This window comes from Phaseolus vulgaris, chromosome 5 (assembly GCF_000499845.2).
Source record: "Phaseolus vulgaris cultivar G19833 chromosome 5, P. vulgaris v2.0, whole genome shotgun sequence".
NCBI classification, from domain to species: domain Eukaryota; kingdom Viridiplantae; phylum Streptophyta; class Magnoliopsida; order Fabales; family Fabaceae; genus Phaseolus; species Phaseolus vulgaris.
In genome coordinates this window covers 31,626,163-31,696,996 of record NC_023755.2, presented here as the reverse complement: position 1 = coordinate 31,696,996, position 70,834 = coordinate 31,626,163, and the positions used below count along the sequence as shown (strand labels likewise).

Genomic DNA, 70,834 nt, shown 5'->3' with positions numbered 1-70,834 from the left:
TCAATTACTTCAAGCCTTTCAAGAAACGCATGAAGAAGCCAACCGATTGGCTCTCTTGAACAATCGGTTAAAAGAAAAGAACAACTGGCTTGAAAACAGAGTAAAGGCACTGGAAGAGGATTTAGAACATTCAAAAACAGATTTTGAAAATCTGGAAATCATTTACAAAAATTCCTCTTGCAAGTGCGATACTCTAGTTTGCGAAAATTGCGAAAATCTTGAAAAAAAGGTCCATTATCTTGTTAAAACAGTGGATAAGCTTTCTAAAGGCCAATCAAACTTTGAGAGTGTGCTAGCATCTCAAAATTGTGTTTTTGGAAAATCTGGATTGGGTTTTAATCCACAAAACAAACAAGATAGATTTTCAAAATCATTTTCGAAAATGCCAGAAAAACAATCGATTGGATCATCGAAACAACCGATTGTTACATGCTTCTATTGCATGAAAAGAGGCCATTATGTGCGATTCTGTAAAATCAGAAAACATGTTGTTCCTAAAGGGCTTATGAAGTGGATTCCCAAGGAAAATAAAGCTTTTGTTGATGAGTATAAACCAGATGGACCCACATTCATAAGGGGACCAAACCTTTGTACTTGAAAATCTCTTTCGTAGGAAATCTTGGAGGAGAGCAAGCAACTTTGGTACTTGGAAAGTGGAGCTCCAAGCATATGACAGGGGACAAATCAAAGTTCCTGAGAATATCCTTCAAGCAAGAGGGTCATGTCACCTATGGAGATAACAACAAAGGAAGAATTCTTGGAAGAGGATCCATAGAAGATGAGAGCATCTTGGTGATTCATGATGTGCTCTTTGTTGAAGGCCTAAAGTATAATCTGTTGAGCATTAGCCAACTTTGTGACAAGGGATATCAAGTGATGTTCAGGACAAACACATGTGAAATCTGTCTACCCAACACCAAAGAGGTAATGTTGGTAGGTAAGAGAGTTAATAATGTGTATCTTCTAGATATCTCTTCACCATGTTCAATTGGATGTCTTCTATCCAAGCAAGATGAATCTTGGCTTTGGCATAGAAGAATTGCTCATATTCACATGAATCATTTGAACAAACTAATATCAAAAGATCTTGTGATTGGGCTGCCAAAACTCAAGTTTGAGAGGGATCACATTTGTGAAGCATGCCAAAAAGGGAAACAAGTGAAAAGTTCTTTTAAAACCAAAAATGTTGTCTCTTCCTTGAGACCTCTTGAACTCCTTCACATGAATCTCTTTGGACCCTCTAGAACTATGAGTCTTGGTGAAAATTATTATGCTCTTGTTATTATTGATGATTTCTCTAGGTACACTTGGACCTTGTTCTTGGAATCAAAGAGTGATGCCTTTGCTGCATTCAAAAAGCTAGCAAGAAGACTACAAAACACAAAGAACAGCAACATAGGATTTATAAGAAGTGACCATGAAGGAGAATTTCAGAATGAGAAGTTTGTCAAGTTCTGTGAGAAGTTGGGGATTCTGCACAATTTCTCTGCACCAAGAACACCACAACAAAATGGAGTTGTAGAGAGGAAGAATAGGTCTCTTGAAGAGCTTGCTAGAACAATACTTAGTGAATCATCACTTCCTAAGTATTTTTGGGTAGATGCAGTGAGTACCTCTTGTTATGTGATGAATAGGGTACTTATAAGGCCCATTTTGAAGTAAACTCCATATGAACTTTTCAATGGAAGGAAGCCCAACATCAGTCACCTCAAAGTCTTTGGTTGTAGCTGCTTTGTTCTCAACAATGGAAAGGAAAGCTTGGGAAAATTTGATGAAAAAGCTGACCTTGGAATTTTCATTGGTTATTCACTCACAAGCCATGCATATAGAGTCTACAACAAAAGGTTGATGACTGTAGAAGAATCAGTTCACGTTGTCTTTGATGAGGTAGATCGCAGAATTAGTCAGATCCCAAAGATCAGTGCTGAGGAAGATGAACAGAGCATCAGTTTGGAGAAGCTGGAAATCTCTGCAGAAAAACAACCGGTTGATTCGCAAAAACAACCGATTGAAATTCTGCAACAGAGTGAGCTGCCCAAAGAGTGGAGGATTCCTAGAGATCTGTCAGTGGATAACATCATAGGGCAGATAAAGGAAGGTGTCTCCACACGTAGCTCCATCTCAAACTACTGCAGGCACACAACTTTTGTCTCTCAAATTGAACCAAAGTCAATTGAGGAAGCTCTCAAGGATGAGAAGTGGGTTGAAGCTATGCATGAAGAGCTAAATCAGTTTGAAAGGAATGAGGTATGGTTTCTTGTCCCTAAAACTAATTAAATGAATATTATTGGTTCGAAATGGGTTTTCAGGAACAAGCTAGATGAGGATGGAGTGATCACTAGGAACAAAGCAAGGCTAGTTGCTAAAGGCTATAATCAAGAAGAGGGCATAGACTATGGTGAAACATTTGCTCCTGTGGCTAGATTGGAGGCTGTGAGGCTGCTGCTGGCCTTTGCTTGTATGAGTGGTTTTAAACTCTTCCAAATGGATGTAAACAGTGCCTTCTTAAATGGCTACATCAATGAAAAAGTCTATGTAGATCAACCACTGGGTTTTGAAGATCACAAGTATCCTAACCTTGTCTTCAAGTTGAAGAAAGCTTTGTATGGACTGAAACAAGCTCCAAGGCAGTGGTATGAGAGGCTTAGCAACTTTCTGCTATCTCATGGTTATGAAAGAGGAATGGTAGACAAGACTCTCTTCATCAAGAAGTCAAATGCAGAAATAATTCTTGTGCAAATCTATGCTAATGACATCATCTTTGGTGCTACACAAGATAGATTGTGTGAAGAATTTGTGGCTGCAATGAAAGGTGAGTTTGAAATGTCTATGATGGGAGAACTATCTTTCTTTCTTGGATTGCAGGTTAAACAAACAAAGGATGGGATTTTCTTAAGTCAATCAAAGTATTGCAAGGAGATTCTCAAGAAGTTTGAAATGGAGAATTGCAAAGAAGCAAGCACTCCAATGCCATCAAGCTGCTACATGGATGCGGATGCTGCTGGAAAGAGTATAGATCAAACAAAATACAGAGGTTTGATTGGATCTTTGCTTTATCTAACAGCTAGTAGGCCGGACATCATGTTTGCGGTGTGTCTATGTGCAAGATATCAAGCAAATCCTAAAGAGTCACACTTCAAAGCTGCAAAAAGAATTCTGAAATATCTCAAAGGAACATCATCTGTAGGACTATGGTATCCTTCTCACTCTCCAATACATTTAATTGGTTATTCAGATTCTGACTTTGCAGGTTGCAAGCTAGATAGAAAAAGCACAAGTGGCACTTGTCACCTTCTTGGCTCAAGCCTAATCTCATGGCATAGTAAGAAGCAAGCATGTGTTGATCTCTCTACTGCTGAGGCTGAATATATAGTTGTTGGTAGCTGCTGTGCACAGATTCTATGGCTCAAGCAACAACTTGCAGATTTTGGTTTACAAATCAGCAAAGTTCCCTTGATGTGTGATAACACAAGTGCAATCAATCTTACCAAAAATCAGATTCAGCACTCAAGAACCAAACATATTGAAATAAGACATCATTTTATCAAAGATCATGTGCAAAATGGGAACTGTGAAGTGAAGTTTGTGGAGACCAAACTGCAGCTAGCTGACATCTTCCCAAAACCATTACCAAAAGAGAGGTTTTTCTTCTTAAGAAATGAGTTAGGTATTCTTGATCTTAATAATCTCTCTTAAATCTGTTTGTGGTACATGTTAAAGTCTATTTGTGAAGACAAATAGGGGGAGTATTATTGGTTCTTGTATATCTCTGTCTGATATTGCACAAAATGTTAAAAACTCTGATATAAAAGTATTTTCTGTTGTTGCTGATAGAAACAACCGATTGTTTCGTGTAAGCAACCGATTGTTTATCATGTTATATTCTTTAAATGAGTTAAAATCTAACTAGCTGCTGTAAGAAGCTTTGGATAGTATAAATGCTTTTTCTGCAGGAACTGCTTCAGATTTAATCAGGTACAACACAAGCACCAATGATTTGTCTTAATCAAATAGGGGGAGATTGTTGAACCTTGTGATGTTCAATGTTTTAAAGAATCCAAATCCTTTGAAGGATGTTGAAGCCTCTGCTTTGCTTGTTGTTGTTGTGCTGGTTTAAGCTTTGTTCTGGGGTAGTTTATATGTTGTAATCCACCCTTGTATTAAATCTCAAGCAATTAGCATCTCAATCTTTATAAAAGTAAAATGTTTTTCAAACTAAGTTGAAACAACCGATTGTTTTGTCGAAACAACTGATTGTTTATACTTAGATGTTTTGAGAAAGATTGAAAACTGTTTTTTGAATGGTTGAAACTGTTAAGTACCAAAAAAACCGATTGATTCGAGGAAACAACCGATTGTTTGTTTTGGAACCATAACAGAAAAACTGTTTTGTGTTTGACTGAGCTTTAAATGCTTTAATTGAATACGCTCCAGTCATTAAATGATTTGACCAATCTTTTAATGCAATTTAAGAGTTTGTTAAGATTTGATAACAAACTACATCTTTGAATATATTAAGAAAAACAGATTTGAGAATTAAGATAATCTTTTGACAAAGTTTTTCTAAAGAGTTTTTCAAAGTGTTGAGATTGCTTAAGAGTTTGTGATTGATCAAGGTGCTGGAATAGGATTCTACTTGTATTGATTTCAGATATTCATCTGTAACAAGTGTAATCTTTGTAATCTGTTGAACAATTCGTTTCTGTGTTTGCTGAGATTGGCTGTGTGTTCTTGAGGTGTTTAAGATCAGCAATCTTAGTGTTGGCCAAGGAGAGTGTGTTTCTTGAGGTGTTCAAGGTCATTCTCTTGGTTGTTGTGTAAGTGATCAAGTGGTGATTGCTTAGTGGATATCCTCAGGGTTTCTAAGAAGACTAGATGTAGCTCTGGATTTGGAGTGAACCAGTATAAACAACTGTGTACAATTTCTCTATCCCTATCTCTTTAAATTCAGTTTTGTCATTTTGAAACTGGTATAAACAACCGATTGTTTCGCTAAAACAACCAATTGTTTTTCCAGCTTTGTGCTTTTGCTGTTTGTCTTGAAAAACTAATTCCTTAATCAAGGTTCTTTTGAAGAATTTTCATTCTAAGGCTAAAAGTTTACAAAAATCTTTCTTAAACAATTCACCCCCCTCTCGTTTAAGGCCATATATTCTAACAATAATAATAATAAGAAGAAGAAGAAGAAGAAGAAATAGGTTGAATGTGACAATGATAAAGAGATTTAAAAATTAATTAGTAATGAAGATGAATAATAGATTATAAATGTAAATATAAAACTAATTAAACATTACTAAAAATACATGTTCTTAAATGTGAATACAAAATAATAAATATAATTAAAAGAAAAAAGGTTACTAAAACTGCTATTAAAGTTAAAAAAAATGTAGATAAAAGTGTGTAATTTCTTCTATTACAAAAATATTAACTACTATTATTATTAAAATTTTAAACGCCTTCCAACCTTAAACACCTTCCAGCAAAACCCAAAACCTCAAAAACCCTTATGCTCCATTTGGATCCGAGTGAACAGTGTTCACTCGGATTGAAAGGCAGTGAAATTTTGAGTTTGTTTCCACTGATTTAAGAGGATGGAAAAGCGTTGATTTAGGGGAGAGGGATAAAATGAATCCTCTGTGCCATGCGAAGATTAGAAGCGAAAGTTTACAAAAATTCACATGGTACCAATACAAAGTCAAAATTACCCTTAATTATTTTTTTATATACACATAAAATATATATATATATATATATATATATATTATAATAAAAAAATACTATATATTTATAACATAAATAAAAATAAAATAATTAATTATAATAATATAATATAATAGTAATAAAATAAATATATTCATATAACAATAATATAAATGTATTTATATAGTAATAATAAAAGAAAATAAATTAGTAATATAAATGTAAAAACTATAAAATAATAGTAATATATTTAAATTTTAAAATAGGAATAATATATAAAAAAGTAATAAAATTATAAATAATAATAGTAACTAAAATAAATTTTTATAATAATAATAATGATTAAAAAAATACATATTAATAATAATAAAAATAAATTTATTAAATAATAATATTAACAATAATAAAAGATAATTTTAATTTAATTTTATGAAAATATTTTTTATATGTATTTATAAAATTTTAATTAACTAAAATTTACACAAAAATATCTCATACTTTATAATTTAAATATTTTTTAAGGAAAGGGTAAATTTGTAAATTTATATTTTATACATTTGAAAAAAAATAAAAAATCTCTTACAACTATCATATCACTCACCAACTTCAATAAACTTTTCTCACAAATCCACTCTAACATACATTAATCCAAACAACCTCACTTTCTTTACACTTTCCTCTCAAATCACTACAAATTCACTCCCTCAAATCCTCTCCACAATCCAAACACAACCTTAATCCCAAATTTCATCCTCCAAAGCGTATTTCAAATCCCAAATCCCTTCGAACTCCAAAACTACTCCCAGATCCGCCCACACATTGATAGTCTTCTTCAAATGCTTCCATGGTTTGGTTCTTCTTCGATTCCTTCTTCCAATTCACGTGCTACTCAAGCTCACAATAGTCATCGTCTTCTTCTTCGTTCTTCTGCGGTTCGTTCTTCATCATTTTTTCTTTGATTTTCTCATGGTTAGGATTTAGGAATGAGCTTGTTTTCAAATTGTGTTTTTAATCCTCTTATGGAGAAATGTTACTAATCTCTCTTGGTCTCCCCCTTCCCCCTGAACATTACAATCTATAAAGCTTCAGAAGCATCTCAGGGATGAAGATCATCCATATCATAACTTTAGCACATGTCAGTGGTTGATTTAATTTCTTTTTTTTTAATTCGTACAATTGAACTTTGAACTTTTGCACTATCCTACTTGTGGTTGGATTATTTTGTCAAAGAACTGATAATGAGTTATCCTTGCTTATGTGTCCAAAATCTTTTAAAAAATCCAGAATGATATTTTTTCATAATTATTATTTTAATATTAAGAATAACTGGCTACTTGATGAATATGATAATGAATGCTAGGAGCTAGGTTTTTTTTTTTTTTCGAGTTATCTTTTTGGCTTGTCAGAGATTAACGACATGTGGAATATTTTTCCGCCATACCAAAACATTAGGAAGTATTTTCATACTGATGCTTTGTAATGCTACTCCTGACATGCTTTCTTCATCATCAAGTTAATTGCTTTCTTGCTTTATATTTCCTTTTCTCCACTCTTGTAATCTCACCAAGATAATGAAATGATTGAGCAATTTCACACGAAGTTAAGTATTGGAAAAGCTTCTCACAAGTTTTGAGGTCATGTATATGAATATGTTGTGTAGGTGAGTGGATTAATATCTTGTATGAACTACAGTATAAAGAAGAATTTTAAACTAAGTCTATTTATGTGTCAAATATATGCATCTCTCCAAATTGATCCTTGTACAGCTACTACCTTGAAGTAATTGAACTTTGATTATTTTAATTCTCATCCTATATTTTGAAAATAATTGAAACAAGTTCACCAATTATGCAGCTGCATACTTTCATTTATTTAATGAACTCTGATGTGTCATTGCTAACATATGCATGCCTCTGCTGCCATCTAACTATACTGCATGGGGTTCTCATCATAATTTTATATGGTATTAGCAACATTAAATAGATTATTGACTTGTTTAAGTACACATCTCTTCTTTTACAACTTAAAGGTTATGATAGTCAAAACAAATGTTACTGTAACACAATATATATATATATATATATATATATATATATATATTTGGTGACAAGATAGGATACTTAATCAAGTGATAAGTGTAATTAAAAATTCAGAAGGCTGTTGTGATCAATATTCTTTCATGTTTTCTCCATTTATTTTTTTTGTTGATTATATGAACCCTTAATCATTCATTATTTTTCTGATCTGAAAGGTTTTTTCTCATATAATATGCAGGGTTATACCGAAATAAAGCAAAAATCACTTCTCACTTCCATGGAGAACTATGTTACTTAGCTTCTTAAAATTGGGAAACCAATCTTCACCCCTTTGTGAGAATCTTACTATAATCCTTGATTTACACATGTGGTGTTTACATATTGCTTTAAATAACTATATAGAATCTTAAGAAATCAAACATTGAAATTGATATTTTTTTTTATCTTGTGAAAACTCTAGAGTTTGAGAAAAAAAAATGAACAAGAGTAAAAATGAACTTTATTCACTGGGATCAATTACAAGAAGCTTTATATCAATAGTAAAGGATGTCTTCACCAACTGACACAACTAACAAACTAATTGTAAAAGACCAAAGAAAGAAAAAAAATTACGAAGCATATTTGTTAACACGTTATAATTTGTGTTCTGATTATGCATGCAATCACTAATGGACTTATGTGCACATTTTCAAATTGTTTAACTTGCTATTTCATTGGTTGATATCAGTTTTTCCTATGGAATCTTGAGGAGATTCTTGCCTGAAGAGAAGGTGGAGGCTGTGAAAGGTCTTTCACTCACTACTGATGGAAATGGTGTTGTTTTTTATGTACCAACTAAAGTTATAGATACATATCTTAGTGGTAAAGTTTCACTTGACTATTGAAGTAGAATTTTGTTCGTATTTCAAATTTCAAATAACTTGACTTAGGATTTGAGCTTTTTCAGCACTAGAGTATGGGACAACATTTCTGCATATAGCTTTTTATCTTGGTCATGTTTTTCTTTGAATTACATTTCTCCTTCAGGTAAGGAAAATGAAGCTAATGTAAGTCTAGAGGTGTTGAAAGCCTTGCCCCGTTTGTAACAGAGATGGTGAGTTTTCACTCTGCTCTATCTGGTAGCATTGTTGCATAGCTGCCACATGGAAATGAAGAAATAGTTGATGTTGGCTAGGCTAAGGAGGATTCAAGTAAAGATGGATTCAACGTGTGCACCCATTAAGCATGTTATATGTTTTACTGTTTTATTATTGATACCTCTTTTTTGTATTTTTTTATGGGGAAGCTTAAGTTTAGATTTTTAGTATGTTCTTTGAATTTCACAGGAGAAAGTTTTATGTATTATAGTATATTTATATATGCTATATTTTTTAAAGTTCAATCTTGTTTAATTTGATTGAATTTTGAGTAATTATAAGCAAGTTTGAATATTTTTTATAAATTGATCAAAATACCATTTTAAATAGGTATTAATAATACATATAAAAATAGTCACCGAACTCAAAATCGATTTGGTCGCTATATGTACAAAGATGTTGTTTAGCGATCGAAATAAAATCGGTCGCTGTAATTAAAAAAAATATTTAGTCATCGATATCAAATTTTTCGCTATAGGGATCTTCATTTAGCTGCCGAATTAGTCATCAATTTTTTTTTAATTAACTATTTTAATCCATTAGCGACCGAAAATGGTGGTCACTATCACCTTTTATTTCTGTCACCGATTTAGCCACCGATTTTTTTATAAAATTTTTGTCACTAATTTGGTCTCTGAATTTTGGTGACCAAATTTTCTGCAACCGATTTAGTCACCGAAATTTTGGTTTAGGGTTGCAGAAAATTTGGTCACCAAAATTTTGGTTGCTAATTTGGTTCCTAATTTTGGTAACCAAATTTTTTGCGACCGATTTAGCCACCAAAATTTTGGTTGCAAATTAGCAACCACTGTATAATTCGGTCGCTAAAGGCTTTGCGACTAGGGTTTTCGCTTCCATCTTTATTTGGTGACTGTTTCGGTCGCAGATACCTTTAGTGACCGATTATAATGCTTTTAGTGACCGAATTTGGTGGTCGCTAAAAGTGATTTTTTTTTTTGTGAATTAATGGGAGATCACACCAATGACTCTTGGTAATTGATTCATTGAATATATTTAATGATAGATATTCTAAAATCTTAGAATTATACCTCTGAAATTATGAAGTAAAAAGTTGAACATAGTCTTTTCAAGATATCTTGAAAATCTGAAAGCATTAATACTATATCTTCATGAATAAGAGTTTTTCTCTCATTCTTTGCACAAAGGGAACTTGTGAGGAATTAAAAAGCAAACAAGTGAGCACAACAACATAGAAAGTAGATTAGAGAATTAATATCTACCATAGTGTGAAATTAGAAATCCTAGTAAGAATGATGTGTGAAAGTAAGAACCTTTCCTTTTAAACGTAAGTATGGGAAGCAGGGCAACCTGATTCTGATTCAATGAGTATGCAACCTCTTGTGTTTGTTGTCTAAGTTTATGTCTATGTTATTGTTGCAGAGGTTTTGATAAGTCTTAGGATTGGTCTGCCATGTCTAAAACTAATAAGTCTTATTTAATTATATTTTTTACTGATAAAAAAATAGAAATCCTAGTAAGAGGTAGAGAGACATTGTATTTCATCTTTAATGAGATTAAGTGTTATCTTCATAAAATTAGAGAAACAAATATTGTAATCCTACTTTCATGCTAGACTATGTCCCGTGAATTTTTACTCATTAAGTCAAGGAGGTTTTCCACATTAAAAATTATCGACACTATTATTCTATTTTGCTTTTTTCTTGTCTATTTATTTGCTTCATAAGTAATTATTTTATATCTACACTAAAGTCAAAAAATTAGTTATGATTTTCCCAATACATTCTCAAATAAATATATATATATATATAATACTGAAATTGAATTGATTATTCACTATGTTTTATTTTTATTTGGTTTTCATGTTAATTAAGTTAAATATGAATTGATATATAAATTGAAGTTTCACTATTTATTTTCAGTCTCTAAAATTAGTCTCTAAAATTGAATATTATGAATGAATGTTAGATAATATAATTATAACAAGAGAATATTACATAAATTATGTTTTTTTTGTTATTGTTTTAATCAAAACCATAGTTTAATACACATCTTTAAATATTTTAGGAATAAATTAAAGGTGAAAACTTTTACACATGACTTTTTAAAACATGACAAAATAAAAAAATTGTACTTAAAACAGATTTACACGAATTTTTGCTTAAAATACGATTATCCCTATTTTATAATGGATTTTACGTCTACCAATTTTTGTGAATTATTTTTTAAGAAACCCAATAACATAAAAATCCCATTATACCGAAAGTAAGACTCATATTATTATATTATAATAGTATAAAACTGTATAAAATAATAATTTATTATGGATGCTGATGTGTAGATAATTCTAAACTTTTTCATTCCCATTTTACAATTTTTATTATTATTTTTATATTTAATAATTTAATTTATACTTTATTTAAATAACTTAATTTAATATATTATTATTATTTACGGTTATTATAAGGATATGTCAAATGAAAACATCAATGTCAAAGCATCTTTCTCCTTTTCTTTTTTGTTCTCATGCTAACTTTTGACATATTCTTTTCAACACCTTTCTAATACCTAATAAAAAAACTAACATTTTTATCCCAAATTATTTTAGAAAATGGGTGATTGTGTATTATCACCCATATATATAATAACATAAAATAACATTAGATGGAGTTGTTCTCATACTCTTTGTGTTCTTAGTTGTCTTTGCTATCTTCTCCTCATAATTCAGTCATTAACTAAGATTATGGAAAACAAAGAGTTGAAAGCTTCAAGCATTACTGTGGGAGGCATCTATGACATGTTGCTGGACATCGTCAACAATGAAGACAACAGACCAGTGGTTCGTCTTGGTCGTGTAGATCCTCCTGATAACCCACTGTTTCGGACCACCATTGTGGCTCTTGATGCTGTTACAACAGCCGTTCACTCCTTTAACTTCAATTGTTACCCTCCTACTCTTGGCTTACTTGAGGCTAAGAGGTTTGTTTCTTCAAACTCATTTCTAAATCATTGTACAATCTTATACTTACAATCACTTTATTGGTTTGTTATTTCCAAAAGAATTTGCTTAGTGTTATACTTAGTTCATATATTTCTTAACAGGGCTATTGCAGATCATCTCTCCTCTCATCTTCCACATAAATTATCAGCAGAGAATGTTTTTCTCACCATTGGTGGCACACAAGCAGTAGATATAATATTACCTTCCATTGCACGTCATGGGGCCAACATTCTCCTTCCAAAACCAGGGTACCCACAGTATGAACTTCGTGCCTCTCATTGTCATCTTGAAGTTCGACATTTTGACCTTTTGCCTGAGAGAGGATGGGAAGTTGACCTTGAATCTCTAGAAAATTTAGCAGATCAGAATACTGTGGCTTTGGTACTCATAAGCCCTAGTAGTCCGTGTGGGAATGTGTTTGCGTATGAACATTTGAAAAGGGTATCTTTAGCTTAAACCTTGAAATTTATTAGGGTTAGAAAAAAAAACAAAATTTAGTGATTTTTCATGATTCTTGTAGGTTGCAGAGATTGCAAGCAAGCTTGGAATCTTTGTCATCTCTGATGAAGTCTATGCCCATGTAGTTTTTGGAAGCAAACAGTTTGTGCCCATGGGAGAGTTTTCTTCAATAGTGCCAGTTATTACGATTGGTTCTTTTTCAAAAAGATGGATTATTCCTGGTTGGAGAATTGGGTGGATAGCCATATGTGATCCTCAAGGAAGTTTTCAAAAATCTGGGGTTTGTTTTTGTTTATAATCTTTTTATGCTTAAAAATTTATTAGTCTAAAGTTTGTTTTTATATAAAAAAAAATTGAGTAGGAATAACCTAGACATAGAAAAATTATTACATGATTCAATCATATTCTCAACCATTTTTTATGTAATAAAGTTAAAAAATTTAATTTATAAGAAAAGAAACTGATAAAATTCAATTATGTGTCATGTTGAAATTTATCAGCAGATATCTTAATATTTGACTGACTACTTTTAGACTAACAATGTAATTGTTTTGTTTCTTTATTAGATCGTGTCGAAAATAATCGATTATATAGAGATCACTGATAACCCTCCAACCATCGTGCAGGTATTAACAAATTGATAAATAACCAATTAATACATACTTTTTGATTGAAGTTGAGTATATCACTTACGTTTTTAGCAGGCAGCAATACCAAAAATTCTTGAGAATACTACAAACGATTTCCATTCAAATAATCTTGATATACTGAGAGAGACTGCAAACATATTCTATGATGGGTGTAAGGAAATCCCTTGCTTGACATGCCCTCTGAAACCAGAAGGAGCCATGGTTGTAATGGTGAGTGGCACAAAGAATTTTACAATTTTCATAATGTTCTAGATTTATAACATTACATTATCTTTAGAACATATCAACTAATGAAAAATGATGGAGTAGGTGGAGATTAACCTGTCCCAACTTGAGGGCATTGTTGATGATATACAATTTTGCAGTAAGTTGGCCAAAGAGGAATCTGTAGTTGTTTTTCCTGGTAAGAATTTTCTTAAGTCATTATTGAAATTCCATTGATATTGTGACAAAATGATGAAGATGTGATGATCGTTAATAATACTTGTAGGTATTATGGTTGGACTAAAGAATTGGCTTCGGTTTAGCCTTGCTGTTGATCCTTCTGATCTAAAAGAAGGCCTTAGCAGGATAAAAGCATTCGGTCTTAGACATGCAAAAATGCCATAAGTCATGCCATATTAAAGGTCTGCAAGGGGACATGGTGGAAAATGTGTTTACTTTTAGGTGTGGTAAGTCCTAATAAGACATTTTATGTGGCTAAATATACTCATGTACTGATATAATACTGTATTTAATGGGTGTACCTTAAGGAAGTAGGGGGAGTTGCCATGTATGATTTGTGGCAGTAATTGTATAATTTATGCTTTCTTTGTTTGGTGTATTAATCTTGGCTTAGTTTTTTCCTCAGATGGCTGGTTTGGTTTTGCAAGTTATATGTGTCTCTACTATAATGAAGTGTTGTTTATGCCTTATGTTGAATTTCTACTTTCAACATCTTTATTTTAAGCCTGTTTTTTAATTATTAGTGTGACTCTTTCTAAATTTTGTTGTGTAAACACTAGTGAAAAAGGCAAAGAAAGAGTACAAATATCAAAAAATGTGTGCGAGAAGAAAAAGGATAAGAAACAATAATGAAGTGTTGTTAATATGCGTACCACCCTTAGCCAAATAAGCATGGCCCATTTAGCTAGCCTAACACCTTTGCTATCTGCCGCCCTTTTTAATTTTACACACCCACCTGCTTTAATTTCTTTTTTAAAAATATATAATAAATACTTTAAAATTTGAATTTGTAAAATAATTATCTGAGTATTGTATAATCATACGCATCACTTTTTACTTAATACTCTTTTTCGATAAAAATATAAAAAATAATAAAAACGTAAAATCTAAAATATAAAAAAATCAACAAACAAACAAAATCTTTGCAAACGATGCGTGATTCCTAATTTTCTGTTATTAACATAAATACGTAGGAGCTAGATTAGTTCTTGTCGGGTTCATTTTTCTAAAAAACTCAGTTTCCCTTAACAGAACTATGTGATTCCTGATTTTCTGTTCTTAATAGAAATACATAGGAGCGAGGCTAGTCCTTATTGGGTTCACATTTTTTAAAAGCCCAGTTTCGCCTGAAAGAACTACGTGATCCCTGATATTTTGTTCTTAACATAAATACATAAGAGCGAGGTTAATTTTGTTGGGTTCACTTTTCTAAAGAGCCTAATTTTTCTTGACAAAACTATGTGATCCCTGATTTTCTATTCTAAAAATTATACAAAAGAGAGAGACCAACCCTTCTCGGGTTCACTTTTCTAAAAGGCCTAATTCCCCTAGCATAACTACATGATCCCTCATTTTATATTCTTAATAGAAATATGTAGGAGCGAGATCAATTGTTGAGCTCACTTTCCAAAAAATGCCCAATTCCCCTTAGCACCCTCTTTCAAATAGTTCCAAACTTTTTAGTTTTCCAAAAAGCACAGTTGCCCCTAACACCCTCTTTCAAATAGTTCCTCTCTTTTCACTTTTCCAAAAATCTCTCTTTTCACTTTTCAAAAAATCCCAGTTCCATGACACTTTCTTTCAAATAGTTCCATGCTTTTCACTTTTCCAAAAGCCCAACTCACACTAGTAAGGTCCTTTTTCAAATAGGGCAAATGCTCCCTGCACCCAACACATTTTAACCTGCACCCAACACAGTTTTAAAAATTTCAAAAATGCCCTTTATTCCGGAAATAAAAATCCGGAATTGAAAATAATATATTCTGGAAAAATATATCCGGAAGTGGTTATTGAGTTTCGGAAATAAAAATCCGGAAACAAAATTTAAAATTCTATTCCGGACAAAAAAATCCGGAATTGATAAATAATACATTCTGGAAAAAAAAATCTGGAAAAGAGATTATTGTGTTTCGTAAATAAAAATCCGGAAACAAAAATGAAAAACTCATTCTGGATAAAAAATCCGTAATATAAAATTTCGTTCCGGAAAAAAAAATCCAGAACACATATTTTGGAAATTTTTTTTTAAGGATAGTTTCGTCTTTTCCGCTGGAATCGGGTGCAGTGATATGGTGCAGGAAGCAATTGCCTTCAAATAGTTTAAGGTTGATTCTCCCTACATCCAATCATGTTTGTGAAAATACCAAAATGCCCATAATGAAATTTGCGAAAATATAAAAATGTCCTTAATGAAATTGAAATTAGGTTAAGGGAGAGATTTGCACCTAATCACAATACCCCTTCGTTTTCGCGCTGCAGCCATCACCGCCACCGTCACCTTCGTGCTCACGCAGTAGCCGCCCCCGCCACCTTCGTTTTCACACTGAACGCAGCGGGCAACATCATTTTTTCATTCTTCCGTTCGCATTTCTCCTTTGAGACAGTTGTATCCATTAAGAATGCTGGAAAAAAAATATCACTTAGCTTTCGGATATAGAAATCCACAAGTCAAAAAATATATTTCTGCATGCCCACATCCGGTACACAGTTAACTATTCTGAATATGTACATCCGGAATTCAAAACCCAATTTTGGATATGTACATCCGAAATACAAAACCCAATTTTGGATATGTACATCCAAAATACAAAACCCAATTCTGGATAATGATATTCGTAATGCATTTCTCTACTATGAACATAGGTGTCCGGGAGCTTCAACTACAAATGTTAATTGCTTACAGATGTTTATATCCAGAGTGTTTAACAATGACTTCCAGACGCTTGCATCCGTAAGGTTAAAACCAGACTTTTGGATATCAGTATCCATGACCACCTCAGCTCAAACAAAATGCGAAAAAACAGCTTAAAATGTCTTCTTACCTCACAACAATGTCAACCGACGGACGTTATAGTGCAAATGGCCCGTCCACCACCACACTAAAACCACCTCCTCTGCAGCTCAAACCACCACCAAAGAGGAAAAGCAAGTTTCTCTGCACCCTACACCGTTTTTCAAAATAAAGAAGACAAGGGCATAATGGGATTTTAAAAAGTTCATTGGGTGCAGGAAGCAATTGATTGGGTGCATGAAGTAATTGCCTATGCCATAGTTTAATCTTTAGAACTATGTAAACCCTGATTTTTTTGTTATGAACAAAAATATGTAAGACCAAGGTTCATCCTTATCGGGCCCAAATAAAAAATAAAAAAAAATCTTTATGAATTTTGTTTATATTTTTAGGATAAATAAACATTATGAAAAATCACACTCGTTTCACATATTTAATTAAGGGTAGTATCATCTATGGACGAGAATTGTAGGAGTGTTAGTACCTTCTCTACACGTAATCGTCTTTTGAATCCCAAATCTAGTTCACAAACCATCTTTTTCAATTTTTACATAATTTTCCGTAATAAACTATGATGACGACTCCCTTCTCTTTTGTTATTCTATTTTGGTTCAGCATTCATCATCATGACTTAACTACGATAGAAAACATGTGAAGAGATTAGATAAAAAATTAGTATAAAGAAAATAAATATTTGGTTCTACCAATACTTATAATCTAATCATAAAAAGTTAAATAAAAATTAATAACAACTACTTTGTATGTATTACAATTTGATTACGTAAAAAATAATAAAAAACTATTTTAAATACAGTTCAAGTAGTTTCACAAATTATTCTTTTGCAAATAATAAGATAAATGAGAAGTAGATAATTATAAAAATTAAAAGTTTAATCAATTATTGTTCTTATTTTAGATATTGAGAAAATGTGCTTAAACAATCAGAAAAGTGTGGAAAAAAAACATAAATCTGCGTGGTTGATGTGGGAGAAAGAAATTAAAGTTGGAGATTTGGCAGTGAAAAATGTTGCTAGTTTCAGTGGCGCTCAATTCCTTAAAAGAGAGAGGACCAATTGCTAATGGTTGTTGTTCTCGTTCGGGGATGGGGCCTAGAGAACTATCGAGAGGACTTGTCTTCTTCCTTCTTGTCGGTCGATCACGTTACACTTCAACCTGCAGAAGGCACTCCAACGCTTAAGTCAGCAAAGGGGTTTGACACTCGGTAACTAGAGCACTATAGACAATGACATACCCGATTCTTGGATTTTGTGCATATTTTATATTACCTTAGTGGGTTTTCCTTATTGGGCTGGATTAAGGAGTTGGACTGCGATTAGGGTTGCATTACCTAACTCCTAATCATTGGTTTAGTCTTGCTGATATTGTTTGAGCGTAATTGGATTCATGGTGTTGGTTGGCCTTATAGAAACAGTCCGTAGGGACTTGGTGCCAGCGACGGGGTCCGAGACATGCTCTCGGTCTTACGAATCGTACCAGTACAATTGCCAAGGCTTCGCTGAAAAATGGAGACTTTTCATGATTTTTGTGCTATGTTGTCTTGTGGAGGTTGAAATTTTTTTACCTAACTCTATTGTGGAGCCAATTTATTTTGGTTCAAATGTGTTTTTGAATACTCTTCTTGAATACTTTGAACTTTATGGATGTATACATGAACCAGCCAAAAATGAGTATAAAAAATTTGATGCCCTTTTTATTTTTAATGTTGTTGTTTTTATAAATGATTATAAAATATGGAATCACCATCAAATTCCACATAATAGTAAATATGGATTGACTATGTTTTGGGAGTCATTTAGATGTTTTCGTTAGATTTTGGTACTAATGGGTTGTTATTATGCAAATATAACTAAGATTAAGTGATATTTTTCAAGGACTAATTTCACTGGGGCCAATCCATATTAATCACCGAGTCTCCCAAAGGTCAATTCATGTCAATCATCAGCTAGAGGTTGAACCCAACGATCAATGTCTCCTAAGAGTCGATCCATATTACCCAGTCTACCAGAGACGAATCTACCTAATTCATCCATCTAAGATGTGTTGTGGAATCATGATCATAACTTCGGACTCAAATGTAAGTAGTAAAAAAATAAAATGAACAATGATAAAATTTATTAATACTAAAAACTTTGATTTGGATAATAAATTAGTAAAATAGTATAATTGAACGAATTTATGTAATTAAATTATGAATAATAATATAACTATGTTTTTACAACATTAATACATCTGATTTAAAAAGTCAACAATATCCTACGCATTTATTTGTGATAAGATGATATTTAGAAAATTATAATTTGTATTAAAATTTAAAAACAGATATCTTCCAACGGCTACTACCTAAATTGTCTTCATTCGAATTCATTTTAGTATCACTTAACACTGCGAGAACCTCACAAAACCCTCAACAATCTTCTTCTTCTTCCTCACTCACTCACAAAACAACACAACAAAACCCATTTCAAATCATGGATTCTTCATCTCCTCAACCAAACCCTTCTCTCCCAATTGAAGACGACAAACCCATCCAACAACACCTCTCAACTCCCACCAAACCCCCTTCGGCCCCCGCAGACTCCACCACCCACATCGACACGCCGCTTCTGGAGTTGCCGGATTCCGCCGGGCGCCGCCGCCGCTGCAAAACTCGGGCACCCCAAACTGCCTCCCCGAGGAATCCTCGCAAACCCAGGCGACGCTTCGAGCTTGAGATTCGAGAAGAAAAGGACTCGGGGTTGATCGAAGAGGTTGGAAAACAACCCAAGAAGAGAAGACAAACCGCGCGAACTAAGAAGGAGAAACCTAGCTCTGTTCCACCTTCCGCCTCATCTCCAAGTATGCATTTTTTGTTGTTATCCTTTTGGCTTCTCTAACTTCTCAATATTTTATCTTAATTATTTTTTCTGGGTGTTTTTTTCCAGAAAGTGAAGAAGAGAGTGGCGGTGATTTCGATCGTGTTGGGCAGATGGTTAGTGATTTGATCATGTGGAAAGATGCGTCGAAGTCAACGTTTTGGTTTGGGTTCGGGTCGCTTTGTCTCTTGTCTTCTTGCTTTACTCAAGGACTGAACTTCAGGTCAGTAATTTAATTTCTCGTTGTCTTTTTGACAAAATTTTGTCTCTTATGCGTTTTCTTTTTGTTTTCACTCACGTGGAGGAATATCTGTGATGTTTGTATTTTTCAGCATTTTCTCGGCCATGTCGCAATTTGGAATTCTCTTCTTGGGTGCTTCGTTTTTCTCAAATTCGATTTGTCAAGGGTACGATTTTTACTTTTCAATTCATAGGTGATGCTATTATTCTTCAAATTTCTGTGCTTTTGTGATTTTGGTGTTTATATTTCAGAAATATGGCTGTGGAAAAGAGGGAAGTCAGGCTGAAAGAAGACGACATTTTGCGTCTTGCAAAGTTAAGTCTTCCTACACTGAATTTTGCAATTTCAAAGATGAGGGCGCTATTCTCAGGAGAACCATGCATGACCCTCAAAGTAATCCTCCAAGTTCTTCTTCTCTTAGATTGAGAATTTAATTTTGATCCCATGTAATTGTAAAAGCTGTCAGCTAATATGATACCGCCTTAGATTAAAGTAATTGTAAGAATCCCCCATTTTAAATTCCTGCTCTGATGAGATCATGAGAATCATTCTGGCTTTAGAAGCATTCACATAGTGGTTCAAGACATTCTTCCACAATAGTTGGATTGAATTTTCTTATTGAGTTCTTGACATGTCAGGTCCATGATTATTGAGTTCTGAATAGTTGGTCTTTTTGGTGTTTTTGTTGTTGCAGGTTGTTCCTTTCCTTCTACTAGGTGCAGAATACGGCCACCTAATTACTATCTGGAGGCTGTGTGCCATTGGTGAGGAAACAATGAACTCTATATCCTTTTCCACTCACAGTTTCTTGTCTTACAGTATCCTACTAAACTGAGAGATTTATGTATATATATACGAACAGGATTTTTTATCAGTTTCAGTGTTCCAAAGCTCTATTCTTGCTACAGTGCTCAAATAAATAAGAGAGGTATAACTCCCCCTACTTTTGTAGGAAATTTCGTAGGTCTGTCCAGTTTTTAGTGCTTAATGATAGAATCTTTCATTATGCAGCTGAGTGCTTGAAATTATGGTTGTTGGATGCATGGAGTGCTTGCACTCACAAGAAGAAAGTGTTGGCATCAGTAGTCATGGCCTTCTGGAATCTATCTTCAATAAAAACTCGAATCTTCACAAGTAAGTTTCACAAGTTGGCTGCAGTCTATTGCATGAACTGTATTGTAGCAGTTGCAGAAATAACTCTTTCTTTGCAGTTTTCATATTGCTCGTACTATTCAGACATTTAAGGCAGCAGGTGACACTACAGTTAGAAGATGGAGAAGATGAAGTAAGCGAGAAGGAACAGCAGAAAGCAGCTGTGATGGCAGAGCCAGAGCAGGAAGCATAGGAAGCATTAGTGGTCAGGGAACAAGGATGCCAAAACTACCACCTTATTGATTTTCAATAATCAGTTCTGAGAAACTCATTGTTTCTGGCCAAACACTAAATTCTTCACTGAAATACACACCAATCGGTGTTTATTCTTCACATTATCAAATATTTTTCAGGCAGTGGCGGAGCTTGAATAAAATAGTTCAATATTATAATATTGTGAATATTATTTAAATGGTATAATTACCTTTTTTTCATACATTTAAGTTAAATATTCAATTTATTATATGGATTTAAAAAAAAATCAATTTTCCCAAGATTTTTTTAAAAAATATGTAATTTAGTCCATTTGTTAAATTTTCACAAACGCCTAAACTGATGATGATTTGACACACACAATGTCATTAATATGTAAACATGGACTGTACACGTAGACACCAATTTTTATGATTTTTTCTTCTTTCCTCCATCCATTCTTCCCCATCAGGACCTCCCCTCCATCTTTCACCCTTTCACCCTCACTGCTTTGATTTTGGACCAAAACTAGTGGTGATTTAGCAGGTTGATTAACAATGGTACCAACAAGAGGAACATTTCTAACACAAGAAATACCTTCAAAGAAACAAGCATTCAAGGATTCACATAATAATCACCACATTATAAATCTCAACTCGAAATTAGGGATCAAAAGTGTTTTCCCCTTCTCCGATTTTAGGGTTTTGTCTCAATCATCGATCAAAGTGTTTTCTCCTTCGATTTTAGGGTTTTCTGACCCGCGTGATATTCGCACCCTTCACAATGGGATTCTCCCTTGCGATGGCCTTTCTCCCGATGGCCTTATAGTCATGGAAACAATTGTGGTGGGTGATGTACCAATGCTCAATGTAGAAAAGGTCATCGCATCATCGACAACGAAATCTAGTAAGCCCGACACGTCGCCAACATCCATGAGACTTGAGACCTGATGCCGAAATGCATATGAATTCACACCTAAGACCTGAGGTAGATTCATTTGGGATGGAGAAAAACGTTGTATTTCAGTATCATGTATTGCTTTCAAAGTATCTACAGTAGTAGAATTGGACAAACAAATATGAGAAGAAGAGAAATTGTTAGATAGTAGGAAATTATTTTAACCCAATGCTTGAGATTGGACTGGGAGGGCCAAAACAACTATTGAAGTTCTAACAATATGTCTTTGGCATTGATGATGACCTACCATACTCGTTAACTGAATTCATATTGTAAAAGCTATTGTATGGTGAAATGAGAAATAGTTAATGAAAAAGAATCTTAATACAACGATAAATAAAATATTAGGCTAAAGTACGAAAATGGTGCATTTTGAAACCATTATTACCAATTTAGGAAAATAATTTGTTTACTAAATTGGGTTAAGTTGTGTGGCATGGAAACGAATTTAAAGGAGAAGTCGTGGGGATGACAGAAGTTTGCTTAGAAAGTTGAAATCGTGTGGATGGTACACAATTTTGTGTTGAAATTGTGTGACATCTGCACAATTTTATTTAATTGTGTTAATTAACTGAAATTGTGCATAAGTGACACAACTTCGGTGTAAAATAAAAAAATGAAGTTGTGTCACTCCTGCACAACTTCAGTTGTATTATTCTTCACTAAAGTTATGTTAAGTTTGGTTACGAAAAAAATAATAGATATAATGCGTGAAAGACTTTAATATTTTCTTATTGTGGTATATTTGTAAATTTTAAAAAATTATTTTTTTTGCGTATTTGGATTTGTAATAATATATTAATTGTAATTATTTGTAATGGTGTATCAGACACACTATTTGATACATTTTCCCGTATGAAGAAAAATACAATCATGACATAAGTTTTTTTTTTCAAACTCTTCTACATTATTATACAAAATCGTGCAAATATCACACAATTTCAACACAAAATTATGTACCATCCACACAACTTCACCTTTCTAAGCAAACTTGTGTACTATCTCCATGACTTCTTCTTTAAATTCGTTTTTTGCCCCCACAATTTAATCTAATTTAATAATTTTTTTCACCTAAATGGGTAATAATGGTTTCAAAATGCACTTGATACTTTAACCACAATATTACAAAGCCCATACTGCCATGACTCCCTTGTACCGTAACCAAGCCACACCAATAAAGGAGAGATAAGTTGCACATTTGAGTTTCTCCTTATAAAATACATTAATCATTAATATTTGTTGATAATGAAAAAAAAAAATATAAGCACATTTTCTAGCCTAAGGCTTCATATTTTGTTATGTTAAAGAAGATACTTAACAAATAAAAAGAATGATTAACTATTTGGTGTCATCATATGATAGTGGTTAATGTTTTCAAGTTTATTAAGATAATATAGTTGTTTGTTTTGGAGATGGATGACTCATTTACAATTTTATCCTTACAAAATATTTTGACAATTAATTAGAGGAGATTTATATAAATTATTGTTTTTCTTAGCCTATTTAATAAGAGACTATTGAGGTAAATAAACAAAATACCTCTCTACAGTATAAGATTTTAAAACTTTTATATTTTTCTATTTCCCCTCAAAATTAATAATATAATATTCACATCTCAAAACAACTTTTCTTTCACCTCATTTCTATCTTAAATGAGTATCGATATTTTGACACCTCTATTTGCGTTGCTCCAGAATACACCCGTCTGACGTGGAGCTTTTAATATTAAACAAATAGTGTGTGGGTCCCAGTTGTTAAGGTGGAAAAATGACAAATTACAGGATTTGGAATGTGGGTTTTTGGTTTGTGAAAGGGACTGCGTTCGTGAAAGCGTTTGTCTAAACAATAGAAGGAAAAGGGTTTGTTCTTCCACTATTCGGTGCGTTTATGGATTGCGAAGGGACATCGTTGCGTTTTCGATTGCGAAGGGCCAACATTGTGAAAGAATAGGTTGGAATTTGTGTATTTTTTCGATTGGGAGCGTCTGGAATAACAGGGTTTTCGATTTAGGGGTCTTCGATTGGGCGTTTTGGAGTGCGGCGATTAGGACTTAGCGTTTTTTCGATTTCGTTTGTTTGTTGGATGTTAGGCTTTTGGAGTGTTGGACATTGGGGTTTATTGGTGTTTTGATTTGCTATATGTTGAATGACCTTTGTATTGGTTTGGATTTGATTTTTTAGGGTTTCCTAACAATTGGTGAAGAAGGGAACTGCAGCGTTGGTTAACTCGTATGCAAGAGAGGGTTTCCTTACAAACCCCGGAAGGTTAAGACTTTGGTCATAAAGGTGTTGGTGTCCGAAGCTACAACTGCATCTCAAGCCAATGACTTCTTGTTGGCTAACCAAGCTTGCTTGTAAAACCTAATCATATCCTAACTTACTTTATCATATATGAATTTTCCTGTGTATTACTAAATCCTAAAATCTAATCCCCTGTGATGTATTCTGTTATAGTTATTTATTTCTCTGTGAATGATTTTTGCTATTTTTCTAATCCAATTTCATGACAATTTCTGAAAGAATAAATTAGATAGGCGGTGGGTGGTGGACTAGGCATTACTTTCTTAATTGCAGCAAAGAGTCTATTCATAAGATAAACAAAGATGATAAAAGCAAAATTCCAACATTTAAGAGTTAAAGAAGAATTATTAAGCAAGTTAAGACCAAATTCAACAATTAATGTGGTTATGTTTTCTTTTAAGAATGGTGGGTGATAAGCTTACCAAATTGATTGAGATAATTTGTAAGAAGTCTACACTAACCTTTCTAATTAGTTTGCAGATTTTTAATTTTGATATTAAATTGTAATTCTGCCATGGCTTTGAAATGCAAAAAAATACTAAAAGTTTCATATTTATTTTGAAGTAGATAAATCCAATTGAAAATATGCATCTATAAAACTAAACATAGTAAAAATATGGATGAAATATGTGATGGTGAGGAATATTTCATAAGCAAGACCATGTGAGCATTATGTTTTCAAGTAGCTGCTAGAAAATTTATCTCGAGCATGAGTTTTGCTTTGTTTCATCAACATGTTTTTGTTGATCACTAGTCAGTTTTGCAACTGACAAAGCTAACCAATGATACCAGGTGAGTATACTAATTTTTGTTCTCAACAATATATCTGATAATGAAATGCACAGAGAGAGAGAAAAAAGGAAATATTTAGAATACATAATTGAGAAAATAAAATCTAACTCTTAAATACTACATTATAATTTGTATCGGTTGTTGTTGTAGGGTATCAGGAAGATGATGGATGAGCATCAAGGAGTGCGTAGCCGCTTTATGTCCTCAGTATTGGCATACCACCAGGTAAGAATCACATATGAAGCAGGGGGATGAAGATCTTTGTATGCACTCTTCAATGTGCAAACCCTCACTATGCAAGGTTTGACAACTTCTTCCACATCTAACCCGATTAAACAAATGCAATTTCTCATTATAGACACCAAATGCAGTACTTTGGATTTCGAAGAAAAGACTCGGACAAATTAGTTAAGTTTCAAATTTCACATTGAAAGAACAAATTATATTACCATCAATTCCGTCAAATAATTTTCAGTTTGATTTAAAATATATGCTTTTGGATTTTTGCTTTTTTTTCTTGACTTAACTTAACATATAACTTCTTCCATGTGCAGTATATGCAGCATGTGATGCACCTCTAGAAACTGGAATTCCTCAAAGCATCTTGCTTGTAATCTACACTAGTTAGTTTGTCTCTTGGTTTATTTCTATATTTTAATTCTATTAATAGTAATTAATTCTCATCCTTGTCTCTTCGGTGCCAATATGTTGTTTTGTAACAGACAGTGATTGTATTATATTGGATCCGACCAAAGATGAAGAAGAGGTTAGTAGAATCATTTTTGGTTAAAATGTTATTTTATTTTCATCTAATTTTTTGGGAGTTTAGTTAACTGAGTAAATTTGATCTAATTTGACTCATTTGTATTCTACATGCCTTGTGAAAAATATTTGAAAATATCATTAAACCTTTGTTGCCCCAATTTCGTTATTGGTGTCTTGAAAAGCCTTTCATCATTGATGTTACAAGCCTTCCAGTTAGAGTGAAGATTCCACCATGTACTTTTTTAAATTAGTTTTAAATTATTCTGTTATTTGGTTCTTAAATTGTAAATGTGTTGAAATAGTTATTTAGTTTTAAAATTTGCAACTATGTTGAAATTGCTATTTGGTTCCTAAATTTGAAATTGTGTTAAAATTGTTTTTCTTTCCTATCTCTATAAGTTGAAATTGTTGATCTGTTTTTGGTACAATTGTTGATGTTTACACTCTTTTGGCTTCATAATATTGATCATTGCTTCCAATTTTATCTAGAAAAAAAATTATGAATTCTAACTTGTTTTATAACTTGAAGATTAACACATATTTTTATTTATTCCAGGAACCAGATATTGAAGTAGTGCTCTATCACCAAACCAAAATATTATAGGAAGTGGATGCACCTCACCGTCTTAGGGTTCAACGTTTTCGCGCTACCTCTCAGGCTTCTTATTTTTTCTCACTGCACCTCTCAATAGGGGTTTTTCAAAACAAAATCCCGTGCTATTTCATTTGACAAAAATGCCCCTTGCCATGTCAGCTTCACAGCCACCTCAGTAAGGTGTAATCTGGAGCAAAGAGGAACGGGTGTTGAAAAATCATTTACATTCAAAAAGCGACCACAAAAAACCCAAAAAAAAAAAACAACCTTACATACCTTTTTGCCAAATGAAAATTGCGAGCACAACCTTTAAGCACCCGCAACCTCTTCGCACTCCTAAGGAAACCTCTTCGGACTCCGCTGCACTTCGCCTCACTCTGCCGCACTCCACCTACAATCCTCGCCTTGTTAGGGTTCAACATCTTCGCGATTTTGCCAAACGAAAACTCCGGGCTCAAGTAAGCACCCGCAACCTCTTCGCACTCCTAATGAAACCTTTTCGGACTCCGCCGCACAGTCTTCGCATTCTTAGGGTTCAACGTTTTCCCGCTACCTCTCAAGCTTCTTCTCTTTTCTCACTGCACCTCTAAATAGAGATTTTTAAAAACAAAATCCCGTGTTATTTCATTTAACAAGCCCCTTGCCATGTCGGCTTCACAGCCACCTCAGCAAGGTGTAATCTGGAAAAAAAAGGGAACGAGTGTTGAAAAATCATTTTACCTTCAAAAAGCGACCACAAAAAACAAAAAAAATAAAAATAAACCCTACACACCTTTTTGCAAAACGAAAATTGCGGGTACAACCTTTAAGCACCCGCAACCTCTTCGCACTCCTAAGGAAACCTCTTCGGACTCCACTGCACTTCGCCTCACTCCGCCGCACTCCACCTACAATCCTCGCCTTCTTAGGGTTCAACGTCTTCGCGATTTTGCCAAATGAAAACTCCAGGCTCAAGTAAGCACCTGCAACCTCTTCGCACTCCTAATGAAACTTTTTCGAACTTCGCCGCAGAGTCCTCACCTTCTTAGGGTTCAACGTTTTCGCGCTACCTCTTAAGCTTCTTCTCTTTTCTCACTACACCTCTCAATAGCGATTTTTCAAAACAAAATCTCGTGCTATTTCATTTGACAAAAATGCCCCTTGCCATGTCAGCTTCACAACTACCTCAGCAAGGTGTAATCTGGAGCAAAGAGGGAACGGGTGTTGGAAAATCATTTTCCTTCAAAAAGCGACCACAAAAAGCCCAAAAAAAAAATAAACCCTACATACCTTTTTGCCAAACGAAAACTGCAGGCACAACCTTTAAGCACCCGCAACCTCTTCGCACTCCTAAGGAAACCTCTTCGGACTTCGTTGCACTTCGCCTCACTCCGCCGCACTCCACCTACAATCCTCGCCTTCTTAGGGTTCGACGTCTTCGCGATTTTGCCAAACGAAAACTTCGGGCTCAAGTAAGCACCCACAACCTCTTCGCACTCCTAATGAAACATTTTTGGACTCCGCCGCACAGTCCTCGCCTCATTAGCGTTCAACGTTTTCGCGCTACCTCTCAAGCTTCTTCTCTTTTCTCACTGCACCTCTCAATAGGGATTTTTCAAAACAAAATCTCATGCTATTTCATTTGACAAAAATGCCCCTTGCCATGTCAGCTTCACAGCCACCTCAGCAAGGTGTAATCTGGAGCAAAGAGGGAACGGGTGTTGAAAAATCATTTTCCTTCAAAAAGCGACCACAAAAAATCCAAAAAAAAAAATAAACCCTACATACCTTTTTGCCAAACGAAAACTGCGGGCACAACCTTTAAGCACCCACAACCTCTTCGCACTCCTAAGGAAACCTCTTCGGACTCCTCTGCACTTCGCCTCACTCCGCCTCACTCCGTTGCACTCCACCTACAATCCTAGTCTTCTTAGGGTTCAACGTCTTCGCGATTTTGCCAAATGAAAACTCTGGGCTCAAGTAAGCATCTGCAACCTCTTCGCACTCTTAATGAAACATTTTCAGACTCCGCCGCACAATCCTCGCCTTCTTAGGGTTCAACGTTTTCGCACTACCTCTCAAACTTCTTCTCTTTTCTTAATGCACCTCTCAATAGGGATTCTTCAATACAAAATCCCGTACTATTTATTTGACAAAAATTCCCTTTGACATGTCAGCTTCACAGCCACCTCAGCAAGGTGTAATATGGAGCAAAGAGGGAACGGGTGTTGAAAAATCAGTTTCCATCAAAAAGTGACCACAAAAAACCCAAAAAAAATCAACCATACATACCTGTTTGCCAAACGAAAACTGTGGGCACAACCTTTAAGCACCTACAACCTCTTCGCACTCCTAATGAAACCTCTTTGGACTCCGCTGCACTTCGCACTCCTAATGAAACCTCTTTGGACTCCGTCGCACTCCACCTAAAATCCTCGCCTTCTTAGGTTTCAACGTCTTTGCGATTTTTCCAAATGAAAACTTCGTGCTCAAGTAAGCACATGCAACCTCTTCGCACTCCTAATGAAACCTTTTCGGATTCTGCCGCAGAATCCTCTCCTTATTAGGGTTCAACGTTTTCGTGCTACCTCTCAAGCTTCTTATCTTTTCTCACTGCACCTCTCAATGGGGATTTTTCAAAACAAAATCTTATGCTATTTCATTTGACAAAAATGCCCTTTGTCATGTCAGCTTCGCAGCCACCTCAGCAAGGTGTAATATAGAGCAAAAAGGGAATGGGTGTTGAAAAATCATTTTCCTTCAAAAAGCGACCACAAAAAACCCAAAAAGAAATAAACCCTACATACCTTTTTTCCCAAACGAAAACTGCAGGCACAACCTTTAAGCACCCGCAACCTCTTCGCACTACTAAGGAAACCTCTTCGGACTCCGCCTCACTTCGTCGCACTCCACCTACAATCCTCGCCTTCTTAGAGTTCAACGTGTTCGCGATTTTGCCAAACGAAAACTTCGGGCTCAAGTAAGCACCCACAACCTCTCCGCACTCGTAATGAAACCTTTTCAGACTCTGCCGCACAGTCCTCGCCTTATTAGGGTTCAACGTTTTCGCGCTACCTCTCAAACTTCTTCTCTTTTCTCAGTGCACCTGTCAAGCTTCTTCTCTTTTCTCACTGCACCTCTCAATAGGGATTTTTCAAAACAAAATCTCGTGCTATTGCATTTGACAAAAATGCCCCTTGCCATGTCAGCTTCATGACCACCTCAGCAAGGTGTAATCTGGAGCAAAGAAGGAACGGGGGTTGAAAAATTATTTTTCTTTAAAAAACCCAAAAAAAAATTAAACCCTACATACCTTTTTGCTAAACGAAAACTGGGGGCATAACCTTTAAGCACCCGCAACCTCTTCGCATTCCTAATGAAACCTTTTCAGACTCCGCCGCACAGTCCTTGCCTTCTTAGGGTTCAACGTTTTCGCGCTACCTCTCAAGCTTCTTCTCTTTTCTCACTGCACCTCTCAATAGGAATTTTTCAAAACAAAATCCCGTGCTATTTCATTTGACAAAAATGCCCCTTGCCATGTCAGCTTTACAGCCACCTCAGCAAGGTGTAATCTGGAGCAAAGAGGGAACGAGTGTTGAAAAATCATTTTCCTTCAAAAAGCGACCACAAAAAACCAAAAAAAAAATCAACCCTACATACCTTTTTGTCAAACGAAAACTGTGGGCACAACTTTTATAAACCCGCAACCTCTTCGCACTCCTGAGGAAACCTCTTCGGACTCCGCTACACTTCTCCTCACTCCTTCGCACTCCACCTACAATCCTCGCCTTCTTAGGGTTCAACGTCTTCGCGATTTTGCCAAACGAGAACTCCGGGCTCAAGTAAGCACCCGCAACCTCTTCGCACTCCTAATGAAACATTTTCGGACTTCACGGCACAATCCTCGCCTTCTTAGGGTTCAACGTTTTCGCTACCTCTCAAGCTTCTTCTCTCTTCTCACTCCACCTCTCAATAGGGATTTTTCAAAACAAAATCCCTTATTATTTCATTTGACAAAAATGTCCCTTGTCATGTCAGCTTGAGAACCACTTCAGCCAAGTGTAATATGGAGTGAAGAGGGAACGGGTGTTGAAAAATCATTTTCCATCTTAAATATACACCATTACACCTTTTCTATAAATTTATAGGTAGAAACCAAATTAAATTTGATCCGGTCGGTCATCGGTTTAGGATAACGTCAGTGACTGATGGCCATGTGAGTCGGTCTTAGCGAAACATGTGGGCCAGGGAAGCTGATGTGGCTTGAAGAGGGTGATCAGGCGGAGATCGGTGGTCAGGCGGAGATCGGAGAGGTTGTGCGTTCTACGCTACCATGCATGAGAGTGGTCTAAGGGAGCTAGCAGTCGGGGGGGCACCAGCTCGCGGAGCTGGTGAAGAGTGGCTTTTTGAACTATTACTTGTGGGAGACGCAAGGTAATCGAACATCAGGGGCACCAGCGGAGGATCCGCAGCACGAAGTGCCGGTGCACGGGGAGGTGCACACGATCGCGGGAGGTTTCTCTGGAGGAGGATGTATGGCCTCTCAGAGAAAGAAGTACGCGCGATCGGTGATGGCAGTTGGCTCGATGGAGGAAGATCACTCCCCTGAAGTTGACATTGTTTTCACCAAGGCAGATCTCCAAGACGTTGTGCCCCACGACAACGATTCAATAGTGATCTCCCTCGTCACGGCAAGGAGGAGGGTGCACAGGGTCCTAGTGGACAAAGGAAGCTCAGCAGACGTAATGTTCTGGCCGACGTTCAGCAAGCTGCAGTTGTCTCCTGACCATCTGAAGCCGTACCCGGGGTGCTTGTATGGTTTCGCAGGGGACCAGGTGGAGGTGCGAGGCTACATAGAGCTGAGTACTACTTTCACGGATGGTGTCGTGGCCCGCACCGAAAAGATCAAGTACTTGGTGGTCAATGCTCCATCCGCTTACAACATACTGTTGGGAAGGCTGACGCTTAACAGGTTGGGGGCCGTACCATCGACGAGGCACATGAAGCTAAAGCTGCCATCGATGGAGGGGGTGGTGATCACCATTAAATCAGACCAAAAGGAAGCCCGACGCTGCTACGAGAACAGCCTCAAGCAGCGGAGAAATGTATGCCATGTTACCTCGACGCCGCCGTCGGGAGAGGACGAAAGACGAGCGGAGGTCGCAACGTGGGTAAGGGGCACGCAGGGCGACGTGGAGATGGAGGAAGCGGTGCTCGGGGGCTCGAGAGATGCCCAAGATAAAGCTGAGGTAGAAAGCGCGATCGCGCCTCACGAGTCTGGGATCGCGAGGGCGGTCATCGCCAGTGAAAAAAGACCCCACCCGACTGAGGGGTGGGTGGAGACGGAGATCGGGGGAAAAAAGTTCAAGCTGGGCGGACCACTCAGCGAGGACGCGCGACAGCAGATATCCGGGGTGATTGAGAAGAACATGGACGCTTTCGCTTGGTTAACCGCAGACATGCCAGGCATTGACCCGGACTTCCTCTGTCTTCGCCTGGCGATGGACCCTCAGGTCCGACCGGTGCGCCAAAGGAGGAGGAAGTTCAATGAGGAAAGGAGGCAGGTGATCCACGAGGAAACCCACAAGCTCTTGGATGCGGGACATATCAGAGAAATCCAGTACCCAGAATGGCTGGTCAATGTGGTGCTGGTGAAAAAGTCAAACGGCAAGTGGAGAGTGTGCGTGGATTTCACCGACCTCAACAAAGCATGCCCCAAGGACTCCTATCCCCTACCCAGCATTGACGCCCTGGAGGATAGCGCGTCAGGAGGTCAGCTTATGAGTTTCTTGGATGCATTTTCGCGTTACAACCAAATCAGGATGCACCCGTTGGACGAGTGCAAGACCGCGTTCATGACCGAGCGGTCTTGTTACTGTTATAAGGTAATACCGTTCGGATTGAAGAATGCGGGAGCCACCTATCAGAGGTTGATGGATAGGGTGCTCTCGCCGATGCTGGGGAGGAACGTCCAGGCTTACGTCGATGACATGGTGGTGACCTCACGGGGGAAGGAGCAACATGTCACTGATCTGGAGGAATTATTTACAACAATCGCCAAGTACGGGTTGAAACTCAACCCAGAGAAATGTATTTTTGGTGTGGAAGCGGGGAAGTTTCTAGGTTTCCTCTTAACAGAGCGGGGAATCGAGGCGAATCCCGAGAAATGTGCGGCGATCATGGCAATGAGGAGCCCAACGTCGGTGAAGGAGGTGCAACAACTCACCGGTCGGCTGACAGCATTGTCACGATTCATGTCCGCCGGAGGGGAGAAGGGCCATCCTTACTTCCAATGTCTCAAGTGGAATAGCAGGTTCGTTTGGACTGAAGAATGCGAGGAGGCATTCGTTAAGCTTAAGCAATATTTGGCAAGCCCGCCAGTGCTGTGCAAGCCACAGGTGGGCGCCCCTCTTCGTTTGTACTTTGCTGTAACGGAGAGGGCGGTCAATTCAGTTCTGGTCCAAGAGCAAGACCAGACACAGAGACCTATTTATTTTGTAAGTAAGGTGTTGCAAGGTCCTGAAGTAAGGTATCAGGCCCTGGAGAAGGCAGCCCTGGCGGTGGTGTTCTCGGCGAGGAAGCTACGCCACTACTTCCACAGCTTCACGGTCGTAGTGATGACTGATCTCCCCATCCAGAAGGTGCTGAAGAAGCCAGACGTAGCCGGGAGAATGGTGAAATGGGTCGTAGAGCTGTCCGAGTTCGATATCAGGTACGAGCCCCAAGGACCGATCAAGGGGCAGGTCTTTGCGGACTTCGTCGACGAGTTGTCGTCGAGCGCTGCGCCATCGGAGGGCTCGACTTTCCGATGGGTCTTGTCGGTGGATGGATCCTCCAACCAACAGGGGAGTGGCGCGGGGGTTATCTTGGAAGGCCCAAACGAAGTGTTGATCGAGCAGTCTCTGCGTTTCGCCTTCAAAGCCAGCAACAACCAGGCGGAGTACGAGGCCCTGATCGCCGGTATGTTATTGGCAAGAGAGATGGGAGCGAGAAGATTAATGGCCAAAACCGATTCCCTGTTGGTCACTGGGCAGGTAACGGGAGAGTTCCAGGCCAAAGACCCACAGATGGCGGCATACCTGGAGTATGTGCACACCTTGAAGGTGTCATTTGCAGAGTTTGAGTTGACCCACGTGCCGAGAGAACAAAATGCCAGAGCCGACTTGCTCGCCAAGCTAGCCAGCTCGAGCAAAGGGGGAAGGCAGAGGACCGTCATTCAGGAGACGTTGAAGGTGCCTCGAACGTTCACACGGACAACCAGGTGCTGCAGGTGTGCAAGTCGTATGAGCGTGTAGCGATTGGTCATCGGTCTCTCACTCAAGAAACCTTGAGAGCACCGAGAGTAAGAGCGCGATAGATGACATCCGACGAGGTGATGGAGGTTGACGCCGCTGGAAGGGCTGACACGTGGATAACGCCGTACCAGCGATATTTGGCAGATGGGGTGCTCCCGCTGGAGCCTACGGAGGCAAAGAGGATAAAGAAAAGCTCGAGCAAATTCACTCTCATCGATGGGGATCTCTTCAGGTTCGGGTTCACCCATCCGGTGTTAGTGTGCGTGCACGGGGAGCAGTGCACGAGGCTTATGTCAGAGCTCCACGAAGGAATATGTGGGAGCCACGTCGGTGGTCGCGCCTTGGTGGGTAGAGTTCTCCGTGCGGGGTACTACTGGCCAACGCTGAGGGAAGATTGTGCGGGCTATGCTCTGCGTTGCAAGCAGTGTCAGCAACACGCAGATTAGCACAAGGCGCCCCCTGAAGAGCTGAGGTCGATTCGTAGCCCCTGGCCGTTCCACACTTGGGGAATCGACATCTTGGGACCTTTTCCCCTGGCGATCAGGCAGATGAAGTTTCTGATCGTCGCCATTGAATATTTCACGAAGTGGGTGGAGGCAGCGCCGGTCGCGCAGATCACCGCTCACAAGGTTCAACAGTTTGTGTGGAAAAATGTCGTGTGCCGTTTCGGAGTGCCCAAGCGTTTGGTTTCCGACAATGACACCCAGTTTACGAGTCACCAACTGAGGAACCTATGCGAGGAGGTGGGGATACAGCAGGTGTTCGCCTCGGTAGAACACCCTCAAAAGAACGAGCAGGTAGAGTCGGCCAACCGAGTACTGCTCAGAGGGCTGAAGAGAAGGTTAGAAAAGGCCAAGGGAACGTGGGCGGAAGAAGTTCCCAGGATCGTGTGGGCCTATCACACCACCCCGCAATCTAGCACCCATGAGACACCTTTCAGCTTGGTCTATGGGTCAGACGCTATGATCCCTGTGGAGATACAAGAAAATTCACCAAGATTTCTGAATTTCGCGGTCGAGGAGTCCAACGAGGAGAGAAAGGTGAACTTAGATCTTTTTGGACGAGGTACGAGAAGAAGCCAGAGTCAGTGTTGAAGCTGTGAGGAGAAGGGTGGAACGAAGGCACAACTCCAAGGTGAGGCTAAGGCAGTTCTAGGAGGGAAATCTGGTGATGAGAAAGGCGCATCAGCACGAGATAGAAAACAAGTTATCCCCAAAGTGGACCGGCCCGTTCAGAATAGTGGAGACGTTGGAGAACGACGTTTATCGGCTGGAGACCTTGGATGGAGGGGCGATCCCCAGAACGTGGAACGCCACACACTTAAAACTCTATTTTAGTTAAAAAATTGTAGAGTGGCCGCGCTTTCGCGCCAATACAAACAATTTGAACAAGCTCAAGGGGGCACTCTTTCCCCAGAAATAAAAAGAGGTTATCAGTATAAAGTTTGCAAAGTTTTAAATTTAAAATCCTCCTCGCCCCAGGCGCGAGTGTAGGCAACCGGTTCAAAATCCTCCTCACCCCAGGTGTGAGTGCAGGCAACTAAGGTTCGAAATGCCAGGGGCGCTAGTAAGCCCAAGAAGGGAAAGGAAGGATTCGAGAAACGCCTTTACCCAAGTGGCATAGCGTCAATATTGGCCCAGTAGAACTCTTAGTCAAACCCCTTCTCACCCCAGGAGTGAGAAGGTGGGAACACCACCCGAGGTTCTAAAGATCGATGGTCTTGGGGTAGGCAAGAGGGGTTGTCGAGAAACACTCTTCCTCCAGATAGGGCATCATCCTGAACCGATCGGCGTGAAAGTCCTCTATGCACTTAGTGCTGGAGCGACAAGAAATCTAGAAAGGTATGAGGAGAAAAGCAGAGGCGCGATGACTGATGAGTGGTTGGTTTTGGTACCCTGGTCGGTCATCGACGGATAGAGCGTCGTTTAAAAGGTTTTAGACAAGTTCTTACGCGATAGACTGAAGCAGGCAAAGCCACGCCAAGAACGGTCGTCGAGCGTTGTTAGAAGCGATCAAACGGCAGAAATAGAAAGTGCGAGGGAGGTTCGCGCTAAGTCCAAATAGGTAAGCAGCTATAAACATACATAGCGAGAGATGAAAGAGATACACGACAGTAAGAAGAAAGAAGGCACTAAATATATGCAGTAAAAAGTTCTTATGTTCAAAAATTTATACAAAGGAAAGAAAAAGCGAAAGTTGTAGACGATCAAGGACGAACGACCTTGCCGTCCACCACCTCAAACTCTATAGATAGCTGGGAGCGGTTGACCTCTGGGAAAGCGCACTTGAGTTGCTCGAGGGCAAAGTCAAAACCCTCAGCAAAAGTATCAGCCGCCTCTTCCCAGAGCTTAGCCTTCTCCGCCTCGAACCCAGCTTTATCGGTCTCAAGCACGACCTTCTCGGTGGTCAGGGTGGCGATGGCCAACTCGGCTTCTTTAAGCTTCTGATCGCTCGCAACAAGAGCCTCCGCCAAGTTTGCATTTTGTTGGCGCATGTAGGCGTTCTCAGCCTCAAGTTGGAGGGCCTTACCAGTGGTCTCCAACAGTTCGAAATCAAGGGCAGCAACAGCATCCCCCATCAGCATTTCAGTTTTGATAGTCTCTTGGACTTGTTGGGCGCGCGCCAGTTTGGTTTCCTCCAACATGTCCTTCAACATGTCGTTGGTGTCTTGCAAGGCCTCATAGTCATTTTGAAGCGACTCCTGTTGGCTGAGCAGCTCCTTCACCTTACCCTCCAGCTTCTCAAGGCGGCGATGTTGCGTGGAGAATTCCAGAGAGAGCACCATCTGACGAGCTAACTGGAGGTCCACCTTGCTGGCACTCCACTGGACTAACTCGCGATTCTGGATCAGTTGTTTAGTCAGTCGGAGAACCCTGATAAGACCCTCAGAAGTGGAACCCGCTGCTTGGAAAGAACTCTTGCCACCACCCTTGGTTGTGGTGGCAGAGTCTTGAAGGCACGGTGATGGTAGGGGGCGAGGAGTTCCCTCCGATCGAGCAACCCCGCTCCCCGCTGCTTGAGTCGGTGGGGGTGACTTTGCTGGGGGCGGGGAGGGAAGGGGGGCTGGTGAAGGAGGGCGCTCAGGGGAGGCCTGCGCTTGAGGGATCGGATTATCATCTCCCTCAAGGCTTTCAACTCCCCTCTTCCTTCGTTGGACCAGGGGGGGACCCAGAGCTTTCCTCCTCGATAGATATAACGGTGGTGGGAGCCTTCACCAACCGTTTTCTCTTCTTGTCACCCCTGGTCTCACGCCCTTCAGCTGGCGCGACCGAGATGGGGGAAGCGGGAATGGGCTCGGCGATCGCCTCCACTTCAGAAGACGCCTCGGCGGCTCATCGACTCCTGGCTAGAGCGAGCAGCCTCTGTCGTCTTTCCTTATCAGAAGTCATCTCTGCATCAGTCCAACATGGCAAAGGGTTAGCATGCAAAGGCTCAAGAAAGCAGAAAGACAGTTAGCAAATGCATGTATAAGGGGTATGTTGGACAAGCGCAAGGTCGCGTGCCCATAGAAGTGGCAGGTAAAAGGGAGGAAGAGGAGACAAACCAATATATTTTTCGAGCTTTTCAGCATCGAACTCATGCTTGATAAGGGTGGAAGAGCCAAATTTGGCGCCCAAGCTCGAGAGGAGGCCGCACAGCTCGCGCTCGTATGGGGCCATGACCTCTAAGCCTCGGGGTTTCCTAAACTCCACTTTAGGGACCCAGTAGAGGGGAAAGCCCTCGAGAAGGGCGGGGCTGTGCTCGTTAGAGGTGATCATGTAGAATCTGCCTTTCCAATCCTTGAAGGACTGCTGGTACAAACCCAAGATCACCCTCCCTGTCACGCCATTTAAGCTGACCCACGACCTATCGCCCGGGTTCTTGGCCTCAAAGAAGTAGAGGAAGACGTCGGTCGATGGAGGGTGCTCAAAGTGGTTGCATAAGAATTTGAACGCCCGGATGAAGCCCCAAGCGTTCGGATGGAGTTGGCAAGGGGCGACGTTTAGCTCAGTGAGGAGTTCCTTCTCGAAGAAGGTAAAGGGAAGGCGGAGGCGCAGCCTCTTGAAGATGGCTGAGTAGATAAAGGTGAAGGGCACCCCATTGGTGGCCCTATCATCTACGCATATGGGCATGCCTCGGGGGGGAATGCGCACGCCCAAGTTTCGGTCGTCCTCCCTGTCGATAGCACATGAAGGCTCATCCGCAACGCCCTTCAGCAAAGTAGCGAGATGATCGGCGGGAAGCTGGTTAGAGGTTTCGGCAAGCAAATGGAGGGGTGCCCACTCGTACGCCTGCACGTAGCCTTGGGGAGGAAGCGTCGCCCTGGGTTGCGTACTCGCCGAGGGTGATGAAGGTGCACTGGCGGAAGGCTGTGCACCAGAAGATGAGGCAAGGCGCGTGGTGGTTTTTGTGCGAGCCATTGTCAGTAGCTACAATGGAGAAAGAAAGAAAAAGGGTGAGGAATCAATGAAAAACAAGAAAAAGACGAAGGGAGCGAATGCTATGGTTCGAAGGGATAGAGGAATGAAAACGACGAAGAGGAAGAAGAAACGGAACACAGCAAAACCATAAGAGGTCTTGGTACAGTGCAAAAAGGGGAAAAACGACCCATGATGTATGCCCAATACAGTTTTAAGCAATGCAATCGGTAGAAGGTTTCCAAATATGCTGTAGATGAAGAAAGGGAGTACCTTTTTGTGATCGCGAACGGTTCCTGGTAGCCTGGGAATGGAGAAGATGAATCGCAGAAGGAAGGTTCGAGAGTCGCAGAGAAACGTGTTGGGGAAGATAATGGAACAGTATAGGCGCGTAAGTTTTTTAATAAGGGAACTGCAAACGACGTTTCACGCTAGCCATTGATGTGCACACGTGTCGCTAGATTAGGGAAGGAAAGGCGTAACGTCACTTAAGGCACAGCATGTGAGGTGGCACGTGACGTGGCGTCACTTGCCACGTGGCCACCGAGAACGAGCACTTAGTCTCTTCGCTGAGAACAAGTACGCAGCTCGAGACTGGGGGGCTTGTGATCCGGTCGGTCATCAGTTTAGGATAACGTCAGCGACTGATGGCCACGTGGGCCGGTCTTAGCGAAACATGTGGGCCAGGGAAGCTGATGTGGCTTGAAGAGGGTGATCAGGCGGAGATCGGAGATCGGAGAGGTTGTGCGTTCTACGCTACCATGCATGAGAATGGTCTAAGGGAGCTAGCAGTCGGTCGGTGATTGAACCTCTCTTGGCCCATAACATGCATGGGGCAGAACAAAGGTGATCGTTCATGCGTTAGGTAATGCCTAGTATGCGCGCTTGTCCAAGTCGCACCTGGTACTTACGCAGAGGTTGCACGAGACATCCAATGAAAGAAACACGCTAAGTTACCTCGTACGCGAATAACTTGGGCGCGCGGCAGGGTATATAAAGGCATTTCACGCTCATTGCGAAGGTACGTTTTTCATACTGACAAGTGACTAGTTTTGCATAGAGAGAGGGGGGGGGGGGGGGAATCACAGAGTGCACGAGTCTCACCAAGATTCTGAGTACACGATTCTTTGGTGGTCTTGTTTACTGACTTGAGCGTCAGAGTGCAATCGGCCGCTAGAGGCGCCGTTTGTGGTGTTTTCGCAGGTTCGCTTGGAGCTAGTTGGAACGTACTTGCGGGAGACGAGGTTTGACGTGGCGAGACCTTCAACGATCAAGTCATCTGCAAGATCAAAATTTATAGGTAGAACGAATTTAGGTACATTATTTTTCCTTTTAATAATAAATAATATAATAATATTTAAATAATTGATTTTCAATTTTATTGATGTTGGACTGGTTTTAAAGTTGTTAATAATAGAAAAATTAAAAACATTCAATTTCGATCGATTATCAGTTTTTAGATAAATTTTTTATTTACCCGCTCGAATTTAAACCCCGTTGATCATTAAAAATATGTTGAACGAAGAAAGTTAAAAATAAGAAAAAAAATAACTGGAACCAAAAATAGGCTCAATTCCCTATCTAGCACCATTTACATCTTTATTTCCCTATCTAGCACCCTTTTGTTTTTATTTCCCTATCTAGCACTCTTTTATTTTTTATTTCCCTATCTAGCACCATTTTAAAAATAAATAAATAAATAATAAATTATTATTTTTTTAATAATTTTAATTTTGAATGCATTAAAAAATAAATATTTTTAATGTTTAAAATAATTAGAAATATAATTAATGAATAAATAAATGAGTTTTTACAAAATAAAAATAAAAAAGTAATAAATTAAAAATGTTTAGGTTAAAATTATTTTTTTTTAAAATGAAGAAAATAAAAAATTAAACTAAGTTGAATCTATAAACATAAATTAGTATTTATTTTTATTATTATTGATGATGTAATCATGTTAATTTCAAGTAAAAAATACAGGACATATTTATAAAAAAAACCAAAGTCAATTAGTATTAATTAATAGTGGACACATAAATAATATTGAAGTGTTTACCTAAATGCAAAATTCTAAAAAAAACTAATACAAATGTTACACTTAATGCTTAAAAATGAGACAAAAAAATAAGTATAGAAAATAAAAATAGCAACAATAAAATAAAAACAAAAAATAGATATAAATAAAGAATGACAGAAAAAAAAAAATAACAACTAAAAACATAAAATATATAAAATAAAGGCAAAACAAAATAAGATAAAGATAAAATATATAAAAAAAATTCAAACAAAATAAAGATAAGAAATATAAGGCGATATTGAATAAGTATATGTTGATCATAAAAAGGAAAATAAATAAAAGATGATCATTCATTTGATATTTTCTTCAGTGGTACATTAAATAGCTTGTGCAAAATGAAACATAATTAATGACGAGAATTGTACAATCCAGTAATTTTTTTTATAATTTTAATTTTGAATGCATTAAAAAAAATATTTTTAGTATTTAAAATTGTTAGAAATATAATTAATGAATAAAAACATAAATAGAAATAAATAAAGAATGGCAGAAAAAATAATAATAACTAGAAACATATTAAATGAATGATCATCTCTCATTTATTTTCCTTTTTATGATCAACATATACTTATTTAGTATCGTCTTATATCTCTTATATTTATCTTGTTTTGATTTATTTGATTTTTTTATATCTTTTATCTTTATCTTATTTTGTTTTTCCTTTATTTTATACCTTTTATGTTTTTAGATATTATTATTTTTTCTGCAATCTTTATTTATTTATTTATGGTTTTTGTTTTTATTTTATTGTTGTTGTTTTTATTTTCTAGACTTATTTATTTTTGCATTTTTTTCTTCTCATTTTTAAGCATTAAGTGTAACATTTGTATTAGTTTTTTTTAGAATTTTGCATTTAGGTACACACTTCAATATTATTTATGTGTCCACTATTAATTAATACTAATTGACTTTGGTTTTTTTTATAAATATGTCCTGTATTTTTTACTTGAAATTAACATGATTACATTATCAATAATAATAAAAATAAATACTAATTTATGTTTATAGATTCAACTTTTATGTTGTTGTAGAGTTTAATTTTTTATTTTCTTCATTTTAAAAAAAAAATTTAAACTAAACATTTTTAATTTATTACTTTTTTATTTTTATTTTGTAAAAACTTATTTATTTATTCATTAATTATATTTCTAATTATTTTAAACATTAAAAATATTTATTTTTTAATGCATTCAGTGTAGCATTAAGTGTAGCATTTGCATTAGCTTTTTTTTTAGAATTTTGCATTTAGGGTAGACACTTCAATATTATTTATGTGTTCACTATTAATTAATACTAATTGACTTTGGTTTTTTAATAATTATGTCCTGTATTTTTTACTTGAAATTAACATGATTATATCATCCATAATAATAAAAATAAATACTAATTTATGTTTATAGATTCAACTTTTATGTTGTTGTATAGTTTAATTTTTTATTTTCTTCATTTTAAAAAAAAATAATTTTAAAGTAAACATTTTTAATTTATTACTTTTTTATTTTTATTTTGTAAAAATTCATTTATTTATTCATTAATTATATTTCTAATTATTTTAAACATTAAACATATTTATTTTTTAATGCATTCAAAATTAAAATTATTAAAAAAATAATAATTTATTATTTATTTATTTATTTTTAAAATAGTGCTAGATAGGGAAATAAAAAATAAAAGAGTGCTAGATAGGGAAATAAAAACAAAAAGGTGCTAGATAGGAAAATAAAAACAAAATGGTGCAAGATAGGGAAATAAAGATGTAAATGGTACTAGATAGGGAATTGAGCCCCAAAAATACCTTATATTATGTTATATGCACTAAATTTTTTAATTAAGCTAACATAATAACCAAAACCTAATTTGTTATAAGTAAAAATATATATACTTTAATTATACTAAATATTTATTCGCATAATAATTACCAGTGAATATAAAGAAAATGATTAAAAATTATTTCTTCAAATTTTGATAAAAAAAAAGTTAAAATTAAAAGTAGTAGAGAATAAGTAAGAAGGTCCGTCCTTCAAACTTTTCTTTTAATATCTTTACGAGATTTGAAAAACAGTATTATAAAAGGAAATTGTTGGTAAATAAAAATTAATTAATATCACGCACCAAATTACACTTTAGCCAAATAAACATTCCACTCACCAAAAATTTAACAGCACCATTCATCTTCCAATGTTTAAATAAATATAATAAGATATATTTAAAAGAGTCATGATATTTTCATTACACTGAATTTTTTCAGATTACAACGATTAAAAACATTATAAACCAATGCGTAGATGCCATAATAACACGTATATTTTTACAATTATATCTCTATCCTCATCTTAAATGAATTTTTAAGAGTGATACCAAAAAATGATAGGACAAAGTGGGAATTTTCCTTTAACAGCACTGATGTAACCATTGTGCTGATTAAGTCATTAGAGTTCACTGATTTTATATTGTGAGTGATTTCTTAATAATTAAAAAATATTTTTTTTATATTATATACTATCTCATAAACTAATGTAAATTATAATAAAAGTAAGAAAAAAATCAACATAAAAAGATTATATTATTGTATGTTATATAAGAAAAATAGTAATTATAAAAAGTTAAATAATAGCAAATCACATTTAATCTTTATATATGAGTTTTATAGTATAACACCCCTTTCATCATACCAAGCCCAATGATAAAGTTAAACACCATTTATTCAAGTGATTTAAATCTGTGGAGAGTTCACAAGAAATGTTTTGGTGGTGCAAGGAATAACCCCAGAAATATAATAGACAAAAACAATGGATTGATTAAATATAAAAAAAATAAAGAAAAAGATATTGTACTTTAAAGAAAATTAAAAAATTTAATTAACTGAGAATGTTAGTGTTTTACTTTTTCCACTGTATCTCTCCTTATTACAAGATATTTTGTTTAGCAACTCAGCATTATATAATATTGAGTCAAGAGAACTTTAACCAAATATTTTACTTTTTTATTTTTCGGTTGAAATTAAAAAGCATTCTTTGGGCCAACACACGGGCTATCCCACCCAGCCCGTAACCAAGGGCTTCATTCTTCTGGAAGGCAATTTGTTTTTGCACTTGCATTTTTCTTCCTGCATCTCCACAATTTTATAAATCTGAAAACTGACCTTCACCTTTTATTTGAAATTGGGATCTGGGAGTATGCTACAGATTTATCAATCCGGAAGTGAATGTTGCTTTCCGGATGAAGGGGGTGTTCCAGAAGCAAAGTTTGTATAAATTGTTAATTTTCAAATTGTTGAATCTGGAAATCCAATTTCTATTACAGATTGGTAGGTTTGGAATGATTTTTTTCAATTATAGATTTCTGAATCCAGAACGCATATTTTGAATTATGGATTGACGGATCTGAAATGGTTTATTTAATTATGGATGTTCTGCATTTTTTTTCTTTTGGATTGACACTGTCATTCATGTACAACCGGAGCCACCAATCTAGGAGTTTACCGGACGTGCCAATCCAAAATTTTACTGGAAGGGTCAATCAAAAAGTTTACCGGATTATCTGGAATGGAAAAAAAACAAATGTACAGTTTGTTTTTTATAGGGATAATTTTGTCTCTGCACAACACTGTGGGGGCGCAGGAAGAAAAATGTATGGGTGCAGGAGGAATAAAGTGTCATTCTGGAATTAGGCCCAAGGCTTATTGAATCCCCAAATCCGAAATCAAAACCAGAGAGAAACTAGAGTTAGGGTTTAACTTGGAATTGCTTTGGATTGGTTCTCTTCTCTCTCACGCAAAAGAAGAAAAATGAACTCAGAATCCATGGCCACAACGACGACGAAACGAAAACCTGTGTTTGTGAAGGTCGATCAACTAAAACCTGGCACCAATGGCCACACACTGACGGTCAAGGTGGTGAGCTCTAAGCCGGTGAAGACGGTGAGCAACCGAGGCGGTCGATCATCGGTGCTCACGGCGCGACCGTCGCGCATCGCCGAGTGCGTCGTTGGTGACGAAACTGGAACCATAATCTTCACCGCTCGCAACGAACAGGGTACGGTTATGTATGCATTTGTAAGATGATGTTTCTTTTTGTGGGTTGCGTGGTGATGGGTGTTTGAATTTCAATCTTTTTGGTTTGTTGAATTTATAGTGTCGAAGGCTATGCTTTAAAGTTGTTGAGCTCCTTATAGTACTTTGTGTGCTTAGAATACCAAGCACTTGAGACGTGAAGATTTAAGGTTTTAATAATGCTTTTCTCCGTTATACGTGTGAGTAGTGACAAGCCCGTGTTTAATAGTGTTTTTGTCGGGGGTGAAAATAAAATTGTTTCTACAGTGTAAAAGTTTTCTTGTTCAATGACGTTAGAATTAGATTAATTTAAATATTGTTGATTTGGTCTGGTTTGAGGGTATTTCAGGTTGAAACATGGAAGCCCATTTCCCTGTCTATGTAGGTTATTCATTTAAAGATATCTATTGTATTAATGCATCCATGTATTGTGGAACAATGCACCCAATCTTGGTTGCATACCACTGAGTTTGTTGTCGTTGGCCATTTTTTAATACCTTTTGCTAGGTTTTTTTGTTTGTCTTTGATCTTGTTTTAAGTGAAATCCAAGCACATCGATAATGTTTTTTTTTGTGGTAGTACTCATTATCTTTTTTCTCCCAAGCAAATGTTTTTGCATGTATATTTTGTTAGCACATCTTTATAGTCTTTGCTACATGTCTAAGTGTTGCTATTCTTGTTTGTTTGGGAGTAAGGTTTGCTTGTATTATATGGTCACTAATTCATTTACTTTTGTGCAGTGGACCTCATGAATGCTGGTGCTAGTTTAACTCTGCGTAATGCAAAGATTGACATGTTCAAGGGATCTATGAGGCTTGCAGTTGATAGATGGGGGCGTATTGAGGCGACGGAACCTGCAAATTTTGAAGTTAAAGAGGATAACAATCTTTCATTAGTTGAATATGAATTAGTTAATGTTGTTGAAGAGTGATTTTATCTTCAGGGTGAATCTTTGGGTTTACCAAAGATTTTAGTTTTTATTTTGACCATTGAACAGTTGACTGCGTTGCAGTTTTCTTATGGTACAGTCTTGCTTATTTAGTCTTAAGATTGCTGTGGTGAATGCAAGGAATTATATTTCAGGTCAGTTTTGAAACGTGATAATGCTTACGCCTTTAGTGCAGAAGTAAATATTATTTGTTTCTCCAATTTAATAATGTATCCCAACTTCTTTGAACAAATAAGTTTGCCCAGGCATTATCATACAAATGTATTTTTAAGCCCTTAGTAACCTCTACACTCCTGTTAAACCTCTTTTAAGCTAAGCAGCAGATGAACTATGTGGATTCAAATGACATTTTGTTGTTGGCGTTAAGGGTGGCCAAAAAAATCTAATTAAAACAAACTGCTCTATTTTTAAACTGTTCCAATTCATTTCAAAATTTATTTGTTTAAGGTTGTGTTTGGATTGGGGAGAGAATTTGAAGGAGTGGATTTGGAGTGATTTAAGAGAAAAATTTAAAAAAACTGATATTTTTTGGATTATAATATATTATAGAATAATTTATTGAAATTTGTGATTGATATAATGATTTTTTTTTAATGGAATAAAATTTCAGTTTATAAATTTATTTTTTACTTAAAAATATTTAAATAATAAAATATGAGATATTTTTGTATAAATATAAAAAAAATATCTTTATAAAATCAAATCAAATAAAAATTAATTTTAATTATTATTAAGTATATAATTTATATTTATATTTATTTTTATTATTATTATTATTATTTTAGTTATTATTATTTATTATTTTATTATTTTTAATATATAATATTTTTATTTTAAATTTTAAATATATTATTATTATTTTATAATATTTACATGTATATAAAAATTAATAGTTAAGGATAGTTTTGATTTTTCATAAATTTTTTAATTGAGAATTTTTTTTGTTTTTCAATGCAAGTGAACATGGTCACCCGGAAATAAATCGAGCCTAAATCGGATTTTGATCATAATTTAAAATTTTTTCAAATGAGAGTTACATTTTATTTATACAAATTTTGGAAAATGGATAATTCAAATATCCAATTGAGATTCATTACATGATCACCATGTGAAATGTACAATAAGATTTCACTTCCTTACGCTACAAATTATTTTAAACCATAGTTAGTTATTGGAAATGCTGCCACATAAATTATTTCAAACCATGTGAGCCACGAATAAATTTTAACAATTTTTTTTTTATTTTACAAAAATATAGAGAGAAAAAAATACATGAAATAAAAATATTAAATTTTTGTTTTTCATCAAAAAGAGGGTATTCATTTTAGAATTTTGAAAAATAAACTTTTTCTACATGAAATAATTCCTTTTATACAATTTATTTTAATATTTTAAAAATTAAATAATTTTTATGAAAAAAAATAAAAAAATAGAGAATGTTTTACCTTAATAAAAAATAACGGAGTAGTTTTTTATTAAGTTTTTTTATTCAAAATTAAAATATGCATAATACAAAAATTTTAAATTAAACATATTAAAAATTATTTAATTTATATTTTATCTGAATAGATATAATTGAAAATGAAATCAGGATAAAATATTTCTCCTAAAATCAAACTTACTTATTTAAATATATATTAAATAAATAATAAATGCGTAAATATAAAAATGTTAATCTACTATAAAATATTGAAATTAATGACTAATTAAAAACATAAGCTTAACATTAAAAAAATTAATAATTAATCTTTATCATAAAAAAAATTAAATTACATTATACTAATAATTTTTTGATATTATATAAATTTATAAAAAATATGGATTTAAATTTAAGATCCAATCTAAATATTTAGATTTGAATTTATAAAAATCCAAATTGTTTTTAAAAAATATGGATTTGGATTTTAAATGTGATGGAAATATTTAGATTTGAATTGGAAGTGGATTGAAACTTGTGCCTTGGTGATGGGTTGATAATAAACATGCTTAAGTATTCATTTCATACCTTCGCAAAATACAGAACATTTAGGTTTCAGGATATGCTATTTTACATTAAATTTGATATCTTGATTGTCAAAGCCGTTGTATAAGATTTAGTTCAATAAATTCAATGCCTAAAATTGACCTGCCAGATTGGACGGGATCACACTGAGCTTCACTTTAACACCTATTTTCCTGCCTAATTGCTGTATGGTTCAGCTTCAAAACCGACTTAGTTTGATGGCCTAACAATTAACTTATCAGCTTAATTAGACTTATTTCCAAAACTAAATTGGTAAAATAATCTAAGAATTGAGTACTTTTTAGTTCTAGTTCAGTTTCGAAGCTGATATACAGGGAAACCTTCCGGTTCACCCAATTGACCTAACTAATCGTAAAATTATGTAAATAACTTTTGTTGCTTTATCAAAAACCAAATTAATGTGTCCCAATCGGTTAATTTTAATTTAGATACTTTATTGTTTAATTTTATATTCAATTTAAGATCATAATATTCATCTCGTGACCTTTACAAACTCAACGTGGGTAAATTGGTAGATTTTGCACGCTAAATTGAAACAAAACGCGTGAATTTTTCAGTACGGACACAACTTTTGGAAAATTGCGAGCCCAAAGACGAAGTTGATTGAGGTCACAGACCAAGGTATGCAACACAAAATCAGAACTTAAAAAGAATAAGAAAGAAGCTACTTATAGAAGTTCAAATATCTCCAGGGCACAAATTCTAGTAGTGACTACAAAAACAGTCCAACTTTGACACGTTCACATGTAAATTTTGAGCATAATCTGTATTGCATTCTGTTGTTATCACATCATGACCCCTCTCCTTCTGAAAGTTAAAAAATATGAAGTAAATGAGAAAACAAAACATCAACGACCACTTCTATATGCATAAAGATATAACAATATAGAGGACGACAAAAAAAGTGAACCACCTTTAATATAAGTCCAAAAATATAAGTATGTGTATGGGATAAACGATGTACGCCATCCAGGAGCACATTATATTTTTAGGCATGATAAGTAACTGATAGACAGAAAGCATGGATTTAAACTAGTCACAAACAGACATATAGAACTTTCACTAAATAAAGCAATTCGGTATTAGTTGATTCAATAAGAAATTTTCAAATAACGAGGACAAACAGGATAAAACTTAATCCAACATGTACCATTACAATTTCAACTTATTTGCCTTTAGACTCAACATCCCGGGAATAAAATGGCAGCCTTAAAGGCATGTGAACCAGAAAGAACAGAAGTGCAGGCGATCTAGGTTTTTAAAGTTCCTTTCAGCCTTTGGGACTCAAATTGTCCCTCCAATGGCTCAGTCAAAACAGTCTCACGAACCAGATTTGTACATAAAAGATTGCTTCAACCTTCAGAACATTTATCACACATCATCATTGCAATCTGATTAAACAGAAGAGATCAGTAAACGCCTCCACTATCAATTGACCCTTTAGAGTATGATGCGAAATAAAATTGCACCAATTAAGGTTTTTAATGACAAAATTTTAGCAGCAGACTCCCACAAAAGAAAAGTATATAATATTTCATATTTCAAACAATTAAACATAAAAGGTACCTAGAACAATCTATATTCTAGAGAAATCCTCACAAAATGTTGTATGGTATTGATCTTTTTCTGTTTAGGTATGAAAAAGCCAATACAGTTTTATATAAACTTGGAACCCACCAAAAATTATGCCAGCAAGGCAATTCTACTCATTATGCATGAACTTTGAACAATATGATTCACAAATAGGTGACAGATATTATTATCTAGAATAGAACACAAAGTAAACTAAAAAAATCCAGGTTAATGACAGTCATCCTGTCAACTTAAAAGAATTCAAGGGCAACAAGCTTTTTTTGTGACAGAAATCTAGCAGTTCTTCCTAATAAGAATGATTTTTTTGTTTAAAGCCCAACATCAAAAGAGGTCCATGTCATCCCAACCTTGCTTCTTGATCTTCAAATAGTCTTCTCTTGGCCTACAAACAAAATGAGTACGTACGGCTTCACTAAAAGATTTAGTTGCAGTGGGGAAAGCAGAAGATTCAGGGAATAACTTTTCCATCAATCTTAGGTACAGGACTAATATTTACACAATGATAAGATCAAAGATCATGTAGATGGACTGCCTTTTTTTTATTAATATGAAGAATGATATGCCATACATTTTTCCAAAGCATTACACATCAAATCTAACAAGACTCTATCATGTTTTAACCCAAAAACTGAAAAGAAACACTAACTTACCCGAAAATTAAATTGAAGAAAGAACACAAGGGATCCTACAGATGTTTAGCTACCTAATTCAAAAGTAAAATCCAACTGTCAGGCAATTAAAATGATCACAGACTAGGCCACCCAAAGTGTGGGACCACATCACATAATACTCTAAGAGGCTCCAATTTTATTTTTTTTCTCAGCATGAGCTGTAAAATATCTCCAACGTCCCCCCTCTCCTTTAACAACAACACTAGGTAAACTCCCATGTCAAAGCCAACATACGGGAGAAAAAGAAGATAGTTTTGAACATTAAGAATGCTAGACAAATCATATAATGCTGCAGGCAGAAATCTTCAAAAACATTTTCACTTACCAATACTATTAAGTAAACACATGCAAATAAACCAAATCTTTCATTCCAAAATGATACATTAAAATGCAGTAGAAGCAGAGACTATACCTTCAGGAAGCCAGCCGTAGCTACGGCGAGACACCGAGAGCATTGAAGTCAACAAAGCAGAAGCAGTTGCCGTGTGATACGGTAGCATGGATTCCACACAAAAACTCAATTCAACGGGACGCCTTCTCACACAAAATCACATCAATCCATTATTTCATTTCCAGCATTAACGTATCAATCCAAATAACAATAAATTCATCACTGATACACAAAAAATAAATCGAGATAACACTACAATCCAGTTAGTTCAAACTTACACATAGTCTCTGAAAATCATCTAAAATGTGGCGTATTACAAACTTTAATTCCTAAATAAATTTTACATAACTTGTTAACATATTTCCATAGAGATTTGAAGCGAAAAAATAAATTAGGAAAAATCCTGTAAAAACTAAATTCACAACAGTTAAACGAGTAACTCAACTGAAGTACCTAATAATAAGCACATAAATTACCTCAGTGTTGATTGGGAGAGAGGTTTATTGGAAGCAACGCGGAACGGAGAGCCACCCGCTTTAGCTTCCGAGCCGAGACGGAACGCAGCGCGACGACCAGAACATGATCGGAGTATCGATCTCGCGGCGGCGCCGGCGGTCGATGCCATTTCGTTGTCGGAAAATTTTAGGGTTAGCGTTCGATCCACACACTCTCCACTGGTGTAGGGTTCTACAACACTAAAACCCCGCTTAGCTCTTCTGCTCATGAAACCCCAAAAACTCAACGGGCTTTTTAAAATTTGGGCTTTATTAAGTCCAGATATCGAAAGTTGTTATTTCCACCCCTTGTTTCTACAAATTCAATTTTTTGAGTTAATAAATATAAACGTATATAATATAAAGATACAAAATGTCTATTCTTTTACAATATATGACATTATTTACAAATAATTATACCGTGTTTGTGAATATACGTATATTTTTATATACTGATATAAATAAGAGATAGCCACTAAAATTAATATATATCAAATTTTAGTTTTTTGTTTTCTATATATTTTCTCTAACTTGTTTGTACTAAATTTTAGTAATAAATCGTTAAAATTTAGCCTTTTGATTGTTATTAACAATTTTTTCAAAATTATTTGAAAGGTAAGTGAAAACTTAAAAAATGCTTTTTTAAAAGGACATAATCCAACGCGAGATACCCACTTTATTAATCTGTTACTTGCCAGATTTAGAAATTCATAAAGATAAGAAATTTAGAAAATTAATTGAGTCACAACATATTATTATTTTTGGTGGATTCCCTTTTTTTTCCTTTTTTTTGTTATATATAAAAGAAAACACACATAGGTAACATCTATTCAAAACAATAAAACATATTTTAATTTCAAATAGTTGCCACAAAATCTCATATTTGCTTTGTAGTATAATATTACATTACATAAGAAACAATTGGGAATCTATAAAAAGTGAAAATATGATTACAGGGGATATTTTACTGTTAAAATAGGAAAAAGATAACACTGTGATTGGATAACAATTATTTTTTAGTATAAAAAATTGAAATATTTAATGATAAAATGTTATTTGGATATAATATTTTGTAAAAGAAATAAACTTTATAAATTTATGAAAGTAATCTTAAAATTAAAGAATTTTTAATCTTATTTTTAAAAATAAAAATTTAAAATTTTTCATCCTTTATCCTCTTTCAAATTTATACATCTTATTTTTTTATTTTTTTTTTAAGTTAGATTTAGATTAAACATTTTTTTTATTTAACTACCACTAAATGTGTATAAGTTAGTTGAGATTGGAGTGTTTTTTAATAATTAGTATCAAAACATAATTTCGTTTAAATTTTTAGTTGATTTTATTTGAAATTATTTTTTAACTAATATCAATAGAATAAATTAAATGATTATTTTTCAACTAAAATTAATAAGAATATTTTGAAATAAATATTAAAAATATTTTTTTTCGATGTTAATCATATTTTATGTTTAACTTTCTTGTTATTTTAAGTTAAAGTATGTAATGATTAATTTTTAAAATTGGAATATGAGGCACTTATACACGTTAGATTTGGCCCATCAGATATATGGCCCATAACAACCATAACAATGTTATAAATATGCAATAAGGTTTATCAGTTTTCTGTGTACACTCTCAACAGTGGGTAGAAATTAAGAAGAAAGAATCTTTGAAGTTTGAAGGAGAGAAATCTTGAAATTTGAAGTAGTGAACTGCCGACGAAGGTACTATCAATGTTAACTTTATCTATAAAAGTACAGAATAATTTATTCAAAGAGAAATAAAGTTTAATAAATTTAATTTATATTATCGAAAATAAAATATTTGAAGAATTTATACTATTTGAATTAGTGCTCTGTTTGGATTGAGGAGAGGATTTGTGGGGAGGGGAGAAAGTAGATTTGTGAGGATTAGAGAGGATGTAAGATACGTTAGATTGTTTGGATTGAGAGATGATAGAGTAGATTTGTGAGTATGGTTTATTGTAAATTTACGAATTTATCCTTGTTATTAAAAAATATTTGAATAATGAATTATGAATTTTTGTGTGTGTAGGTTTGAATTAATTAATTTTTTTTAATATATAATATTTATAATTACTTATATTTTTTAATAAAAATTAAAAATATAATAGAAAATATTTTTGTGTTAAATTGAAATAAAATTATTAAATATATTAAAATTTATAAAAGTAATATTTATTATCATATTCATTTATTATTTTATATACTATATATATTTTGTTAATATTATACTTTTTATTTTATTTTATTATTTTCATTATTTATAATTGTATGTTGTCATTAATAATACAATTAAATATTTTTTAAATTATAAATAAATTTATGTGATATTTAATTTTGTACATTGTCATAAAATATATGCATAAGGGTATTTTAGTAAAATACAACCATTCTACATAAATCCCCACAAATCTCTTCATTTTGTGAAGAATGAAAAAACTCTTCAACCTCTCCCCCACTCTTAAAACCATAGAAATAAACACAAAAAACACCCGCTCCCTCCTTATACTGGGAAGCAAACACATCCTAGGGGAAACACAGGTGGAGTAGAGTCTCCATTCACATTTTTTAATTTTAATTTTTATTACTATATATATTTAAATATAAATTCATGTGTATTTTTATGTATGAGATATATGTTATTGGATTTCAAGAGATTTGAGTAAGGAGAGAGACAAAATAAGAGAAAAAAAATTAAAAAGTTATTTTGCATTCAAAACTATTTCTGATTAACTGTTTTAAATGGGAAAATCAATTTCTCCATTCTATTGAGAGCTAAGTAACCACAAGTAAAATAAAATTAAACAAATCTCTCTACTGTCACTTAATTGAGAACAAATAAAATAAAATTTTAAAATTAAAAAACTACTTATTTAATAAAGAAGAATATCAATTTAAAACAAAATATTGCTTTATTAACTTTTAAAACTATAAAATTTCTAAATAATTAAAATAAATAAATAAAATAAAATATTAAATAAAAATAATAATAATAATTTATAACAGTTAAAGTAGAGAATCCTAAAAATATAGATTTGAAGAAAAGAAAATTATATATTTCTAAATCCAAGTGACAATAATAACGAACCCAAACTGTAAAAGCAAACCGGATCCAACATATCGGGTCAAACCGATTCGGATAAATCTTGGTTGTTTGGGCTTTTCTTCTCTGCCCTAACACTGTCTGGTTTTTTTGCTTCAGAAATTTCTTGCAGGATAATCGCATGGCGTTGTTATTCAAGGTATGTCTTATGCTACACCGACAATTGCGTAATCTGATTAAAGAATTTTGTGTTTTTTTTTTTCTATTCGCTAATTTTCTACACTGGTGAGTGTTGTAGGATCCGTCGAAGCTTTCGGCGTATCGAGATAGAAGATTCCCCGGAACGCAAGAGGATTTTGAGCATGCGCTTCTGACTTCAACCACCGTTTACGTTGGGAACATGTCGTTTTACACGACGGAGGAGCAAGTCTACGAGCTCTTTACTCGCGCTGGGGAAATCAAAAAGATAATTATGGGTTTGGACAAGAACACGAAAACGCCCTGTGGCTTCTGTTTCGTATTGTGAGTATCCATTGCACTTTCAATTGCAGCTATTCTGTATTAGTTGATGGTTCTGTCTGTGAGTGTGTTTGCATGAATGTATTATTTGACAGATATTATTCTCGTGAAGATACCGAGGATGCTTGCAAATACATAAGTGGGACGATACTGGATGATCGTCTCATTCGTGTTGATTTTGATTGGGGGTTCCAGGATGGAAGACAATGGGGTCGAGGGAGGAGTGGTGGCCAGGTGAACATCTCGTGTGTTGTGTCTGTGTTTCTGGGGCTGCCTTTTTTTGTTTCTTGGCTAATTGTAAATGCTTCTGTTGATTTGTGCAGGTCCGGGACGAGTATCGTACTGATTATGATCCTGATATCCTTTTAGTTGTTTAGTATTGATTTATTTGCAGTTTGCTTTCTTGTGTGATTTGTTGTTTGGTTGATTTTCTGTACTACATAAATGTGGTAATTCTTGATGGTCAAAATGCTGTAATAATACCAACATGGGTGTGGAAATATAAAAAGTAACTGTCTTGAAGCATGTGATAAAGGGTGCGTATAGAAGAGTATCTGTTGGGAGATTTTAGTCCCTTAGATGAATTTTAGCATCTTGAAAGATTAGTCTTTGGCTGTCATCCATTATACATCCCCAGTTCAACATAAAAAAAGATCTAATAGTTTGCGTAGTTCATGATTAATATGCAGAATAGGTGTATATAATCTAGTTTGCCTTAGCTATTATAATCTTCTCTAGTTTTTCATGCTCACATAATAGAGAATGCATTAATTCTGCTATGTTTTCAGTGGATTCTAATACTCTCGTACCTTCAGTTGCTCTTGAACTTGAAATTTTAGTTCAAAATTATTCCTGAAGAATGTGATATAGTAGTTTTTATACTGTCTTTCATCGTTTTGATTGGTGGAGTTAGAGATAAGTTAATAGTAGTCTGCTTTTAGTTTCCTTAATTCTACATACGTAGAGGAGGTTATGGGAAGCTGGTCCAGAAAGAGTTAGAAGTACAAAGGCAGCTTGTAGATTATGGCACTGGTTCTTTGGGTTCTTTTCCACCAGTTATTCCTAGTTCTTGTAAGTGACTCCAAACTATACTTTGCACAGGTCCTCATCCATTAGGACTATGTCTGCTTCAACATTTCACTTGTTTTGAGATCACTAAAAATTTAATTCAAATATATATTTTTCATTTAGTTGGTTTTCGGATTGCTAAATTGTACAGGACTTTAAACCTAATTGTTTTCAAAGATATAACTAGAATGCTACTATGCACTCTGCTTGGAAAATGAAAATCATTCAAAATTGCCCCTCGTTTGCATATGATAACCAAAATACCATTGATTAGGAGGGTAAAAAACTTAATCAGTAGTGGACACATGGCAGACATATTGGGCAGTTTGTATGTGTGTATAGACATAGTTGTCAATAGCACCAAATGGCAGCACTTTGCACAATCACGCTGCAGAGTGGCTGGAGCATGCTACAAGAGTTGAATAGTGTCACACTTTGATGTAGCTGCCATGCGGCTGCAATAACTGACAAACTAGTGGAAAAACTAGCTGGAGTGGGTCACAGAAACCTATTTAAACTATGAAACAACATTATTTACAACATTTCCAGCATGTCCAAGAATTTTTTGGCCAGCTGTGACAGTCGACCATCCCCACTCCCCAGCCTCTGCTGTACATTGTTTCTGACCCCTTAAACCTCTGGCCATTTCCTAGCAAAATTAATTGTTTTCACCTCAATAACTTGTTTTTGAGGGTTGGTTCTTCAAGTGTTTTGGCACTTATCAATACATAGATAAGGAATAAGTAATTCTAACTGGAATGCGTGTCCTTTTATGGTTTAATGTTTTTACTCATTGGCCATGCTTCTTTTTTCATTGCTATTTGGGCCTAACATTGTAAAGATCTGTTAATATTCAATATGAAGAAATTACAAAAATTGATACTTCAATAGCCAATATCATCCGCATTCTATTTCTCTTCTGATGATTAATGTCCAGTTCAGTTTATATAATTCAGAAATTCAAATTCATTGTGGAGAACTAAGTTGGGTAGTAACATAATGGCTTGCCTGTTGAGTATGCTATGAATTAAAGAGATATCAATGATTTTTTTGCCAAGTTTTGGTGCTTTTTTATTGGAATATACTTCTTTTTTATCTTAGTGGTCCTTGGCGTATTTTCGTTCAACATGCAATTAGATATTTTCTTCAATTTATTAGATATATACTTTAAATCTGAAGAAAATACTTCCATTCAGGTGGGGTTACCAGCTGTGTTAGTCACATTGGAACCAGCCTTCCCTAGTTCTGTTGATTGCCTTTTTTCCGTTACCTGATTTCCTTGTTCATTTTATAATTTCTGGTGATCACCATTTGCAATGACTTTGTATTCATGTGAATTAAACCTTCAACAATTTTACTCTTGCAGATGGTAGACACGGTGGAGGTCATGGTCACGGTCATGGTCATGGTGGTTCTCATCGGCATGGTAGAGGTAGTTTCATAGTTTCATCTAAATGCAATCTCATGTCCAGTGATTTTTCTAGAAACACTTAGAAGTTTTGATGATAAAAAAACTGTTTTACCAATGAATTTACTGTTAATATAAATTTCGTTTGCCTCTTTGACATGATAGATTACTATAGAAAGAGACACCGAGATGATGATCGCCACACACACGAGTCCTCAAAAAGAACTTCTGATCACGACTCTCGGAGGAACACTGACCATGAATCCAGACCGGTATTGATTTGATTCTCTACAAATCTGAATGATACTTACGATGCTTGTATTATCACTTATTCTCGTAGTTTTTGTCATTTAATTTGTTTCTTATCGATTACTTGATTCGATGTGGCAGGAAAAAAATCCACGGTTTCGTGAGAGTGGTGATTCTGACGATGACGAGGAAGATGATAGAAAAAGACGGGCTTAACCAGAATTTCATTCTTGGTCATGCTTATTTATATTAGAACCTTTCTGCTGACATGATTATAAAGGTGTATGTTGTCGTGTATTATTTGTTGCAAATTGCAAAGGTGTTGCAGTTAGTTTAACCCTGCTTGAAATTCTAAGCTTGACATGACAATGCTATTTTGTGTTTTCTATCAATTATTGTCTCAATGCTTTTGGCTACCAACATATTAATCAGATTTTGTTAACCTTTTTCTAATCTTGTGCTTCTGTGAATTGGTACTTGCATGAAAAACATTTAGTATTTTAGCCAATGAATTGTTGAGAAAAATATTTGGCTTAAATTCATTTTGATCATTTAGTTGTTCAACGTAATCTTGCTTTGTATAACAATTATTTAATCCTTCTATTTTTAAACTAAGTAATTTTGATCCAACATAATATGTAATCAATTTACTAATTTTAATGATAAAATTTGTTTAAATGTATTAGTACGCATTATTGTTATTAACATATTGAGTGAATAAATAACTAGTACTTGCATGAAGGCACTCATGTGGCCTTCTAAAAATAATTTTACCTCTGCAATTTGTGCACCTCTTTAAGCGCCTAAGATTAGTGTGAATAGTGTTCTTGAAACCACCCTTCAAATGCAAAGCAAAGAACCTTGAGAAAAATTACATAAGAGGATGTGCTTTTCTAATTTAGCCTCGATTTTGTCTTTGCGACACTATTTCTTTTTTCATTATATAATTAATATATAGAACATAATATTAATATAATACAAATAAAATAATATTAAATCATCTAAATATAAATATAAACTATTACATAAATTTAATTAACAAATATCTAATGATATTATTAATAAAAGAAAATAATAATAATTAATAAAACTAATAATAAAATTTTTTTTATATAACCAAGCATATATAATTATTTATAATAAAAATTTATGCAATAATAATAATAATAATAATACTATTTACAATTAATATAATTTTTTTTCTAATTATAATTTTTAAATTTATGAATATTTAAATTATTTATTTTTATAGAAAAATTTATTATTTTTATATATATATTGATAAATTTACATCTGAATATTTTTTCTTTTTTATCTGAAAATAATTATTTAATAGTATCGAAAATAATTTACAAAAAATATATCATATTTCATTATTCAAATACTTTTAAAAACAAGGATAATTTTGTAATCTTACATTTTACTCATTTAAAAAAAAATCAAAATTGTTCACAAAGCTATGTTGCATAGACACTGACACAAATACTAATACGACACGGATACAAATACGAAGATACGTATAATCTTAAAAATGTAGGACACGGAAACACGAATTTATATATTATATAAATTGACAATAAAGATTTATGTGTATAAGTATGTTTTAATTTTTTTTTTCTTAGCAAAAATATGTTTTCATGGCTGGTTCAAAAGCATTTCTCCTTTATTTTTATAATCATATTAAAAATTTATACAATAAGTTTGAGTTTTAAGAAAATTAATGTATTTCCCTTTATTAAAATTGTGTTAGAATCATGCTAGAATTGTCAAAAGTTCGATAAATATTTTTGGAATTAGACACTTCATCGATACGTATCCTACGAGTGTCGTACGAGTGTTGGTGTCCAATACGTATGTTCGACATGAACACACCATTTTTTTTTGTCGACAAAGAATAAAAATGAACAAAAAGGGGACACTTTAAGGGTGTCACAACCCTTATACAAATACCATGTTGCTAACCAAAGCAGGGAATATCCAAAAACAAATTACATCAGTACCCATACCAGAAACATAGGCAAAACTCCCTGCAGAGGCGCCTAACAAGGCTTAACCTGCTCAAAGATTAAAACATGACAATTACAGCATAGCACAAATCAAATTTGGGCTCCAACCATCCTACGAGAACCTGGTTGGGAGAATTCTTTACCCTAAAGAAAGTTTAGATCAACAACAATTCTTGCAAAACTAACCACAATGTTGATGTTCTAAAGTGCCACATGAATAGGTCAACTGTCGCACCTAAAAGTTGCATACATGTGGAAGACACTTGCTTCCAACAAATCCATCCCAACCCCACACTCCAACTTCCAATTGTCGCCATCACAACACCAGATCAATTAACTATGAACATGTCTCTTTCTCATACATCTCCCACCCTCCAATTACGTTGTTGCATTACTCATTTGGGTTGTGAACTAGCGCTAACATCTTCCCTTGATCTCTTCTTTCCCATAAGGTTCACCTAAACCTATGCTCCCCCTTAGTCCCGCACATTGACAATTGCTAAACAACACCTAAGCCACAAAAAGCAACAAAAAGACATGAATAGCGCAACAACAAAACTGGATGGAAGAGAAAAAAGCTTCCAAAAATTCCCAAAGAACAAATGCTCCAAAAGCCTCCAAAAAAACTTTATGCAGCTCACACCAGTTGGCCCTTCAATTAATATAGTTCCCAGTCTGCATAAAAGTATTGTTGTTATGACAACCTGCAGTGTCCACTGTTACACCCTGCAACATCCATTCTAATACAACTAGAGAACCTCTTATATAACCAACCACTTAAAAAACCTTCCAAAAACAACAACATCCTACAACAACTTCCAAAAGAATCCACAATAGCTTTGTTCCAATGTTTCAAGCAAGACTTGACAACTAATCTTGACACACTGCAACCTGCAAAAACTTGGCATATTTAGCTGATGTAGGTAATGGAAAATCACAACATCACATATCCTTCACTCCTTGACCCTTGCTAATTCTGCAACATCCGAATTAACCATAAGCCTACTCATTATTGCTGCAACGTCCCTAGCCCAACACAACCCTAGATAGAATACCCTGTTACAGGTTTTGGTCCGCCCAAAGAGTGGGTCTACTTCCCCCACCTACAACACCCACTTGCCACGCCATACCTTAGACCAAAGATGATCCATATAAACCATTGTAAAGGCGTAATTGGTTGGCTCCCTTCTTGATCAAAGGGTTAAAATATGCTTCGTCAGAGTTACCTTTCCCAATTACGTGCAACTTTTAATGCAGAGGACAGGATTCAAGTGCCAATCTGAAAACATGAAATTAAAGACGTGGGCCCTGTGTTTCAACCATAGCCACGTTCTAAGTTGAGCCAACTGGAAAACTTCTTCCTCATCAGGTACTCCTTGTTTAAAAATGATCTTGTTTCTCTGATATCAAATACCCCTTACTATTGCCGCCCACATATCCTTCCACCAGGTTTTGCTTGGAGTTCATATGAACCAGGTGAAAGTTCTCAAAATGAACCTTTAACTCCTTATGTTGAACACCCAGGGTACCTATCCGTCTAAAACAAAGTGACCAAACTCGCTATGCGCTAACACATTCTAAGAGTTGGTGTTGAGATGTCTCCTTTGTAGCCATGCACATCTCACAAACAAATGGACTCACTAACACTCCTCTCTTAATCATGCTGCTTGGTGTTGGCATTTTATCTAAAAGAATCTTCCGAGCAGTGGTTAAAACATTGGGAAAAGCTTTCACTTGCCACAACTGATTGAAAATACTAAAATCTTGACCTATGCCATGGTTGTGTGGCCATTCATAAGTTGATTTGACTGAGAACTCCCCTGTGGTATCACCTTTCCATATCTGCTTGTCCTCTTCCTCCCTCTTAATAGAACTCGTATAGATAAACTTATGCATTTATTCCTCTTGTATAAATTCCTAATCAAACCTCTCCCTTTTCCACCTTAGCCGCCAATACCATACCGACCATTCCCATACTCCAACCTCTCCCATTGTCCTCCCCTGGTCCAGAGATAGAGAAAACAACCTAGGGTAAAGATTGATGAGCTTATTGCTCCCAAGCCAGGCGTCCTCCCAGAATTTGACCTTATCACCAAAACCTGCTTTCCATTGCACCGCTGATTGAAACCACCCTTCTTCTACACCCTCCCCGCATATCTTGGACAAGTCTCTCCACCACCAAGATTGAGGTTTTTCCTGTGACGGTCTTCGACCTGATTCCATACTATATTTTGATACTAAGATATCTTTCCACTTCCCTTGTTCATTACTCAGTAACCGCCATTTCCACTTAGCCAAAATAGCACTATTAAACATTCTGATATCTTTGATCCCCAGTCCTCCTTCCTCCATCGGTTTGCAAACAGTCTCCCAACTTAACCAAGCAATGGACCTCTTGTCTCTTCCCCACGCCCAAAAAAAGCTTCTTTGGATACTAATGATTCTGTTATACACCGAAGTCGGTGCTTTAAACAATGATAAGTAGAAAATGGTTAAGGTCGTTAAAATCGATTTTATGTAGCATATCCTTCCCGCCAGCGACAAGAATCTTCCTTTCCACGCACTCAACCTATCACTTAATTTATTCAGGATAGGCTCCCAAAATGACTTCTTTCTTGGATTACCTCCAACTATTACTCCTAAGTATTTAAAAGGTACCATCAAAAGAGTACAATTTAAAGAATTTGCATATAAATATTGAGCACTCCTTCAACATTTATGCCAACCAACTTGGATTTGTTGAAGTTGATTTTTAACCCGAAAACAATCTCGTAGCACCTTAGAATTGCTTTTATAGAAAAAAAACATTATAATAGGAATCTTCGCACATGAACAAGGTGTCATCAGCAAATTGAAGCACACAAACTTCAACCTCATTCCTCCCTACCTTTACACCATTCAAGAGATTTGCTTTAAGAGCTTGTCTTACTAGCCTAACCCAGCCTTCTACAACAATAAGAAAAAAAAATAGTTCTATATGGTCTCCCTGCCTCAACCCTCTTGTTGGTCTAAATTCCTCTGTAGGACTTCCATTGACCTCCGTAAAAACAAGGAAGTCCCACCTAACTGAGTCGTACGCCTTTTCATAATCCACCTTTAAGCAGAAGCCTCTCCTCTCATGTCCCTTTAACTCCTCAACGACCTCGTTGGCCACAAGAACACTGTCTAACATGCCTCTACCCTTAATAAAAAGTCGACCAACTATCATCAATCACCAACGATAGCACCTCCTTGATCCTACACAACAACACCTTAGTGATAATCTTATAGATAACTCCCACAAGAGTGATAGGCCTGTATTGGGCTAAATTTGTGGGATTTCTCACTTTAGGTACTAAGGCTATAAATGATGCATTGCAACCCTTCAGAATGCACCCGATTCCTGAAAGGAATGCACAACTTCCACAATATCCTGCTTAAAAGAATCTCAATTATCCTTGATGAAGTTGAACCCATTGGGTCCGGGGCTTTTTGAGCCTTCACATTGCCGTACTGCTTTCTTTATTTCTTCCTCTGTGAAGTTAACAATCAAGCTTGCACTAGCCTCCAAAAACAAAGTCTAAAACTCAACATTCCTAATTCTAACCCCATAATCATGTGTCGCCTGAAATCTATCTTCAAACAACTTTTTGGCTTCCCTACGGACGAAATCTGGTTCCTCACTCCATAGACTGTCTACCTCCACTCCTTTAACTTCATTTCTAAGTCGTCTCCACCTAAGCATTGAGTGATAATATCTTGAATTTGTGTCACCAAACTTGAGCCACTTTTCTCTCACTTTTTGTCTACACAGGGATTCCGTCTTGTTATCAACTACCCTTAATTGGCTTAACAACTCCATTCTTTTCAACTTATCATCTTCACCGAGAGAGTTGCTATCATCTTGATTGTCAATTTCCTCCACAATCCTCTTCTTACTTGTGTCCATGTAACCAAACACATCTCGATTCCACACCTTTAAGTCTGCCTTCAGGATTTTCAGTTTATCTTTGAACCTGGTTATACTATTTCCCTCAACACAGTAGGACCTCCATTTATCCCCCACCATTTCCTTGAACCCAGGCTCTAACAACCAAACACCAATAGTTCTGAAGGGTTTTGGCCCCCAATCTCTAACCAGAGATTCACCACTATGGCACATTGGTCTGACACCACTCTCGATTGGACGCATTGCTAACACACGGGCCACTTTTGGATCCACTCCTCCGAAACGAGCACCCTATCTAATCTACTATTCGTTGAACCATTTGCTTTGAACCAAGTGTATTTCTTTCCTATAACTGGTAATTCCACTATAAAGTTCCTCTCAATAAAACTGTTAAAACCCTTGATTTCATTCTTTTTGTTACCCTTTACACTGGTCCCTCTCCTTTCACTTTCATTTCTGACAACACTAAAGTCACCACAGAAACATTAGGTTAGGTTCTGATGTGCACTCTTGATATTCGACAACTCCTCCCACAAGGCCTCCTTTTTATTCAAGTTGCATGTAGCGTATATATTGATGACGACACAATTACTCTTAGACATGATATGTTGCCCAAATAGAGCCATGTAACCCTTTCCCACCGTATGCCTATCATAGCAGAACGTATCTTTATGCCACATAGTTAAAGTGCTCCCCGCACCACTAACACCTTCATTATGAATCCACCCAACCTTACTATCTCCCCATAGAGAAAAGCATCTAAAATCCACCCAATCATAAAGACTCAAGTTGGTTGCCCTCCTCTAACTTCTTCATAATCTCCTTATTTGTATCTTCCATCCATCCAAATTCCTCTATTATCTCTTCCTCATTCTCGCGACATGACATCCCTAATTGTTTACCCACTTTCCACAATTTATTTGGTTCATCCAAACTTCCATCCTTCCATAATCTACTGTTATACAAAATAATATCACCTTCAGAAAAATCGTTTGAGTTGGTACTTAACCTAGAAGACGAACTAATCTCATAGTGTAGGGACCCTACTTCTCCTTTAGATCTCCACCGTTTCTAAATTGGTATCTAATTAGCTACCAATATTTTAACTACCAATTATTTAGATTCTAAATTTGGTAGCAAAAACATTGGTAGCTAATTAGATACCAATTTAGAAACCATTTAACAATAATAGAAACTAATTTAAAAACCATTTTATTTTTTAGTTTTTAAAATGATCTCTAATTTAGTCATTATAGCAACTAATTTTTTTTTTTTTTTTAAATTTAGTTTATATTTCATGATTTTCTTGTAGTGTTTCTTTTTCACGTGAAAGTGATCTTAAAGAGCAAATATAGGATTATGCTTGTGTCTCAATATTTTAGTAAAAATATATTACATTTTTCCTCTTTTATATACGGTAATAATTTTTATATACGGTAATAATTTTAAGGGCATTTTGAAATTTTTATCATGTTAAGGATTTTTTTAATAATTTGTGCTATTTTTCCTTTTATTTTTATAAAACTCCATTGTCACTGAGACTTTTATTATATTAGACCCTGTTTGGGTGATTTTTTAAGTTTAAAACATAAACCAGTTTGCAGCTCTTAATTTTGGTTTCCCTTTTTCTTAGTTTAAAAAAAAATCTTGAGTCATTGGCTGATATTTGGAAATGCGTGCTAGAAGATGAGTACTATCAATCAGCCTTATACAAATTGTTTGAAAAATAAAATATTAATAATATCTTTCAAAAATATAAAAGTTATTTATTTGTTGTTAAAATAAATTATTTGATTCAAAGATGTCATTTTTCTCTAACATGGTTAATTACCGTAGAAAGGTAAATACAATTGAATTGTCTTTTTGGATGAGGTAGGGAGAGAAAAACCATTTTCAAATTAAAGATGAAAGTAGAATTCTTCAAAACTCACTTTAATAAATTATTTTATTTGGGGTTTATGTGGTAAAATTTGGTGGGGGAAGAGATATATGTAGTTTGACTTGACATGTATTATTGAACGATTTAATTAGTCTAATAAATTCTAGTCATACAATACTAAACTCTGTCTTATCTTAAAAGTTATTAAATGACCTACTTACTCCAATAAATTTTAGTTTGTGTAATAATAAACTCTATGATATGTATTTTAAAGATATTAATATTACATTAAAAAGTAAATTTCAATTCAATTTTATAAAATGAGTTTATAAATAAGATAGAGATTTAAACACATTTATATATTATTAAATATTTTTATTTTATTTTTAATTCACTTTTAGATCTTCAACCCATTGTATATAATATATAATATATATATATATATATATATTAATTACTTATGTCATTGAACCATACCTTTTCCATTGGAGTTTCCTTATGATACCTTCATACCCACCATAACACAAGAGTAATTGCAAAAAGAAAAAGAAGCAAATTTGAGTGGTAAAAGAGAAGAAAAAGAAAAGTGAATGTTGTATTTGGACAACTGGCATATGTGGTCTGTGGCTCAACTAACATAAGTGAAGAAACATCAAGAGAGAACTGCAAGTAAAAGGTTTTTAATCTGAAATAGCTTCTCCAACTTAGAATAATATAAGACTGAGGTTCCAAAGGTTGAACCCCTTTCAAACATCCTCATGTTTATGTATCCTCTTTGATACAAATTTCAAATAAGTTATGGTTATTGATAATAAGGATAAAGAAGGAATGAAAGAAGGAATGAGAGGCATAGATTTTGTGATATAATATAGGAAGGCATTAAGTTTTGTGCCTTGAAATTGTTACATGAAAACAGAAAGTTATACAGTTTCCAATTGGAAGTACTTAAAAAAATATAACCTCACACTGCACAAATGATAACACTGAATACTTTCCATCACTTTGATCCGCAAAACATGAAACTGTGCAAGATCAAGGATGAAACGAGAAAGTAAAGCTTAACAATTATCTCACAACTTAGTATTTTCCTTTCAATGTGTAGGCCTTGTGTTTCTCCCTCTCTCACTCTTTTACCAAACAAAAATACAAACAAAAGCTAAAAACACTCAAGGCGTGTAACCTTGTTCTTCCTGCTGCTTCTCGTACTCTTCCATGGTGTCAAACTCATTTGGATACTGACTTTTCTCATAGTAACCTTCATTTTCAGCAGTACTCCCTCTCCCTGATTCGTACCCATTAAGGTTATAATTCTCATTAACAGTGTTCACATTATAATAGTACTTACCCTTCTCCAGGAACCTTGTGTCACTCATTCCTTCTCTCTTCCCCTCATAGTTGTTGTTGTTGTGGTAATTTCCCTTGTCATTGTAGTTGTTGTTAGAGAACCGGTCGTTGGAGTTGCTTGCGTAGCCACCGCTGTATGTGCTCCTGTACTCTTCATTATTGTTGTCATTGATGCTTAACTCTTCGTTGTTGTTGACATTGTTTCTGAACTCTTCATACTTGTTGGCATTGTTTCTGAACTCTTCATTATTGTTGTCATTGTTTCTGAACTCTTCATTGTTGTTGGCATTGTTTCTGAATTCTTCATTGTAGTTGACATTATGTCTGAACTCTTCATTGTTGTTGTTGCTGCTGCTGCTATAGAATTTGGTTTTGGGGTAGCCTGTTTTGTAGCTCTCATCATTGAAGTCTTCATTGAGAAGCTCAAAGTTTGTGGTGGTGGTGGTAGGAGTCTCCTTGGTGGGAGAGTATTGGTTATAAGAGGCCCTGCCATACAGACCATAACCCTCTCCGCTTTCTGAAAATTCAGGCTCCGGTGCTGGCCCGGATGGTATTGTTGACCCAATTGCTTGTTCAACCGAAGGTGCTGGTGCTGATACTGGTTCGAGTGCTGGTTCTGGCGCTGGTGCTGATACTGGTTCAAGTGCTGGTCCTGGTGCTGATGCTGGTTCAAATGTTACTGGTCCTGGTGCTAACGCTGGAGATTCAACTTTAGTTTTGTGGAGAGGGTCTTTGACATTGTAGATGGTTCTGAAATGGGAGAACAAGCTGAAAAACTTGGGTTCTCTGGCTTGAATTTGGGGTGAGACAAGAAGCAGGAAGAGCAAAAAGAAAGATAACAGGTTCCCAAAAGAAGCCATGTGTGGAATGAAAGTGAAAGGTAGTGAACTTGTTGGGGTCATTTTATAGAGAGATTCAGCTGCTATAAATGAAAGGGCGGGTAGTTATGCGGGGATTGTGGAAGGGAAAAAAAGGAGTGTGGGGCATGATAATGACTTCTATGCCATGCTGCATGTGCAAGGTTTGAGAATGGCACCATTAGCATGGGAAACACAAATGTGTAGTGCTGCTGAGACAGAATTAAGGTCCAAGTCAAAAGTGTCATTTTATTTTCTTCCTCTTGTGTTCCTGAGATCACTCCTTTTTCAGGCAATTATGATGAAAATGGTAGTTGAAAAAAAGAAGGTTGTGAGTGGGAGTGTGAAACTTTGAAAAAGGGAAGCCACATCACTTATTTTCCTCATCAAACATTCAAATATGAAATTCCTTAAATTTTCTCATACTTCCAAGTTTAAAGATTCAAACTTTAGCCACATATTTAAAAAAAGAGCCACATTTCTTAATAGAATCCACAACAGATCAGTTTAGTTGGTCTCAGAAATAAGACTTAGTAGAAATCAGTGTTAAAATAAGGTAACTATGATGAAAAGAGGTTAATGTTTCAATATTATCTGATGATTATACATACCTAGCCCTAGTTCAAGAACAAGTAAACCTTAAAAATGCATTCACTTATCAATGCCGGCTGCAGTTTTAAAACAAAAAGTAAACAGTGGAGTTGTAATTAAACATGATTCGAAAAGGCATAAAAAAGAATGATGGAAGATAGGGTATGGCGTTTGCTTGAAGAAGAATCAAATTGTTGGATTTTGGAAGCAAAAATGGTAAAGTTAGGTGAATGACTAAGATGATTAGTGAGAAGCAGGTGTGTTTTTTTGATGTTTGATTCCTCTTGGAGTGATGTTGAAGGGACAGTTTCTTTAAGCGTGGCGTGATGAACGGAGAGAAATTGCAAAAGAAAAGGTGGGATGTGGACATGTACATGTCTTTTGGGATGCATAGGTGAAAACACTTTGACTTCCTATTTCATGTTTGACCCCACAAAAGTGGCAAATTTTAAGGGGGAAGCAGACACAACATGGGCTTAATGTCATTCGGGCATTAAAAACCCATGTTTTCCTAGTATTGGGCTAAATATATACTTTTTTGGATGTTTCTTCCTGCACCCCATTATTCTTCTTTCTGCACCTATAAAAAATGTGAAATGACGAAAATGACCCAACAATCCTATTTTGGAAAATAACTTTGCATTATGGAGCACCAATTTCAGAGCTGATTCTCAAAACCCGATTTCTAGAAACACCCACGTCATATCTACATTGGTAGGATCCACACGATCGAGACTCTGACTCGGCACCCGGTCTAGACTGACCGACATGACCAATAACGAAACTAATCAATGACTCAACATTAGTTAATATGTTTTTATTAGGCCTAATAACAACAAAGGGTTCACGTTGATCATATAAATAAACACAGATCTGAAAAGATCAGGTACGCAATTATCTATTATTAAATATTGAGTGTCGAGTACCAAAGTTTAACTTAAGCGTAGGAGTGTCTTTTGCAGGTATCATTCAAATCCGGAGTTCAAGGAGAGGAGGAGTGGAAGAGCGAGAGTAGCAGGAGTTCATCTGAGAGGAAAGAGTGAGGCAGAGACTGACTGACCAAGGAGTGGTGCAATCGTTCTCTTGGTTCCAACACCGTTTGAAAACAATTCCAAAATTTTATTTCTAGAACAATAATTTATTCTGGATTTGCTTTTCCAAACTATATTTTTTTTTTCATAATGAAGGGAAATTTTGAAATTTTAAAAATGTACAAAATAAAGGACAGTTTTAGAAATTTAAAAATGTATAGAATGCAGGTTAAAAAAATCAAGTTAGTAAGAATTTGCCAAGATATTAAATGAATATTCAAATGTAATAGGTCATGAATAATTGATATGAATATTTTAATTATTTATTTTCGAACAAGTAGGAGTATTATAGTATTCAATCTGAATATTCCGGTATATTATTAGTGAATTATTTAAATATTTAAAAAAAAATATGATTGAAATAAATATTTTGGTGAGAAAAAATTAGTTATTGAAGAATTGTCTATAATTTACTTTATATATGTATGTTTTTTTTTTAGACCTATGAATCTGAAGTTATTTTTAAAAGATTAATTTTTTAAAATTTATATATCATGTTCCAACTTATATAATTTTTTAAGAAATGTCAAAATTATTTTTATTAATATTTAATTGTGAAATTTTATTTGAATTATACTTTAAAATTCATTTGTTATCCAAGTTTATATATTAAAGAATTGATTTAAAACAATTTTATTTAAAATTGAAACAAAATAATTGTGGATATCAGTGAATACTCGCGAATGTAAAAAAAAAAACTGTAAGTATTTTTTTTACATATACCTAATAGGTAATGAGACAAGTAATGTGATAATTTTTTAGATGAGATCCGTCTTATTATCATCACTAGATAAATTTTATTTTTAACCGTTTTACTTTTGTGTAATTCTTGATTTTGGATTAATCGGGAAATATTCTTGAGTGTTATTATAATTTTCATATTTTTTTTAGTTCAAATATACATTCCAATTAATCTAAAAGTTTAAATAATAGGTTTTATATTTTAAATAAAACAATTCAGATGAAAGCTTTTACAAATTATGTGATGAAGTAGTTCCAATTGAAAAAGAGGTCCTACCAACTGTCTTTTGTCAATAAGCATCACACCAAAGACAAAATCTCATTATTATTATAAAAGAGAAAGAGACAAAATGACCATTTTAAAGAATTAGAGATACAATATGAAAACTATGGGATGCAGAAAACAAAAAAAAAAAACATTTTTTCTATTATTCAAGTCCAAATATTTCAAAGGTGTACTTCAACCACCACCAAAGTATATAAAGTATAAAATTTAGCAGGCTTAGAGAGAAATTAACTTTTAAAATAAGCATAACAACATTATACCATTAGTGAAGTTTTTGTTGTATATTTCAAAAGTATTACAGCTCTAGGTTGCATTTAATAGGTAACTTAGAAAGTATGATGGCACATAAGGTATATTCCATCTGTTTTTTTTATTCTCCTAAGATCATTGATTAATTTTTTAAGGTATTCAGATTTATTTAAGAATCTAACATTCTTAATTCATATGTTTTATTCATGGAAAGAAGTTGTTGAAATTAAAAAATGAAAGAGGATTGAGAATTTGTTTGTAGTTTGAGTTTTTTATGAGATTTTTTTGGTTTTATTTGAAATGCAGAGTAAAATTTTGAATTTCATGTAATGTTCTTATGGAATATTATAGATTTACACGTTGTGTTTGAGAAATTATTTATTTATAATATTTTATTAAATTAAATATGTAAAAATAGATAATATTATCAGGATATTTTGTATAAAGATTGAATATCCCTCCAATAATTTTTATTATTTTATTACTTTTTCACTGATAAAAAACAAATTTTATTCATGGAAACTTGAAAAATAAACTTATAATCTTTCTATTAAGGCTTCTTTTTCCCTTCGTTTTCTAATCTTTCTTGTTTTGTCGGTCCGAGTGGAGAAGAAAATGAATATGTTAGAATGATTTTTGTTTTTTTTAGAATAATGTGTCATTTTTACAGTTTTTATGTTTTTGTGCATGCTAATGTTATATAACTTTTATATTAAACATTTTTATTTATTTTATTATACTTTTTTTTATAAAAAAGTAATATTCATATAAAATTGTTTTTCTTTGCTAAAAAGAAAAATCCTTTTAAAATTTGCTAGTTCTTTCTTCTTGAGATGTTAAATAGAGTTTTTTTTAATTAGTGTTACCACTCTAGAGTTGAATTGTGCATTGTCTTTAGCTTTTTTTTTTTCCTTTTCTTTATTAATTCACATTTTTTTATCAGCAAAAAAATACTACTTTTGAAAGTTTTGTTTAATCCATGGCTTAAGCATCAAATTAGAATAATCTATTTTAAAAATCACATTAAGATATTAATTGAAAGTTAGTTAGTTAGTTTGACTCTAAATTAGTTGCAAATTGGTTATTTATTGGATTGTTAATTAATAAGTTCTATAAAACAGAGCTAAATTCTTTCTGATTTTGTATCTTTTATCATTCTAATCAGTACAATGAATTTGTTTTATTCGTTGAGCTCTTCTATGTGTGGCCACATCAAATAAGTGTAGCATGCATCTCCTATCATATTTCTGATAGCATCCATTTTAAAATTAGAATAAGAGCTTTTCTCATTCAACTTTTCAACAACTAATTGCATGTTATAATTATTAACCCTTAATTGCACCACCTCACTGTTCAAATTTAAAACTAATAACGGGCAAAGCAAAGTAGCGAACTATGTTTTATCTTTCCAAAATATGAATTTGGAAAACTACCAATATTATTAGAATTGTTTGAATATTCACCATTTGCTTATACAAGTTTTTAATTAGCAAAGTCACTTCTTAGTTGGAGATCCCACAATAAGTAGAGATGAGTACAAACCTTACCTTATAAGCCACTTTG

At 35.0% G+C, this 70,834-nt stretch overlaps 8 protein-coding genes across 14 annotated transcripts; 6 read left to right on the top strand and 2 right to left on the bottom strand.

Annotated features, from left to right (window-relative positions):
• The first annotated feature begins 11,594 nt into the window (after positions 1-11,594).
• On the top strand, positions 11,595-13,757 carry LOC137834322 (nicotianamine aminotransferase 1-like). The gene is made up of 7 exons (XM_068642381.1): positions 11,595-11,830; positions 11,954-12,293; positions 12,373-12,591; positions 12,878-12,937; positions 13,016-13,171; positions 13,271-13,364; positions 13,452-13,757. Exons 1-7 carry the CDS (start codon positions 11,595-11,597, stop codon positions 13,568-13,570), a joined length of 1,224 nt encoding a protein of 407 aa, XP_068498482.1. The 3' UTR covers positions 13,571-13,757.
• A 4,818-nt stretch (positions 13,758-18,575) lies between these two features.
• LOC137835442 (reticulon-like protein B17) lies at positions 18,576-20,905 on the top strand. Its single transcript, XM_068643956.1, has 8 exons — positions 18,576-19,052; positions 19,139-19,292; positions 19,402-19,476; positions 19,562-19,703; positions 20,005-20,074; positions 20,173-20,238; positions 20,322-20,444; positions 20,522-20,905. The coding sequence occupies exons 1-8, from the start codon at positions 18,686-18,688 to the stop codon at positions 20,653-20,655; spliced, it is 1,131 nt and encodes a 376-aa protein (XP_068500057.1). The 5' UTR covers positions 18,576-18,685; the 3' UTR covers positions 20,656-20,905.
• Positions 20,906-30,628: 9,723 nt separating this feature from the next.
• LOC137834321 (uncharacterized) lies at positions 30,629-33,337 on the top strand. The gene has a single exon (XM_068642380.1). The coding sequence runs from the start codon at positions 30,629-30,631 to the stop codon at positions 33,335-33,337; it is 2,709 nt and encodes a 902-aa protein (XP_068498481.1).
• Positions 33,338-33,399: 62 nt separating this feature from the next.
• Positions 33,400-33,783, top strand: LOC137834320 (uncharacterized). Its single transcript, XM_068642379.1, has one exon. It carries the CDS (start codon positions 33,400-33,402, stop codon positions 33,781-33,783), a length of 384 nt encoding a protein of 127 aa, XP_068498480.1.
• A 9,706-nt stretch (positions 33,784-43,489) lies between these two features.
• On the top strand, positions 43,490-44,952 carry LOC137835441 (uncharacterized protein At4g28440-like). The gene is made up of 2 exons (XM_068643955.1): positions 43,490-43,848; positions 44,606-44,952. Exons 1-2 carry the CDS (start codon positions 43,602-43,604, stop codon positions 44,794-44,796), a joined length of 438 nt encoding a protein of 145 aa, XP_068500056.1. The 5' UTR covers positions 43,490-43,601; the 3' UTR covers positions 44,797-44,952.
• Positions 44,953-47,367: 2,415 nt separating this feature from the next.
• LOC137835443 (protein NUCLEAR FUSION DEFECTIVE 6, mitochondrial-like) lies at positions 47,368-50,227 on the bottom strand. 7 transcript variants are annotated; one of them, XR_011085086.1, is made up of 5 exons: positions 49,969-50,199; positions 49,514-49,635; positions 49,081-49,133; positions 48,778-48,812; positions 47,368-47,644 (listed from the first exon to the last, which is right to left on the bottom strand). XR_011085086.1 is itself a non-coding variant. In XM_068643958.1 (4 exons), the coding sequence occupies exons 1-3, from the start codon at positions 50,214-50,216 to the stop codon at positions 48,793-48,795; spliced, it is 390 nt and encodes a 129-aa protein (XP_068500059.1). In that variant the 5' UTR covers positions 50,217-50,227; the 3' UTR covers positions 47,368-47,644; positions 48,778-48,792. The 7 variants fall into 7 exon arrangements, 5 of the variants coding, with proteins under 5 accessions (XP_068500059.1, XP_068500060.1, XP_068500062.1 ...); XR_011085087.1 differs by lacking the exon at positions 47,368-47,644 and adding an exon at positions 47,864-48,228; XM_068643958.1 differs by lacking the exon at positions 49,081-49,133 and having other exon boundaries at positions 49,969-50,227.
• A 2,866-nt stretch (positions 50,228-53,093) lies between these two features.
• LOC137835444 (nuclear cap-binding protein subunit 2) lies at positions 53,094-56,752 on the top strand. The gene is made up of 8 exons (XM_068643962.1): positions 53,094-53,254; positions 53,354-53,577; positions 53,670-53,808; positions 53,898-53,931; positions 54,535-54,645; positions 56,009-56,074; positions 56,216-56,322; positions 56,441-56,752. The coding sequence occupies exons 1-8, from the start codon at positions 53,237-53,239 to the stop codon at positions 56,513-56,515; spliced, it is 774 nt and encodes a 257-aa protein (XP_068500063.1). The 5' UTR covers positions 53,094-53,236; the 3' UTR covers positions 56,516-56,752.
• Positions 56,753-64,953: 8,201 nt separating this feature from the next.
• On the bottom strand, positions 64,954-66,368 carry LOC137835440 (protein E6-like). The gene has a single exon (XM_068643954.1). The coding sequence runs from the start codon at positions 66,356-66,358 to the stop codon at positions 65,279-65,281; it is 1,080 nt and encodes a 359-aa protein (XP_068500055.1). The 5' UTR covers positions 66,359-66,368; the 3' UTR covers positions 64,954-65,278.
• Between the last annotated feature and the right edge of the window lie 4,466 nt (positions 66,369-70,834).

Coding starts and splice junctions, on each gene's coding strand:
- LOC137835442 (XM_068643956.1), top strand. CDS start 18,686: ATGGATTCTTCATCTCCTCAACCAAACCCTTCTCTCCCAATTGAAGAC. Junction 19,477..19,561: donor TCAAATTCGATTTGTCAAGG/GTACGATTTTTA, acceptor TTTATATTTCAG/AAATATGGCTGTGGAAAAGA. Junction 20,445..20,521: donor AAAAACTCGAATCTTCACAA/GTAAGTTTCACA, acceptor CTTTCTTTGCAG/TTTTCATATTGCTCGTACTA.
- LOC137834320 (XM_068642379.1), top strand. CDS start 33,400: ATGACATCCGACGAGGTGATGGAGGTTGACGCCGCTGGAAGGGCTGAC.
- LOC137834322 (XM_068642381.1), top strand. CDS start 11,595: ATGGAAAACAAAGAGTTGAAAGCTTCAAGCATTACTGTGGGAGGCATC. Junction 12,294..12,372: donor CGTATGAACATTTGAAAAGG/GTATCTTTAGCT, acceptor TGATTCTTGTAG/GTTGCAGAGATTGCAAGCAA. Junction 12,592..12,877: donor GAAGTTTTCAAAAATCTGGG/GTTTGTTTTTGT, acceptor TTTCTTTATTAG/ATCGTGTCGAAAATAATCGA.
- LOC137835444 (XM_068643962.1), top strand. Junction 53,932..54,534: donor TCGTACTGATTATGATCCTG/ATATCCTTTTAG, acceptor AATTCTACATAC/GTAGAGGAGGTTATGGGAAG. Junction 56,323..56,440: donor CTGACCATGAATCCAGACCG/GTATTGATTTGA, acceptor TCGATGTGGCAG/GAAAAAAATCCACGGTTTCG.
- LOC137835440 (XM_068643954.1), bottom strand. CDS start 66,358: ATGACCCCAACAAGTTCACTACCTTTCACTTTCATTCCACACATGGCT.
- LOC137835441 (XM_068643955.1), top strand. CDS start 43,602: ATGAACTCAGAATCCATGGCCACAACGACGACGAAACGAAAACCTGTG. Junction 43,849..44,605: donor CACCGCTCGCAACGAACAGG/GTACGGTTATGT, acceptor ACTTTTGTGCAG/TGGACCTCATGAATGCTGGT.
- LOC137834321 (XM_068642380.1), top strand. CDS start 30,629: ATGGAGGAAGATCACTCCCCTGAAGTTGACATTGTTTTCACCAAGGCA.
- LOC137835443 (XM_068643958.1), bottom strand. CDS start 50,216: ATGAGCAGAAGAGCTAAGCGGGGTTTTAGTGTTGTAGAACCCTACACC. Junction 49,636..49,968: donor CTCTCCCAATCAACACTGAG/GTAATTTATGTG, acceptor TTGTGTGAGAAG/GCGTCCCGTTGAATTGAGTT. Junction 48,813..49,513: donor CTACGGCTGGCTTCCTGAAG/GTATAGTCTCTG, acceptor TTTTGTTTGTAG/GCCAAGAGAAGACTATTTGA.